This window comes from Coregonus lavaretus (assembly GCF_964263955.1).
Source record: "Coregonus lavaretus genome assembly, chromosome: 40".
Taxonomy (NCBI): domain Eukaryota; kingdom Metazoa; phylum Chordata; class Actinopteri; order Salmoniformes; family Salmonidae; genus Coregonus; species Coregonus lavaretus.
This window is the reverse complement of record NC_140027.1, coordinates 6976184-7047244: the sequence shown is the minus strand read 5'-3', so window position 1 is coordinate 7047244 and position 71061 is coordinate 6976184. Positions and strand designations below refer to the sequence as shown.

Sequence of the window (71061 nt, the reverse complement as noted above, 5' to 3'; positions counted from 1 at the left end):
TGAGACTCGTCCAGAAACTGGGTCTCACCAACGGATTCACGAAAGACTGCAACAAAGATGTTAAGTTACACGTCCCCAACTCAGGATCTAACGGATCTAACGTATTTAAGTGTCCTGCTGAGAAGGTCGACTCACCCAAAATGGAGCTTAGTGCGACAGATCAGGATAAACATTTCAATGTCAGGGGTCAAAAGGAGGCTACAGAGGATCAGCCCCTGCAGCTGACCACCAAACCTAACCTTGCCCCTTGGCCCTTTGAGATGAGGGTTCATAGGAGGACTCAGCCAGGAAACGGCTCCTCTCCAGCCCTCAAACGTCACCTTTCGGAGGCAGACAAGGGCGAGGACCGGGGTGGCTGTAAACGGTTTCTAAACTCCCGGAGTATCAGTGCACCCTGCACTGTGTCCTCACCAACTCAGAGCAACTCCATGGACCAAAATGGCCACCATAGCCACAATGGCCACCAGGACTATGACTTCCTGGAGTCTAACCAGGACGAGCCCATGGACCTCAGCTGTGTGAGGTCCAGAGGGGAGGCTCCAGTTCCCACAGAGACACAGGTGGCTCCTTCTGCTGAGGAGGAGAAGGCTGCAGAACAGACAAAACCGCCATTGGCTATCACAACAGAACAGACTGTGGAGGGGGAGCCTTTTCCTTCATTCAAGCCTTTCCTTGGGAATATAGTCATCACGGATATTACAACAAACTGTCTCACGGTGACATTTAAGGAATACGTTACAGTGTAACGAAGCTGAAAAAGACGATCTGAGGATGAGGGATTAACAGAAACTGTGTGAATATGTACAAATATATGTTGGAACATATGGGTATTTTCAGATGTTTGAATGTAAATAAGAGCCCTTACAGTTTGTATTTAGTGGGGTTGAGATTAATTTTGTTTCGGGTTCCCAACCCTTCTATTATTTGTATGTACGTAGTTTTGGCTATCATTCTCTAAATGAGACCAAGAGTTTTTGTCATACCTTATGATGTAAGCTTTTTCTAATTGAGTTACAAACTACTTTAGTACATGCTATTTTGACAAATGGTATCAGGGCTCAGTGAAAAAGCACTTACTCATGTAAATAGTTATTTACTTTTTATAAAGGCTTTATATCCATTTTGCTTTACAGTCTTTGTTTCAGGTCTATATATTGAGAAAGAAAAAGTCTATATATTGATTATTGGTAAATGACACCCTCTTTCAGTTTATTTGCCTGTGTGTGGTGTGTGTGCACGCAAGTGAATACGTGTATCTGTGCGTACATGTGTAATGAGGTTGCAAAATGATGGGCCGTGTGTGTGTGCGCACGTATGTGTGTGTGTGTTTGCAAGATGGAGAGATTCAAACTAGGAAGATAGAAGTCCGTTGCTTGGACAGATCATGCCATGTGAGACGACAGGGAGAGCCAAACAAACAGGGCCTCCCAAGTCAAACTGCACAAGTCAATGAAGGACCTTGGAGTTAACATGTACTTTGCACTGTTGTAGGCTGGCTGAGGGGGGTGAATGGCTGCTGTGAAGGGGAAGGCCTTAGCCTCTTATCTGATGGTAACGTTTAGGAAGATAGATATTACTGTTTCAATGATTGTAAATATGTGAAATACCCACTAATATCATTCATTCTCTGTAGGTCTGTAACAATGTGGCATTTTAGATATCAATTCAAGTCCCATTGGCCAAGTTCTTTCTTCAAGACCCATAACATGGATATTATTAATTTGAAAACAATGCTATGTTTATAATTTACCCTATTTATTGTAGCTTTTCACTATTCATGTGAAACATGAAGGGAAGTTTAAAATTATTTATATAGTATTAACTTTAGAAGGTATTGTAGGCCAACTAACAATCACATTCATCCCTGAAGTTGTGTTGAAGTGATGATGAATTCACCTACATATCATATTCAGAATGTAAACAATGGGTGATTAAATCAACATTACACTTAACACAGGTAGTCTTTAATGTTCACTACATTAAAGGAAATGTTAGGCTACTCTTTCATTCACACTGTTTCTTCATTCTCCGTTATGACTACAAGTACAAGTACAGAAGTTATGACTACAAGTACAGAAGCCTATACTAATGCTTATGAGTTTGATAGGCCTATGGCCTTTTGTGGGTTTATAACACTGTTAACTTGAGCCTATAACAGTTTTATAACACCATTAATGTTTCAAAAGCATGCAGTGTATTCATTGCAAGGGCATGGTATATGGTACCCTAGGCTACTCTATAGCCTATACTGGTATCATCAAAAAACGTTCATTCATGGGACCTTCTCAATGTTCTGTTTGAAACCCCTTTCAGCACTTGGTTCTTCAAATATGCATTGTATCTGCTTTAAGAGGGACTTTGTTGTTTATGTGAGCAGACTAAACTGAAAAGGCTTCTTCTGATATGTTTTGCAATAATAAAATTTTAAGAAAGCTATGGGCCGAATCTCTTCTTTATGGGCTATGTGACTATGCATGATCTCATGTTGGGGTGATACGGATCTACATTGTCTCGAGGGTGTCTTCGGGTGAGCAAAAGACGATGAACTGCGGTCTTGCAACACAATCTTGTAGAAACCGCATAACTTGCTTCTTGCACTGACACTCATCACAAGCAGGAGGTTAAAATAGATGCAGTACTAACCTCGCTTCCTGGCCTGCTGCAGGGCTGGCCCTAGCCTTTTCGGGGCCCTAAGCGACATTTTGTTGGGGGGGCCCACCTTGCAGGCAAAACATTTTAGTTGCCTTTTGCCATGTCTTATTCCAATGTAATATGATGAGTGAGAGTGACTAACCAGTGGTGTAAAGTACTTAAGTAAAAATATTTGAAAGTACTACTTAAGTCGTTTTTTTGGGGTATCTGTACTTTACTTGACTATTTATATTTTTGACAACTTTTCCTTTTACTTCATAAAGAAAATTATATACTTTTTACTCCATACATTTTCCTGAACACCCAAAAGTACTCGTTACATTTTGAATGCTTAGCAGGACAGGAAAATTGTCAAATTCACACACTTATCAAGAGAATATCCCTGGACATCCCTACTGCCTCTGATCTGACGGATCACTAAACACATGCTTCGTTTGTAAATCATGTCTGAGTGTTGGAGTGTGCCCCTAGCTATCCGTAAATTAAAATAAACAAGAAAATGATGCCGTCTGGTTTGGAATATGAAATTATTTATACTTTTACTTTTGACACTTAAGTATATTTTAGCAATTACATTTACTTTTGATAGTTAAGTATGTTTCAAACTAAATACTTCTAGACTTTTACTCAAGTAGTATTTTACTAGGTGACTTTCACTTCTACTTCAGTCATTTTCTATTAAGGTATCTTTACTTTTACTCAAGTATGACAACTGGGTACTTTTCCCCCCACTGTGACTAACTAGATTAATGGGGGGGCCCTGGAGGTCAGGGCCCCTGGGCATGTGCCCTGCGTGCCCGGGAAGTAATTTGACCATGGTTACTACAAGTTTAGATACTAGACTAATTCACCAAACAAACAAAAAATGTGGGGGGCTTGGGGGGTGTCGCTTATGCCTAGGGCCGGCCCTGCCTGCTGAATTGAGATGATTTCTTGATGCACAAACGTTAGCAGCATGCTAGACAACTTGGCTCTGTAGACATATGTGTTGGTCACACTCATTATGCAATAGTGCTTTTATTTGTGTCAAAGACATTGGGACAAATGCATGTAGGCCTAAGGACAATCACAGTAACCTAACTGCATACTCTTCTACAATAAGCCCTCCTAGTTTCAGATGACATCTCAACCATGGTCAGTTAAATTTTTTTTATATATATGTTGAAGTACAGTATCTTATCTAATTCCTTATTCCTAGCTGATTAAACTCAACTTTATGGTGAAGGTTGTTTGTGATGAACTCCACCAACTTCACCTATTCACCCAAGGTCAATACTTCAACATTTTTTAAATTATGAAAAGATCCACTGACTGTTTCCTTGTTGGGATTCAATTGGCACATGCACATTTGTGCTGAGTTCCCATCTTAGAGCAACAGCAATGAGCGAACAGTCTGTGGTTGTATTTGATTAACGTTTATTGAAAAAGTATGGATTTCAGCAAACAAATAAAGGCATGCAACTACAGAGGACAAACATAGGTACAAGGTAAGCATTTTATATACATACAGTTGTGGTCAAAAGTTTTAAGAATGACGCAAATATTAATTTTCACTAAGTCTGCTGCCTCAGTTTTTATGATGGCAATTTGCATATACTCCAGAATGTTATGAAGAGTGATCAGATGAATTGCAATTAATTGCAAAGTCCCTCTTTGCCATGAAAATGAACTTAATCCCCAAAAAACATTTCCACTGCATTTCAGCCTTGCCACAAAAGGACCAGCTGACATCATGTCAGTGATTCTCTCGTTAACACAGGTGAGAGTGTTGACGAGGACAAGGCTGGAGATCACTCTGTCATATTGATTGAGTTAGAATAACAGACTGGAAGCTTTAAAAGGAGGGTGGTGCTTGAAATCATTGTTCTTCCTCTGTTAATCATGGTTTCCTGCAAGGAAACACGTGCCGTCATCATTGCTTTGCACAAAAAGGGCTTCACAGGCAAGGATATTGCTGCTAGTAAGATTGCACCTAAATCAACCATTTATCGGATGATCAAGAACTTCAAGGAAAGAGGTTCAATTGTTGTGAAGAAGGCTTCAGGGCGCCCAAGAAAGTCCAGCAAGCGCCAGGACCGTCTCCTAAAGTTGATTCAGCTACGGGATCGGGGCACCACCAGTGCAGAGCTTGCTCAGGAATGGCAGCAGGCAGGTGTGAGTGCATCTGCACGCACAGTGAGGCGAAGACTTTTGGAGGATGGCCTGATGTCAAGAAGGGCAGCGAGGAAGCCACTTCTCTCCAGGAAAAACATCAGGGACAGACTGATATTCTGCAAAAGGTACAGGGATTGGACTGCTGAGGACTGGGGTAAAGTCATTTTCTCTGATGAATCCCCTTTCCGATTGTTTGGGGCATCCGGGAAGAAAGCTTGTCCGGAGAAGACAAGGTGAGCGCTACCATCAGTCCTGTGTCATGCCAACAGTAAAGCATCCTGAGACCATTCATGTGTGGGGTTGCTTCTCAGCCAAGGGAGTGGGCTCACTCACAATTTTGCCTAAGAACACAGCCATGAATAAAGAATGGTACCAACACATCCTCAGAGAGCAACTTCTCCCAACCATCCAATAACAGTTTGGTGACGAACAATGGCTTTTCCAGCATGATGGAGCACCTTGCCATAAGGCAAAAGTGATAACTAAGTGGCTCGGGGAACAAACCATAGACATTTTGGGTCCATGGCCAGGAAACTCCCCAGACCTTATTCCCATTGAGAACTTGTGGTCAATCCTCAAGAGGCGGGCGGACAAACAAAAACCCACAAATTCTGACAAACTCCAAGCATTGATTATGCAAGAATGGGCTGCCTTCAGTCAGGATATGGCCCAGAAGTTAATTGACACCATGCCAGGGCGGATTGCAGATGTCTTGAAAAAGAAGGGTCAACACTGCAAATATTGACTCTTTGCATAAACTTAATGTAATTGTCAATAAAAGCCTTTGACAGTTATGGAATGCTTGTAATTATACTTCAGTATACCATAGTAACATCTGACAAAAATATCTAAAAACACTGAATCAGCTAACTTTGTGAAGACCAATACTTGTGTCATTCTCAAAACTTTTGACCACGACTGTATATATATTTTTTGTATTGACCTTGGGCAATTGGAAGTAGTCAGAGCTGAATTCCACAAAGCCTGGTCTCTACTCAACTCTGTTGGTGGAGTTAATCAGAGACTTCCTTCACCATGGTTAGTCAACTACCTTATTCCAGGGTACAAACCCATAATCCATGGTTGTTGTTCACATGTGAGTAAATTACTGAGTTTCTAGCCTAGGCCTATGAAATCCACCTTGGATGCATATAGTTTCATTCACAACGTGTATGAACCTGTCCAACAAAACTGTTTGTCTATATGCAACTGAAGCAAGAAAGCCTATTTATCAACACACTTAAGGCCAACGAGGCCTTTATCGCCTATGTAGGCTAATTTGCAAGCATATTCATTAGTTTTGTTGCAATCAGGTGGCTCCACGGGCTTGTAGCCTACTTGCAGAAGTTGACACAAGAATCCAAAAATAACCATTCAATGGATGGTATTATTGAAGCATTAAAATTGCTATTGAATAATAGGCTGCAGGCCGATTTCCATCGAGATGATTTACCATGGTGCGTCATTGAACCATTTCTATTGAAGGAAGAAATTGATACTCCTCCTACAATTCTTCATAAATTAACTTAACCTTGGAAACTATGCAGATACAATTAAATCTATAGGCTACGCTCAAATAGCTTACACCTTGTAAGTGGGGGTGACGCAATGTAGCTTATCGGATGTAGGCCTAAGAAGGCTATAGCTATCTATGGCCCTGAAAAATCACATTTTCATAAATCAGTCGATGCCCACAATAATGGGAATTCATAGGGCCAAACAACAATACAGTTGCAAATATCTCGCTCTTCAACTAACCAACTTGATCTGCCTCCCCAAGCCAACTCATCTCCCCTGCCAATCCATTCTGATAAATGATTTTGAAACCTTTTGAAGTTACATGGACACTGTGGTAACAAATTGTCAAAAGCAGGGTATTTAGTTACAACGTTACCTGCAAACCCGGGTTTGTATGGCATGTTTTGTAGGCCTAATCATTTTTCCGAATTGCAGAGATTGCTGCAATGATTTCGCATGCACCTTTGACATTAATTTCTCCCTAAAAGGAAAACTTGTGTCCCTGCCCTTAGGCCTATTTTAACATTTTCGATTACATTTTATTCATTTAGCAGACGCTCTTATCCAGAGCGACTTACAGGAGCAATTAGGGTTAAGTGCCTTGCTCAAGGGCACATCGACAGATTTTTCACCTAGTCGGCTCGGGGATTAGAACCAGCGACCTCTCGGTTACTGGCACAACGCTCTTAACCACTAAGCTACCTGCCGCCCCACAATGGATTAAAGTCCGGTATACTTTTTGGTCCAAATTGTTTGAAGTAAAGCATGTCCTCTCTCTAACATGCACCCACACACACACACGTTTGCTAAATTGCAGATTAGCAGGAAATGTATTTAATACTGGAAAATTATTTCATACTGATTTGGAGTGATGATATTTGTTAGTTATTTTACAATGGCACTGAAAGTTTTCTCATTCATAAATCCATCGGCTGTTGCTGTCTATTTTGTGGTTGTTTATCATGCATTAATTTAATTTATTTTTTACAACTGTTGTCCATATAGCCAATGTTTCTGTGTTCCCTACTGCAAACAAATGTTGACATTTTCGCTTATACGGTATCCTATATAGGCTATGCCCTGCATTTGCCACAATGCTAGGCTATTTTATGTGGAAAATATGACAAATGAGGTCATCCTGTGGCCGATTTATCATCTGTCGTCCCTTATTTGTCATGCAGTTTTTTTAATATAGTAGATTTACAAACGCAACTAGGGACAGTGTAAAGAGTGTGAAGAATTCCAGTTAAATTATCATCAACATGGCGGACTGACTGTAAATAGATTCGTCGCAGCTGCACGGTCGAGAGCAAAAGTTGCGCTTAGCCCCTACGCCTCATTGCAAAACTTCAGGGATGATGTGTCGCAAAAACCCATCGCCTTGATAAACCACAACCGCAGTGCAGAAGCCTTTACTCTCGACCATTTTATTTCATTCCATTGCGGCGGAGCCCCCGAATAAAAACAACTGCTTTCGATACCTTAACGCGCCGACAACGAGAGGGAAAATGGCTGTCTCTTTTAGTCTATCCAGCCTATTTTTTTATCTAGGTTTTTTAAATGGGCGCATGTGACACCACCGAAACTGAAAAATTAAATAAATGAGATATCTTAATGTTATGAAGTTAATATCTGTAGCCTAACTGTCTGGAGATTATAAAGTTAAAAATGTTACCAGCCTGCCAACAAACCCAACCCATTTTGTCAAGTGTTGGCTATGTGGCAACATATTTTATAATAGTGTTCTAATTCAACACCCCTATCCGCGAGAGCACTTGTTTTTTGCAACCAATGTTACTTCATTCCTTTCTCTGTGAATAGATCCTATATTTACATTTTAGTCATTTAGCAGACGCTCTTATCCAGAGCGACTTAACAGTTAAGTGAGTGCATACATTTTCAATGTAGTATATGAATTATATTGTTCTAAATTATGTTTGGAAATTATTTACATTATGAATAGGCTAGTCTATATTTGGTAACGATTTGGGTCTTGTGGATTTAATTAGTTTGTAAATCAAATGAAACTCGGTGGCATTTTGTACAATCGTTTATTTTCACAGATACCTTGGCTGGCCCTATAATTTATACAATTAAGCTCTATCGAAACAAAAAGAAGTTGCCTATGCCTCTTTCTCTCCCTCTGTGCACACATTCCACATCCCTCCTCCTTATCAGCAAGAAGTGTAACCTTGAGTAAACTTTTGTGTTGGCACAATTGTGTGCATGGCAATATGATCTCGGTTATAGGCCTAATGAAAATACCTTGAAGGTTTTGGTTATAGATGTGACGTCCTTTAATGACTAACTGGACGAAAATAAAGGTGACATTTTAATTATGTCCGATGCAAACTGTGACAGATGTTGGCCAAGCTTTTAGACAACTAGCCCCAAGAAGTTGTGTTGTTATGCAAACCTCACAAAAATAGTTAATAAGCGCAGAGGACTTGCAATGCATGATAACTGTGTGTGAGAGAGAGAGAGAGAGAGAGCGAGCGAGAGAGAGAGAGAGGGAGAGAGAGAGAGAGAGAGAGAGAGAGAGAGAGAGAGAGAGTGCGTAAGTGCGCACTTGTGGCAATTATGTGTTCGCGTGCGCTGCATGGGAGAGGATAAATTAAGACGCGTTCTTCCTCTTGCGCGTGATGTCCTTGCCTTTGCGTGATGTTCGTTTTTTGCTTTGCTAAGCACTGGGTAATGGCGGTTGCCCAGATACGAGCGAACCAATAATCTTCTAACAGGTCGACCATGCACCCATATATGGCTGCAACCGCTGCTGTACTGCAGTCACGCCGAGACCAATGCTTACCCCATAAAAGGAGTCCCGCAGCCCGTCTTCCTCCCGTGCAGCGATGCACAAAATGCATTACTGGCATCATGTTTGCTTGTGGAAAAATACAAGAGACAAAATGAAAACCTAATTTTAATGCATATGACGAATAATAACATGAGGGATGGTTCAATAGCCTATCTAGCCGATTTTCTGCATGTCTGCCCTGTACTGCTTCTATCTCAACGGGGATGTTGAGAGCATTTACATTAGGAAATTGCTTGTAATTGACTAGATGTTGATGTGTTTGCATGGGGGCCATCATGGGCCTAATTGATTTCATAACAAACAATGCAATTCACATTTACATTTTAGTAATTTAGCAGACGCTCTTATCCAGAGCGACTTACAGTTAGTGAGTGCATACATATTTTTTCATACTGGTCCCGGTGTGAAACTAACCCACAACTCTGGCGTTGCAAACAACATGCATTGATTGGCAAAGAGGGGGTCCTTTGTTTCAACCCATATCCATTGCAGCCTATCCATTGCAGCCTGTCAGCGCAATATTGCCATTTGCCTATTGTCATTTCCAATGGCTCAAGATTGACCTATAGGCGTCTAATTAAGCAATGAAGAGTCTGTTTCGTGGTTTAGGCATGCGGTCAGCATTTGAGATTTGCTTTGTGTTACAGTCTGTATGGACCTGCATGTCTCTGAGCTTTAGGGTGGTCCACTGAGCCTGACGTTTATTAATTAAAATGGACATGCATGCTACACTGAAACAACCATTAGGCTATCTCAGTTAGGTTGTTCAATTATAGGCCTCCCTCTTCTCTCCATTCCTGTCGATCAATCGAAAAAGGGTGTTTTAGTATTATTTATTTGTCAGGATCAGATTATTTGAAATAGATTCTGGCTGGGTCTTCCAGGGAAACAATGTTATATTTTAGGCCTATACGAGTTTTATCCTAAACTAGTTGTTCACGAGGGCCAAATGATCCCAGAGAGAAAAAGCCTATAGTCTAAGATTAAGGCTTCCGTGATGTTTGCATGCTTTGACAATGCAAACGTATTGAAATGAGACAATGCCAATAACAAAGTTGTAGAAAACTTTGTCGCTCCTCACATGTGCAAATAAACATTGACCCTAATAAAGGCCGACAACTGAGATATATTTTAATCAATATACTTTTTGTCAAATGGTTGTGCGTCCATCTCAACTCATGTGTTGACCTTAACAGCAATATTATCCGATTGATTAGCCTATCTGAAATAGGCCTAAAATTGTTTTATTTATATGAATAGGCATAGATCAACCTAATTAGGAAATCATCATTCATATAAGCCAATATTCTTAAATGGAAGGATGTTTGTGTTAAATGAATGCCTTTTTGTTCGTGTAATTTACTTCATAATGTAGGCCTATAATCTTGTTTGAAAATCAATCTGAACTTTTTGAGTCTGTTTTCTTTAAGGGAACTTGGAGATGAGGTCTGAATTAATGAGAAGTTTCAAGAGGATATGGATATGTTATTGTTAGTCCTCAATTAAAGATATTTGCGAATGATCTGTAGATGTGTGATCAACCAAATAGCTGTCAGATTAAGGAGATCACTTTATTGGTCAATTGCACACAAGGTCTAACACAAAGTCCAACACAAGTCCAACACAAGGTCCAACACAAGGTCCGACACAAGGTCCAACACAAGGTCCAACCGCTTTTAACCCAACCCCTACATAGCCTATAGGCCTACAGGTTTTTTGGAGAGGTGCGGGGGGCGCCACACTGGGCGCCCGGGGAGCTGTTGTTGTAGGGGGTTAAGTGCCTTGCTCAAGGGCACAACGGCAGGCAATGGAATCCAGGATTTGATAGGCCTAAAAGCAACCCTCCGGTTGCCAGCTCACTTCTCGCCAGACTCGGGATTCTAACTAGCAACCCTCCGGTTGCTGGCTCGCTACCTGCCGCCAATCGATTGGTGTTGTGAGTTTAACCTTTAGTTGAATGCAGTGCAAATTAATACATAGACAAATTAATGGAAAGTTTGACAATAGTCCAACACGCGTGACATTATTGAAATTGACCTTTTCCGATCTGACACGTCTTTGTCTGGATGGTGTTCATTTGAATCTGTGCTATAATGCCAAATTAATTTTAATTTTGATAAATAATATTGACATAATAATGATAATAAAGATAATAACAATAATAATAATATTATAATTATTATAATAATAATAATTATTATTAATAATAATAATACAATAAATAAACAATGAAAATAAATATGTAGGCCTATCCAATTAATAATAATGATAAATACAAGGATATTATTATTATTATTTTATCTATTTTGGTCTGACAAACCTGTCTTTCTTTTACATATGGCCTATATATTCCACATACCCCTTCAGTTGTTGCTGTAACGTGGATAAACGAAGTAGGCCTAGCTGACTGATTTATGCTGTGTAAACAACAGGATGGTGTGATTTATTACACATGTGTATAATTATTTGAGCAGATTGTAGTGAAAGTAAGCTAATTCTTTAAAGCACCTATTTCAAGTCAGCGACCACATTTTCCATGACTGAATGATTAGAGACCGCAACGGACGTGATTTTATGCTTAATTGTAAGTGACGGATTCGTGGAAATTATAGACCTAAATATATCCCTTGTTGAGCGGTTGTGTTATGATCACTTGATGTTGTGAGTTTAAAATATTTTGCCTAAATTAGGCCCATGCATAGGCATACAAGCTCTATTCTAAGCTTTTGTTTTTCCATATGAAGCCTAGCCCTACTCAATTAATTAGGCTACATAGGCCTACTTCCATACCCTAACTCAAACAATAGGCCAATTTCTGTTTCGCTCAACTTTTTGGTAGGCTATAATTACATTATTTTCCCGATTAGTCTAAAGTTTATGTTCAGTTAATTCATTTTGTTTGAGGTCCTACCTAACAGTTTAATGGCAATAGCCTACTCAAACACTTTAACGGCTATAAATTAGGTAAAGACTTATGACTAGGCTAAAGGTGCAATGTGTTCTCTGATCCCCACATTTAGACATCTTCGATTGTGTTAGTTGAATGGAGTCAAAGGTGTATGGAAACTGTAGCTTAGGTTGAAACGAATAGCCTACTGAATGGAGACTATAATTGACAGCATTTATAGCGAGAGAAAGAAAGAAAAAACAAAAACACCCATGACGCTGCTTGTAGGGATCAATAGAACTGGAAATGAGGATAAACTATTGCACATATATGTGATCTATAGCCTATGTTCTATTTAGACATAGGACATTTCCCTTAGGCCTATATTGTATCCTAGTCTCCTCATACAATTTACCTTACCATGACTGTAGGCTATTGATTAGGAGCACTTTAAACTGAAATCTTGTGTGACAGTTCAGCTGATACCTGAAATGTGCACACGTCCAATCTGCATTCCTTCACCTCTTTAGCGTATTACATTTGAGGAACGTTGCTCCCATTGTTCATTTATTTTCATTCTGCACATGTTCTGCGTTTAATATCTGGCGACATATGTTTTTAAAGATCCCCGAATAATCCGAGTAATTGATCCACCGCGCTAAAGCCACCATTTTCCCCTCAAGAATTGTCATAAGTGGACGCTCCGCCTACTCACTTAGCAACCGCGGGCACATAGCAACGGCTAAACCAATGGGCTTTCTCTAAATGGTTCCACCGAATGCGGTTCCTAGGCAACACATGAATTTTTTTGATGACGTCTTTTCTGTGCAGGAGTATTATGGGCTGTCTGGAATTCACTCCGCGAGACAGGAGAAAAAAATATCTAGCGTTCACCACCAAGCTTTAGCTAACGGTAGCTGGATTGAAGTAAACATGGAGCTGTCTGCAGTTGGGGAACGGGTTTTCGCTGCCGAATCTATCATCAAACGGCGAATAAGGAGAGTATGTGAAACACATTTTCCTAACATGCATAATCTATTTTCACGCGCCACTGCTGTTCCCTAACGAAGCGTTCTTTTTCTATTTCTGATGACATGCAGGGTCGAATGGAATACCTTGTGAAATGGAAGGGCTGGTCACCGAAGTAAGTTGCGTTGAATTCAATGCTAGCGAACCTTGCTTCTAAATGGATGTTGCTGGCTGCTAACTGTCGTTCGCTTGCTTGCTAGCTAGGTGGCATCTGCTAGTGACAAAGTCAGCGCAGCACGCTGGCAGTGTTAGCAAGCTAGCTAACGATAGCCCGTATCTATGCTTGCTTTACCAATGTGGTGGAAAATGAACCCCTGTCAATTGTATTTTTCTCCATAGATTTAGCACTTGGGAACCGGAGGAAAATATCTTGGACTCCCGCCTCTTCGTCGCTTTCGAAGAGAGGTAAATTGTATGGATATGGCCTGTTCATGTTGTACATTCATTGCATGCAATGTTAGCAGCACAGCAAAATAAAATGCATCCGTCAGGCAAGTCGCCTATTGCACTTCGCTCTCTTGATACTCAAAATGGGTGTCTTGCTGTTTCAGGGAGCGCGAAAGGGAACTCTTTGGGCCCAAAAAGAGAGGACCGAAACCGAAGACATTCCTGGTTAAGGTAGCTATGTTGATATGCATGCATGCATTGTTGAAAATAATCCATCCAACACGCAATGATACTGTGGAATCTACTGAATTTTGGGCTGCATGGTTGGACACGATTTCTAGCATGTGGCATGTAAACATACCACAGTCTCCACCCACTATGTATCCACAGGGTCTTCATCTGGTTAATATATAGCTGTTGTTGCACTGACACGTAAATATGCAAGTTTGAAGGATCCACATGTCAAGTTTTCCCATGAGAATCACCTTTTGTGTACCGGTATTAAGGCAAAATAATATTTCGTGCTGGATGTGTATTTGTGGAGGTGTGAATGTGTATTTAGGGAAATTAGTTAGTTAGGCTAGTGCTAATGGACCTCAAATAGTAAAAAAAAAAAAAAACGAATTGAACCGAATCATGGTAAATTGGTTGGATTGGCAGGTAGCCAAATTGATCAATACACATGCCAGGTTAATTGTTTACAATTTGAAATGAACTCAATGTAGGCCTACACGTGTGACATAAAATGTGCTTATAAAAGCGAGGGTTAATCTATTCTGGCGTGCATCGATCATTCTGCAGGGTTAGAAGTTATGACGTTTTGACGTGTAATCATCAGTAAAGCAATCGTTATAGCTAATATCAAAAGTTTGCATGAGACTGGTTTTATAATGAAATCTTAAAATCTGAAGACGTCATCAAACGAATGCACCAGTCTTTTCAGGAGAGCTGACCATGAAAATTGCTTAATATACCAGCAGTTTATTTAGAATGCAGGTTCTCTCCAAGGCCTGTAAATAGCTGTTTTCAAACTGCGCTGAAAAGACATATATAACAAGTAACTATTGTGAAAATATAAAAATGCTAACGAACTGGTGTAGCCTGTAAATTCTTCAGGGGATATTATGCCAAGTGAAGATTTTGTCTACTGTCTTCCTTTATCATTTTGTACATGTATTGTTACAATTTTACTCCTTGTTATAACATTGTTTTGCTAATTGCAAGTGCATATTATTGATTAAGCCATTATAAAGCTGCTGGCATACTCTTATTATATATCTGTAATGACAAATAAAGAGTATCCTCAACTGACATTTTAAATCCGTCTTTATAAAAGAGAACATTATACCCACTGAAATTGGAGAGGTGGAAAAACATTGCCCATATTGCCATCGTCAATAGACTACTTTCAATGTTCCATCTTTGTTGTTGATAAGTTCAAAAGTGGTTCTTCTCTGGTTTCCTTCCCCGTTTAGGCTGAAGCTAAAGCTAAATCGTACGAGTTCAGGAGCGAAGCGGTCCGCGGGATACGCGTCACCTACCCGACACCAGAGCCTGTCATCTCCCCCAGAGCCAGAGAGGGGCTGAGGGCCGTGGTCCCCACCATCTTCCCACCCAGCACTGTCAACAGGGGCGAGAGTGTGCGGGTCAGGCCCTCAGAACCGGTCCGAGAGCACCGTCCACCAGTCCTCCAGAGGCCCCCAGGCCCCGATGGCTTTGTGATTGTCCCCAAGAAGAGAGGGCCCAAACCCAAGCTGCGATTTAAGGACAATCCCTTCAACGCTCCTCCCGCCGCCCCAGAGCCTCCCAAGAGGAGGGCAGAGGAGCAGGCAACATACGGCCCACTCAAACTGGCCAAGCTGGGCCTGTCCGGTGGTGAAGAGAGGGGGTCTGAGATGAGGGTGATTAAACTAGCCCACAGGCACCAGGAGGAGCTGGGTGGTTATCCCCACAAGCAGATGAGGCCCGTACCTAGCGGGAGCACACAGCAGCACTACAGCCCAGACAGGGGCTTGTTGCACTCACACAGAATAGGCTCTGACTCCCAGGCCTGCAGGACTAAAGAGTTCCCCTCAAATTACTTATCCCCTACACACCTAAAGCACCTATCCAAAAAGAACGTGCATCAACCCAGCGAAGAGCTTCCACAGAGGGGGAAGCCTTCCCTCATCGCCAAAATCCCTGTGTCCCGGCTCCTGGGCCAAATGGACGAGGTGACTTGGAAGCCTTGCTTGAACAACGTGGAGAAGGTTCTGGTGACTGATGTGACCACAAACCTTTTGACAGTGACTATCCGTGAGAGTAGCACAGATCAAGGATTCTTCAAAGATAAAAGATGATTTCCTCTCATTTCAATTCTCTTCAGCTCTTGTCTCTCTCTGTCAATCCTGTATCAAATTATTTGGAAAAGTCCATACTTTATAGTGTCATTTATCATTCAGAGTTTTTATGTAATGTATAAAAGCAAATTACAGGATTGTATGTGCAGATGTATATATAATATAGTCGGAAGTCTATTAAATGTAATGACCAAATTAAAGGAAGTCCATTGAAGTTATTCACCACCCATAGGCTATTTGAAAGAGTTGCATGCCTTGTGTACAGCATTTACTTCTTTCCAAATAGCTTTTAGTTTTCAACAATCCGCTTTTAAACTAACAATATACTTTGTCAGACAGGCTATATTTATGTCAAGCTAGTACCATTTAAATGTTAGAGGTATAATGTGGGCGCATTTGTAATTTGATTTCACGTGTCAATGAGAAATCAATATGGAGAAATCCTAGGCCAACTATTTGTTCCTGGTCATGCCATTTCAATTTGAGGTGTATTCATTTCAATTTGAGGTGTATTCATTTCAATTTGAGGTGTATTCATTTCAATTTGAGGTGTATTCATTTCAAAGGTTTATCAAGCACTTTTTGGAAGGATTAATAAAAAGTGAATCAAATCTATGTCTTGTTGACATACATGTCCTCTATAAGAGTTTATATAACTGTTACAATGCTATAGGCCAGTAGTTGTGCAGATGTAGGTCTTGCTTCCAGATTTGATAAGCTGTTAATAAAAATGGGAAAGGTGCTTGATGTTTATGACGCTGTCTTTGTCGAGGACTATATTGAAATATTATACATAAGGTCTTTACGTTGACATCTGTGTTGGACATATAAATAAAATGCTTTCGATGTAACAGGATGATCACAACCTGATGTCACAGTTTGCTTTTGAGATGCTTTCCAGTAAACTTGTTGCAATTTTCTCTGTTTCTGGTTGTGATGATTTCTTCCAACTGATTTTAAGATTCCAGGTTTGCCTTGGCTGTAAAAAGGACTGATAATTGCAAATGTGCTTTATACAATGCTTAATACAATTACAGGTTTCAGAAATATTTTGGTGACATCTGACATGGGATTTTTTGACTTAGGAAGCTGCTTTAGTTTGCATGTTTCCTGTTGTCCTCATTTCAAATAGTGTAAAGAATAATGTTTACCATATTTCTGACTTATAGGCCAACCGCAGGAATAGGCTTACCTCTTCTTTGCCGTGGTTCGTAATGACATTTTCTTAGCAATATAGGGTAGTGTCAATTATAGTAGAGAAATAGTATTTCTACCGTTTTCCTATTTTTCATTGAGAGCCGATGAGTGCGTTTTGGCAATGGTCCACAAAGGCCTAGAAAGAGGGGACCTTGGTTTATATATTTTGTAATGATTTAGATTGTTTCAAAACACATCAGAAAGCAACTCCAATCTATTGGCCTATCTGCGTTCATTAAAAGTACAATACTAATTTCACTGTCTTATTTATATTAAAATGACAAAGATTGCTAAAAGAATAAGCTAGTAGGGACTGAGACGGCTGGTAAAGCATTTTAATGAGACCGTTTTTTTTATAGAATTGTATTTAAATGTTATTGTGCTGTTCTCAGAGGTCTTCCTGCAAGCTCTTCACAGAACAAACCGTAGCCTATAATTATTTTAAGTGGTTGACATTGGGCCTACAGGAATAATTTAATTGTACTATTGCAAAATGATATTGGCCTTAACTTTTTCTAAAATCTTGAATTTATCATAATCCAATAAAATCCAGCGCTCATCGGTATCTGCGGAATTGACACGCTGGTTATGTGGGGTCACAAGGTAGGTAGACCTATGTTACCAAATAGATCATCAGAGCTATAACAGATTGCCTACGAAATATATAATGTGTTATAACCTGCTGTTACACTTATGTCTGACAGGAATGCATCTGCCAGACAAAAGACTCTGGTCATATTTGTATAGTCTATGGCTTCATTTCTAATGATCAATTTGCATGATTGTTGCGTGCTTACTCTGGTGTATTGACTTGGTTGGTTCAGTTGCCTATTTGTAGGCCGATCGGTGCATTCGTTTTGCAGAATCATTCGATTATGGTCGCATGCCACATGCAGATAATAATTGAACAATCTGAACAGATAGGCTACAATGCAATTTCTTCAGATGAAACATACGTTGGGTGTTAGACGTTTCATTGAATCATGGGGATATAATATAATACAATAAAAGTTTCCAACAAATTTGACCAAATGCAATCAATCATCCAAGCAGCCCAAAATCAATAACACATTTCTTAAATTGCATGTAAAATGTGTGCCGGTTCAGTCGCATACGGCCATATATGTTATCAGCTCAATTATATATTACGCAATGTTAAAAATAAATTGCATAACGTTCACTTCGGAGAATAACTGTTTTTCTTGTCTGCATATATTTACTCCCTTCACATGTCCAGAACTGCGTAGGCGTTTAGCCTAGTGCTCCCGGCCATTCAGTTTAGCTGCGATAAAGTGTTAAATTCCCAAAACTTCAATAGTAACCCCGGGTCATGGCCGACCGCAACACGCTTAACCCCGGGTCAGCGGCGGGGTCAATCTCACATGACCGCCTATGACACATTTACATTTCAGTCATTTAGCACACACTCTTATCCAGAGCGATTTACAGGAGCAATTAGGGTTAAGTGCCTTGCTCAAGGGCACATCGACAGATTTTTCACCTAGTCGGCTCGGGGATTAGAACCAGCGACCTTTCGGTTACTGGCACAATGCTCTTAACCACTAAGCTACCTGCCGCTTCGCAGTTTCTCTTTCTTAGTAGTTTTCTCTTTCTTAGTAGTTAAAGCTTTTATTTTCTCTAAAGAAGTCTGAACGAAGCCTGTTCAATTTCCTTTAGTAGTGATATTTTATTCAGGAGTCCAATTTCAAAACGGAAGAAAAAAAACACACCATATTTCCATCATTCTTTTTATTGTATTAGATTATTTATTCAATTATTGTTTTTTAAACATTGTTTTACATAATACAATGTATCATTTTTCATAACTATATCTACATATAAACTGATCAAGTATCCTCTATGATGTTAACATAATTTAACGTTTCCTATAGGCTAATGTTGCTGAAATAAACAGAACATGCACTTATGGCTGGTCTCTACTGATGGCCACTAATGTTCCCTGCTGAGGCTTCATCATGAAATACATGTGATAGAGTTACACTCCTTGCTTCACCCTCATATCATTATCATAGTCATCATTTTCATTGTCGTCATCACAGTCGTCAACATTATTCTTGCCGTCAACGCCTTCCACCACACAGAAACATTTGTTCACCTGTAGACAAAAAGAAAGATCTAGGATCAGTTTACCCTACCCCAATTCTAACTATAACCAATCAGGAGGGAAATACAAAACTGATCAGCATCAAAAGGCAACTTCATCCTATAGGCTAATTATGGGTACTGTACATTGTGTTCAATAGGCACGAAACTGAATAGTGTCCGAAATGGAGTGAAAATATGTACTTTCTGGTACTTTTTTGTTACACAGCATTTTGCTACCCTGTTCCCTACTGAACATGACCCAGGGGACCCAATCAGGCATGTTTTATGGTTGTGTCGGACAGACAGGGACCTGGGCTGTGAGGAGTCAAGGCGGGGTCACTGGGGTTTAGACAGGGTGTCCATAGTTCCTGTCACAGCGGGGGTAGCAGTGGGGGTTCAGCCAGTGTTCCAGGTTGGTCTCCTGGGCCCTCTGATCCAGAACCTGCATGTGGAGCAAGTGCTCCTGTACAGGGAGAGAGAGAGAGAGAGGGAGAGAGAGAGAGAGAGAGAGAGAGAGAGAGGGAGAGAGAGAGAGAGAGAGAGGGGGGCAAGAGTCAAAAGAGGGGGGGGGGGGGGGGGGGGGGAATGTGAGAGAACCATGAATGGGGTCTTTTTTCTTTTTTTGGAATGAAACGGACCAGGGAAGAAAATAGTTGACAAGCAGTTTCATTGTATGACTACATATCATCTAAAGTGCTGTTCATTTATCAAGCCATAAGCGGCTCTCATTATCATATCAAAACAGAAGAAATTACAGGGTAACCGTTAAGTGAACAATTTTTTATGGATTCTTATAAGAATGAGCACACCGCTGCAGATTTATAATTGTGCCCTTTGCACTTCGAACCTTACCCTCATTGGCTCATCGGGGTGGCCGGGCTTCTGCCTCTTGGTCCGCAGAAGTTGCTTAGCATAGCTCTCCTTGATGATTGGGTTTGCATCTGGTGATAGAAAGAGAAAGCATTTCAAGACATTAATATCCCTTCGTTTTCAAAGAGTTGACTGTGCAACATCACTGTTTGCCTACGCAGGTTGGCATTTATTGTCATACGTTTTGCCCTGGAGGCAGCTCTGCAGAGTGGTCACTAGCTGGCACAGCCACAAAGTCATTACAAAGTCATAGTTTTGTCGCACCTGGACTACTGCCCAGCTGTGTGGTCATGTGCGGCAAAGAAGGACAAAGGTAAATTGCAGTTGTTCCAGAACAAAGCAGCATGTATCGCACTTAGATGTACACAGAGGGAAAGTGTCAGTAACATGCATGTCAGTCTCTCCTGGCTCAAAGTTGAGGAGAGATTGTCTGCATCACTATTGGTCTTTGTGCAAGGTATTGATGTGTTGAAGGTACTGAACTGTCTGTTCAAGCAGTTGGCACACAGTTCAAACACCGATCTGTACAACACAAGTCATGCAACCAGAGGTCTCTTCACAGTCCCCAGGTCCAGAACAGAGGCTGGGAAACACACAGTATTGAATAGAGCCATGACTACATGGAACTCTCTGCCACCCCAGGTAACTCAAGCTAGCAATAAAACCAGTTTCAAAAAACAGATAAAAGAACACCTTACTGCACAAAGGGAACTGTGAAGTGACACAGCTATTTTATATACAGTGCCTTCGTAACAAAATGTGGAAAAAGTCAAGGGGTCTGAACACTTTCCGAATGCACTGTATATTGTATTGTAATTTGCACTGTACCATGTATTAGACCTATATATTGTGTGTATGTACTGATATATAGGCTATGTGTGATGTTTTACATTTATGTATTTCAGTCCTTGACTAATAATGTTCTGTACTATGTATTATGTCATGTTTCATGTGGACCCCAGGAAGAGTAGCTGATGCTTTTGCAGCGGCTAATGGGGATCCTAATAAATACCAAAATAATATCTGATTTTAAACATAACCTTAACCCTAACCTTAACCACACCGCTAACCCTAACCTTAAATTAAGACATACATTTTTATGATATAGACTATTTTGACATTGCAGCTGGCCCATCTAGCGGAAATTGCTCAGTTCTGCCTACAGGGCAAGATTCATGACAATGAACGTCAACCTTCATTTGGCTACATCTATCTCAAACAAAAATATTGCAACCATTAGTGACATAGGGTACTCTCTGCACAATATACCAAAAACAATATTCTTGTAATTTTCCTGATATCAGACATTTATTGTCACCCACTCTTTCCTCCTGTATCTCTCTGGTTGCTCTTGACTTTTATAACTCAAAACACGACATTAACCTACATTTCCAGACTTGCCATTTCAGTTGCAGCCATTAAACAGGAAGAGAAACTTGCATTTGATTTCGAACCATCAACAACAACCCCCTCATCACACACCCAGTGTGTGGAGGATATAGGGGAGAAGCTGTGGCTGATGTTTGTTTGGCTAGTACATGTACAGGTAGCTTAGTGGTTAAGAGCATTGTGCCAGTAACCGAAAGGTCGCTGGTTCTAATCCCCGAGCCCACTAGGTGAAACATCTGTCGATGTGCCCTTGAGCAAGGCACTTAACCCTAATTGCTCCTGTAAGTCGCTCTGGATAAGAGCGTCTGCTAAATGACCAATTATTATTATGTTGAGCAGTTTACTCTCTAATGTACCAGGCTGAGGGTGCAGATCAACAGCCCCTTGATGCATCCCAAATGGCACCCTATTCCCTATATAGTGCACTGGGCCCTGGTAAAAAGTAGTGCACTATATAGGGAATAGGGTGCTATTTGAGATGCAACCCTGGTCTCATAGAGCTCTGTCCCTGTCTGTCCCCCAGCAGCAGCAGAATACCATTAGGAGGCTGTTTTTTGGTGGAGCAACAAAGTGCCCATTCATTTCCCCCACTCCCCAGGGAGCCAGGGCGGCCCACGGAGCACGTGACCCCCAAAGGCCAACCTGCGAGGGGGTATGAAAATGGATCTGGCTGGCTCTGTCAACAGCGCCAGGCACACACAGCGACGTGGCAAAGCAACACCCAGAGCTCATGCAGGCTTTTTGCAATGATTATGAAACTGCATTGATAAGAGCTTCAAAATGGAAGTACATGATATTGTAATAGGGTGCATATCAATATAGTATTTGAAATGAGCTATATGCATGCAGTTAAAACAACTCTGTCATATTTGTTTTACATGAATTTTTTTGTGTTTTTGCTTTCATATTTTCATGCAATGTCTTAATACAAAAGAAATGTATTTAGTTTCATATTTACTAGATACAATGAGGCAACACAATATTTGCTTTTCTGTGCATGACTGAATTGCATTTTTATTTTGTAAGTTTAATTAAGCAGCAATTACTTTTCATTACCCATTTAATTATTTGAACATATAAATTACTGCATTAATTACTGCTTAGCAACGGCATATTCATATTTTCTTAAAACAACATTTCTATTGCATTAATATTTAGAAAAAAATGCAAAGATACATTTTTATCAGAGACCTCCAAAAGACTCACCAGTCACCAATAGGTTAATTAATACATTTTTCTAAAGGCAATTTACCTCTTCAAAATTAGCCTACCTGCTGTGTAGATGGTCAAGAGGACCAGACAGAGGGAAAATGCCACAAACTTCTTCATCTTGGTCTCAGCTCTCCTGCCCGGCTACTTCTGCACTGAGACCCCGGTCCGTAGGAGGTGAGGGAATTATCCTCTTACGTCACCATCACCTACCCAATGCAAATATCACAAAACTGGGTAACATAACTGTGAAAACATCTGTTTAGTGTCACTGTGCCTGCTGTTCTGGCATGAGACATTTATTTGTATATTTATTTGGCGGTGATTATAGCATGCAATGTACGTGTTTTTCCATCAATTTGAACTTTGACACCATACTCAATTATATTTTTCTTCTAGCATGAACGACATCTGTATCCAGTTGCAGTTTTAGCGTGATGATTTCAACTTTGCAATGCTGATTCTATCCACTAGATGGCGCGCAAAACTCATTTTATACAGAGATAACATGTCAAGGATTAATGGATGTGGTTTTTCAAAGCCTGTTTTCTGTTTTGTTCTCGGTTTCCCGGAAACTAGGACATGTGCCTTATCGTCCTTGGTCCACACTCTTTTTACACCACTTCGATACAAAGTGATTTCCGTAGCATGTTAGGAGAGCATTTTAGCTAACCATAACCCTTTTCCTAACCTTAACCGCCGTCTCCTAACCTGCTTCGGTGTCGAAGTGCCGTGAAAAGGGTATTTTGACCTTGTCACTGTTTGGATTGCAAGATTTTTTGACAGCTTGTCTTGTTTTTAACAGTCATTCCAGTCAAATGTAATGTAATAAAGTTATTGCTCAACTTATTTCTATCATCACGTAGAAATGCCCAAATAATGTGCATGCTTTTCCAAAATATAAGAGTAGGGGTAACTTCCTATAGGCCTAGTAGGCCTATCAGTGAATGTAAAGCTCTGTCTGAGTTTATAATATAATTATGTTATGTAGATGTGCCTTGATGCCTTAGTAATGATATTTTAATGTATTGAACGAAACTCTCTACATCTTTCCACTCAACAAACTGTTTTTATCTGTTTTTCAGTTGCCAGAGTCAGCTGAGTAGTACATAAAAACATACGTCATGGTGGCAGTTAGCATATTGGCCAATTAAAACGGACGACAGTATTGATAACCCGTTCGACATTGCAGCCCGCTTTAAAGCCGAGTCGAAACTGACTGATCTACAAATCACCTTGCATCATAAATCACCATAGAGAATGATAGAGGCCTCTAGTGGCCAAAATACTATTTAGCATTGGCAGCGCCATTGAGGGCTATCACCATTTTAATGTAGTCAACTGGGTGGGACTTCCAACTTCATTGGCTGATCCCTCCTGGTGACCCGGTTGGACATGACTCCAACAGGGTCACCAGGAATCAGCCAATCGGGAAGAAGAAAATTGACTACTTCAAAATGGAGATAGCCTCAATGGCGCTGCGCTTGCTGTCACATACGCTATAATGGCACAGATACAAAGATGAGTCCTATATCTATCTCTATATAAATAACTACTCAATATTATTTGCAGATCAGTCAGTTAAAAGTTACCCATGATACAACACGGTTTTGACGCTCTAGAACACGGTCATTAGGTGGAAAGGCTACTGTTTGCAATGGTACATATGTTTTATCGATTAATCTATTGTTTAGTCGTGTTATTGATATAGTAATGAAGCTGTCATGTCAATGCAACCTTTAATATTATAAATGCCTGGGCATGAGTTTCCGTATTATGATTTTTTTTTTTTTTTTTTTTTTTTTACAGACGATGGATTATCAGCTTATAATGTGGTCATTGCTGGAGAGGTGAGGAGCACATCAGGTGCCCAATAACTATATCTAACAGGTGGCTAATATTTCAAATGTTGGTGGTCGTCGTCTAGCTACGCATTTTGCAACATCTTGTCACGGCAGTCCTTGTTTACAATCTTGCTCGAGCCTTGTTTTGTGCGTTCTTTCATGATGGACGCGCCCTTCGCACCATGTTTATATTGGTGAATTATCGTGATATTCTATGATTTGATTAGTTTATTCGCGTTAATACCAACCACTCTTCCTCGAATGTCTATGGAGGGGGACGAGGGAAACCGCGACCAATCGTCACGGGAAGAGTGGACACTCCTGTTTTGGACCGCTCTCGCTGTCGTAGTGCCCGTGATCATTACATTGTGGTGCAGTGCCCAACGCTCCAAACGGAAAATACACATGAAAGACTTCTTCCGCAAGAGCAAGCACGGTTGGCACTGCACCGACCTGTTCAACAAGCCCACCTACTGCTGTGTATGCCAACAACACATTCTACAAGGGGCGTTCTGCGACTGCTGCGGAGTGTGCGCGGACGAGACATGCCTGCGTCGGGCCGACCGGAGCCTTGTGTGCAAAGAGATTATGGCGCCGTCCCAAACGGATGGGACAATGGAGCACCGCTGGGTCCGGGGAAACGTCCCTCTCTGCAGTGTCTGCGCGGTCTGCAAGGAGCAATGCGGGAACCAACCGAAGCTGTGTGATTTTAGGTAATATTATTTTGCTTCTAGGCTGTCATTTGTGTGAGTTTCTATCTGACACATTAATCAGAATGAAGCCCAGGGGTATGCAAAGGCGTTAACTTTTATGTCTATGGTTCTGGCACGAAAGACAGAGAAAGGGTGCTATTTGTAATTTTTCAATCATGGGGGAAGCTGAAATTGCATTATTTGCAAATTGACAGGAATTAATAATGACCTCTTTCACATACAATTCTTAACCAGCACTCTATCCATCTTTTGCCTTGACATTACAGTTAGCTCCACATAAATTGTGCTTGATCCTCTGATGGGTGTGTGTTTGGCCCTTGGCAGGTGTGTGTGGTGTCAGACCATGGTGCACGACGACTGCAAGCCCAGCCTGTCAGACGGGGAGCGCTGTGAGCTGGGCGAGTTCCGCAGCCTCATCATCCCCCCTCACTACCTCCACAATGTCAATAAGCTCCGCCGCAGGCACCCCGATGAGTACAGCAAGGTCAGAGGTCACACCCAGGGAGGGGTCAGTGTCTGTGTTTAGGGTGTCCCAAATGGTGGATCGGGACCGACTGTTTGGTTGCATTACTAGCAACAGCCAGTCCCTCTTGAGTCAGGTTAGAAGACTGGGTTGTGGCTTGAAACAGGTTTTGTTTACTTTAATTTTAAGTGTGTGTGTGTGTCTAGTTGGCGTCTGCCTGCGGGAGTGGCTGGACTCCAGTGCTGGTCCTGGCCAACACTCGCAGTGGGAACAACATGGGGGAGGCTCTGCTTGGAGAATTCCGCACCATCCTCAACCCTGTCCAGGTCAGTCAGTCCTCTGTGTAGCATCCTGTAGGAGCATATTATGGAATTATTAAGATGTCTAGGTCAAATTGAACTAGCCCCCAATAGGCACTCTTTCAAGTTAAAGTGATTGTGGAGGTGGCGCGGTGATGGCGGGATGCATAAACATCTCCTCCCTCCCATCCACCGTTTCCCTTTTGTTTCCTCCCATATCATCCCTTTTCTGTCTGCTATCCTCTCCTTTCTCCTCCCCTCCCCTCCTTTCTCCTCTCCTCCCCTCCTTTCTCCTCCCCTCCTTTCTCCTCCCCTCCCTTCCTTTCTCCTCCCTTCCTCTCCCAGGTGTTTGACCTGTCGGAGCTGCCTCCCTCCAAGGCCCTGCAGCTGTGCACCCTGCTGCCTCCAGGCAGTGTGAGGGTGCTGGTGTGTGGGGGGGACGGCACCGTGGGCTGGGTGCTGGATGCCATCGACACCATGAAGCTCAAGGTAAAGGACTGTGTGTGTTTACATGTGTAACATGACAGTGGCGGGCGCAGACGAGAGTCGTGCAGCTCTGTGCCAAAATACTGTCGTAACTGCTGTTGTAACAAACGTTGCTGTAACTACTGTTGTTGGTTGTTATTGAATAAGACGTCTATAGATGGCGTGCGTGTTTTTTAACGGAGTTGAGAACGTACCATACTCACTCCACAGCTAGCTTGAAATGTTGCCGATGGAGCTATCGCATTAGATCTTTTTCGATAGCTCAAACGGGTGGTACGTTGTCAAGGAGGGCGGTCACGTGTGTTTGCGAGCAGAGGATCACTGGTTCAAGCCCGGTATGGGGACAGGGACAGTGGAGGAAGCTATACTGTTAGCAGCACACTGATGTCGGTTTCACATGCGTGTGTGTGCTTACGTGTGTGTGTGTGTGTGTGTATTGGTCTCCAGGGCCACGACCAGTTCATCCCCAGGGTGATGATTCTGCCACTGGGTACGGGGAACGACCTGTCCAACTCCCTGGGCTGGGGGTCGGGCTACGCCGGGGAGATCCCTGTGGAGCAGGTGCTAAGGAATGTCCTTGAAGCAGAGGTGGTCAAGATGGACAGGTCAGTGGCGAGCCAGAGGGAGTTGTGTAGTCTCCTGTGCTAATGCTACAATGCTATGTAGCCTTCTGTGCTAATGCTACGAAGAGCAAGTCCTGGAGCCTCCTGTGCTAATGCTACGAAGCTCAAGTAACGCCTTCTAATAGTACGAAATCCAAGTCCTGTAGCCTTCTGTGCTAATGCTACAAAGCTCATGTAACGTAGCCTTCTGTGCTAATGCTGCAAAGCTCAATATCCCTAGTTGTGTTGTAACATGGTTGTAAATGATCCAGTATGACATTTTTATATTCATTTTCCTAACAGGTGGAAAGTTCAGGTAGCCTCAAAGGGACTCTACTTTCGTAAGCCAAAGGTGAGTTGCATTTCACCCTCTCTAGCTAGCCTCTTTTGATCTTGTCCATTTTGCCCTGCATTTTGATATGATTCAGTAACACATGTTGTATATATTCAGTGTGTGGCCCATACAGGAATTACACCTATAACTCTGGTGTTGCCACTGCCAGAACCATGTTCCAACCATGTGATCCATTGCAATCATGGGGCTGTCCCAGGAAGCTAGATCAATGAGTAAGCCAGCTAACTGTCCAAAATTGCTTGAAATAACTTATTTGTAAGAAAAAGGACTTAAAATAGACAAGGTATAATTGACTCGACAAACAACAACCAATATACAAATTTAGCGTTCTTAATTAACCAGAAAAACAAGTTGCATGGTTGTTTATCAAAGTTAGCTGGTTAACTTAATACTCCTGCTTTCTGGAATTGATTATTCACTGTTTATACCATTGATTTGATCACTAAAGTCGTGTGTGTACTACTTTCATCAGGTCCTGACCATGAATAACTATTTCTCAGTGGGGCCGGATGCTCTGATGGCGCTCAACTTCCACAACCACCGTGAGAAGACCCCCTCCTTCTTCTCCAGTCGCATCATCAACAAGGTCAGAGTTGGCCAAAGACATATCTGAAAATATTAACAAACATATGCAAATTACTTCACGTGGTTGAATTTACATACAGTATGAGAGGAAATATACAGGATGGTTGCTTGAGTGTAATGGTCTACACATCAATTTGGAAAAAATGCTTTAATGCTACTTTTCTCTCCTAGTCAAATACATTTGAAAATGCTTTTACTTACTGAATATTAATTATGTGGTTAGTTGTTCTATAAATGGCTGATTCGGAATAGTCTAGGAGTGGTTGTTTGGGTGAAAATGTAAAAAATATTTGAATTTGTTCCAACATGTCCTTTGTCCATATTGCTTTCCCCTTTATAATAGTCAAACTGTTGCCTTTCCTTCTAGGCTGTATATTTCATGTATGGTACCAAAGATTGCTTAGTTCAAGAATGCAAAGACCTGGATAAGAGGATTGAGGTAATGCACGCACGCAAACACACACACAACACGCACGCAAACACACACACACGCACACAGACACACACACAGTGGCCTCAGGGATTGACGCTCATGTCTATTGTGCACTCTTTCACCTCTATGCCTCTGGAAGAATGTAATAGAATGTTCCATTGCCTTGGTAAATGTCACAAACTTAAAATGAACTCAAGCATTCTTTGTGCGTTGTGTAATCCTTGGATGCCTCCTTGAACTAGCTGATACTCATATCATTTAATAATATTGTGTGTGACCGTGTGTGCCCGTGTGTGTGCCCGTGTGCCCGTGTGTGTGCCCGTGTGTGCTCCCACAGTTGGAGCTGGATGGAGAGAGGGTGGCACTGCCCAGTCTGGAGGGCATCATCGTGTGTAACATCGGCTACTGGGGCGGAGGCTGTCGTCTGTGGGAGGGCATGGGGGACGAGCCCTACCCCCCTACACGGTGAGCACCACTGGGTCACACAGGACTTTAGAGAATACAGAAACAATAAAGGCTTCATAAGCCCTACCATCAGACAGACTGTCCATTGAAAAGTTGTTTGTGTATTATCACTGAAAGCTAAAGATCACTTTGTCCTTTTTTGTGAAGCCTTCATAAACTCCATATTAGGCCTTTAGAGATGCTTCAGAAGTCATTCATAAGCAAATGTCATTCTATCTAAAGGGTGATTTGTGAAGCATATATCTAGGCCTTGTGAAGCCTTTATGAATGCTCTATAAAGCTTTTCTAACTTGTTATTTCTAAGTGTTTTTCTCCTGTCCTCTATCTCAGGCTGGATGACGGGCTGCTGGAGGTGGTGGGTGTGTTTGGCTCCTTCCACTGTGCTCAGATCCAAGTCAAGATGGCCAACCCGGTGAGGCTGGGCCAGGCCCACACAGTCAGGGTGAGGTTACAACACCATTCCATCACCACCACTTGCTGTTTATCTCCACAGTGTGAGGGGACAGCAGTGGTCTACTGGACACATTTGTGTCTGGTGTATTCTGTGTTTCCTTCCTGGTTCTGTCATTTTGACCTTAGCTGAATAGATAGAGTACCAGTTTGAATTGTCATGTTTTCTAAGTAATGGAGTAATTAGCTAGTTTTGTCTTAAATGTGGTTAGTTCATGTCAATGTACTTAAAATATGCTTTTACTGTGCTCATCACTGTTCAGCTCTCCTCCACCCACCTCTCACCTCTTTCCTTCTTCACTTTTCTCCACCCATCTCTCTTACCACCTCTCCCTTCCTATCTCTCTGTAGCTGGTGCTGAAGACGTCCCGGATGCCCATGCAGGTGGACGGGGAGCCGTGGCCCCAGGGCCCGTGCACCATCACCATCACCCACAAGACCCAGGCCTTCATGCTCTACCACAGCGCAGAGCAGACGGACGACGACGACGACGAATCCAGCACCTCCGAGGCTGAGAGCTCCGCCCCCCATGACTCTCCAAAGCCAGCAGGTCCCGCCTCTGCTCGTGCCTGAGCCCCCAAGTTCCACCTCCTCAATGTTTCTTCCATACCCCTCCTTTGTTCGTTATGGTAAATGCTTATGACATTTGCCACGCTTGCACACTCCCCAGATGTTATAAGCCAGAGCTCAGACATATTCCCGCCTCGGGGTAAAGGTGGGAGGAAAGGAAGGAAGGAGGGAGATGTTTCAGTGGAGGATGGGCTGTATATTTGCACTGATCCCTTGTGCCATAGTTATAGCAGTTCTATAGTATTAATAGTTTGGCAGTGTTTCCCAACATGGACCCCGTGTGTCCCTGACTCAGGAGGAAGCATTGGCCTCGACACACTGACTCCTATGACAGAATATATATTTGTAAGTCAGTCACTGGACATTTTGTTTTGTTTACTCTATTTCATGATGATGCACTGTTACTGCCCTGTTGGCCAAATCCCCTATTACATGTGCTGTATTGGACAGACACTAGTTAGTGGTTACTAAGTCTTAAGAAAATGTTACTTGACTATATTTCTTAAAATGAGTTTATTAGGACACCTAGTCAACCATTCCTAGTGAAATACAGTTGAAGTCGGAAGTTTACATACACCTTAGCCAAATACATTTAAACTCAGTTTTTCACAATTCTTGACATTTAATCCTAGTACAAATTCCCTGTCTTAGGTCAGTTAGGATCACCACTTTATTTAAAGAATGTGAAATGCTAGAATAATAGTAGAGAGAATGATTTATTTCAGTTTTTATTTCTTTCATCACATTCCCAGGGGGTCAGAAGTTTACATACACTCAATTAGTATTTGGTAGCATTGCCTTCAAATTGTTTAACTTGGGTCAAACGTTTCGGGTAGCCTTCCACAAGCTTCCCACAATAAGTTGGGTGAATTTTGGCCCATTCCTCCTGACAGAGCTGGTGTAACTGAGTCAGCTTTGTAGGCCTCCTTGCTCGCACACGCTTTTCAGTTCTGCCCACAAATTTTCTATAGGATTGAGGTCAGGGCTTTGTGATGGCCACTCCAATACCTTGACTTTGTTGTCCTTAAGCCATTTTGCCACAACTTTGGAAGTATGCTTGGGGTCATTGTCCATTTGGTAGACCCATTTGCGACCAAGCTTTAACTTCCTGACTGATGTCTTGAGATGTTGCTTCAATATATCCACATAATTTTCCTTCCTCATGATGCCATCTATTTTGTGAAGTGTACCAGTCCCTCCTGCAGCAAAGCACCCCCACAGCATGATGCTGCCACCCCCATGCTTCACGGTTGGGATGGTGTTCTTCGGCTTGCAAGCCTTCCCCTTTTTCCTCCAAACATAACGATGGTCATTATGGCCAAACAGTTCTATTTTTGTTTCATCAGACCAGAGGACATTTCTCCAAAAAGTACGATCTTTGTCCCCATGTGCAGTTGCAAACTGTAGTCTGGCTTTTTTATGGCGCTTTTGGAGCAGTGGCTTCTTCCTTGCTGAGCGGCCTTTCAGGTTATGTCGATATAGGACTCGTTTTACTGTGGATATAGATACTTTGTACCTGTTTCCTCCAGCGTCTTCACAAGGTCCTTTGCTGTTGTTCTGGGATTGATTTGCACTTTTCGCACCAAAGTACGTTCATCTCTAGGAGACAGAACGCGTCTCCTTCCTGAGCGGTATGATGGCTGCGTGGTCCCATGGTGTTTATACTTGCATACTATTGTTTGTACAGATGAACGTGGTACCTTCAGGCGTTTGGAAATAAACCAGACTTGTGGAGGTCTACAATTTTTGGCTGATTTCTTTTGATTTTCCCATGATGTCAAGCAAATAGGCACTGAGTTTGAAGGTAGGCCTTGAAATACATCCACGTACACCTCCAATTGACTCAAATGATGTCAATTAGCCTATCAGAAGCTTCTAAAGCCATGACATCATTTTCTTGAATTTTCCAAGCTGTTTAAAGGCACAGTCAACTTAGTGTATGTAAACTTCTGACCCACTGGAATTGTGATACAGTGAATTATAAGTGAAATAATCTGTCTGTAAACAATTGTTGGAAAAATTACTTGTGTCATGCACAAAGTAGATGTCCTAACCGACTTGCCAAAACTATAGTTTGTTAACAAGAAATTTGTGGAGTGGTTGAAAAACAAGTTTTAATGACTCCAACCTAAGTGTATGTAAACTTCCGACTTCAACTTTATCTGTTGCTTATGAAGGATTTATCCACAGGTTTTATCATTTCGACCTTGTAATTTTTGGAGACAAAATGTCTACCACAATAATCCACTGTCTGTTAACATACTCCTACTTCTTTGCAATATTTGGTCCTTTTCTTGATTAGACCTCTTTGTGTTGGGCACTTATTTGTTGCACTGTAGGAATTACTCCGTAGGACATAGTTAAAATTGTACCGTCCCTTAAAACTGAATTGTAACTGCTCAAAGTGTTCATAGGTATAGTTAGGATATTACACTGTCCGTATCTAATTTGTTTATGTTGTCTACTATGGAAAGATTGTTTATTTCAAACACTTTTTAATATATTCATGCTGCTTAGCACTAGACAAACCTCTAGGTGACACCCTATGTCTGTAACAGAAATAGATTAGAATCTAGCAATTCTATTTTTATGGTCTGTCGACTGTCGTAATGTTTAGTACCACTGAATGTTTTTAATGATCTGTGATTGGGTTTTTTCTGAATCTCCATCACCTTTCAGGAATGTCATGTTTGTCATTTTAGTGAGGTCAAGGGTCAAAGTTGAGATGATATCAGAAGGTTACTTACAGCCATAACATAGTGTAGGTGGCGTTCCAGGTCATCTGTTATGCAGTCACACTGTGCACCTGGTTCCTAAGCACTTCTCCAGGTCCCTAGGCTTGTGGAACCAGTGTGATCACTGCATTCGCCATTCTATTTCAAGTCAAATGCAGTGAAACAGAATGGTTCACGCAGCAATCAGATTGGTTCCACCAGGCTACCAGATCCCCCCCTGTCCATATAATCTTATTCATTGTGATCTAAAAGGCAAAACTGAGCCTAGATCGGCACTCCTAATCATCTGTGCAGCGTGACTGTAAAAAATATGACCTTAAAGTCTCAGCTCTCAGAGATGAAGCCAGAGCCAACTATTGGCATCAACTGTATAATAGGAGGATTGTCAATGTTCATCTAAAGTTTCAGAGGCCCATAGTTATCAATATAATGCCAATGCTTGTGTAATATGTATTAGGTCCTTTTTAGGCATCTACAAGTGCTAACATTCCCTTTGTGTGTTAAGCCGTTGGGTAATCGTCTTGTTGCTTGAGGACAACCATTTTATGTGTACCTGCACTTCTACTGTATGTTTACAACAAACCTGAATGTTCTAGAAATGGGTCTGAGCATCTTAAATGTGGACAGAAATGTAATTTTAAACAGTATAGTTCAGAGGTACTCAACTCTTACCCTACGAGGTCCGGAGCCTGCTGGTTTTCTGTTCTACCTGATAATGAATTGCACACACCTGTTGTGCCAGGTCTAAATCATTCCTAGATTAGAGGGGAACAATACAAAAATGCAGTGGAACTGGCTTTGAGGTCCAGAGTTGAGTTGGAGGGGTCATAATACCCATAAAACCTAGCGGGCAAACAGGGAAATGGTTCCAATTGTTTTTTTCAACATTAATTTTTCCTATTTTAAAAACACTTAATAAGGGCTGTGTTTCGTGTAGGCTAACCCTGGCGTGATGTTTTGATAACAATGTAAATCTCTCTCGGACAAGGTGCTCCATTTACAAAAATGCTCATTAGCATAATATTAGACATCCAAAACTACAAATCCCTGCAAACTCCTGCACGTCATCTCTAGCTGACACCCTTGCTAATAGGTATTGTGTCAATTTAAAACTTGCACAAGACCGTTCACAGAATTGTCAATTTAAATTGACTCATTACATTGAACTAACATTAGATAGTTAATCCAGAGATTCTTACCTTTGCCTCAATTCGGCAGTCTCGTCCAGATCATGGTATTTGTAGCTCTGCATGATGGCCACATTAGCAGCTAATTAACATTTCCTAGAGAGATTTACACAGTTATCAAAACATCACGCCAGGGTAAGCCTACACGAAACACAGCCCTTATTTGAAGTGTTTCTAAAATCCACTATGGGATTTGACTACTAGGTTTTATGGGTATTATGACTCATACTGTGGTACTCTGTCGGTGGTGAGGTTTTTTAGAAATGTAATTGCATTGCTTGAGAAATAGCCTACTTCCATTCCATGTGTTTTGGAAAATGAGGTTTGTCGAAGAACATACTGTATGCCACCGAATGTTCTCAACTAGATTGTCTTCAGATATTGAATGGTAATGGATAATCTTACTCTTGGTAGTTTATGTACATGTCATTATGTCTACACTTAACGATGGAAGGAGACCATGTGAGTCTATTGCTGATAGATTTTCCTGTAAAGTTTGAGTAAAATTTACAACGTACCATGAGGAACAACAGTATATTTGGAGATATTTAGCTACACATTTTGTTTTTGCAGTCAAACCACTGTATATAAATGCACAAGATTGCTGTGGGAAGTGTCAATGAAACCAGTTAGTCATAACAGCACTTTACTGACTTAATGGAATGGAATGCACAGGACTCCATTTTGTCTCCATCTAATGGTCTGAAATTTGCCATCTGCTTCGTGGCCATTTAAAAATAAAATCTGAATTGAGAGAGATGGATAAAACACCTGAGGAAAATAAGGCTTTTATTGTAAGCAAACAATGAATCACTTTAAAGCAATTAAAAACAGAGAAAAACATGTAAGAGACAAAGATTAAAAGAATCTGCTTTACTGAATTTGCTTCTTTTTTTTGTCATTTAGCAGACACACTTATCCAGAGCGACTTACAGGAGCAATTAGGGTTAAGTGCCTTGCTCAAGGGCACAGACAGATTTTTCACCTAGTTGGCTCGGGGATTAGAACCAGCAACCTTTCGGTTACTGGCACAATGCTCTTAACCACTAAGCTACCTGCCTCCCCTACTGCTACTACAGATATTGAAACTGATCATTTAACTGAATGTAATAAGCAATGTAAATTAGAATTTGGAAAGACCCATAATAAATATTTTCATATGCATTATGAATTTCATTGTTTTCTAATAAGTATACAATTGTATTTTTTCATTGTTAGTTTTGCAAGTATATAATATGAAAGCAATATCACTGCTTTTCCTTCCTGTGCACTTGCAATAAGTCAATACTCCTGAGCAGTATGAAGTAATATGTTTACCAAATGCGCTATATATATATATATATATATATATATATATATATATATATATATATAGCGAGAGAGATTTGTATGAGATACGTTTTTGGAGGAATATATTGGCACAGATCGCTTATAATAGTAAATCATGAGGGGGCATTCTCAAATTGTCTTTAACAAGATTAAACCCCTTACACACAAACAGAATCAACACCTTACCCTTTAAAAAACACAAACAATTTCAAATATCTTGGTTTCAGTTAAACACAAGACTCAATCAAACTCAAAGTCAGTAAACCAAACCAACACAGTGTACACCATTAGCACATTAATTAAGAACCGTGCTAATAAGACTGAAGGAATGGACAAACCTTTCGAGAGCTCTTAAAAAGCCAGTGGCAATAATGGCTTAAATCAAGAAAATGAATTAATATTTGCCTTAAATATCAGCTTGCCTTCAGTCCATTAAACAGTAGAAATCCCTTAAATCAGGAAAACTAGTGTTTCTATAGAGGGAGAAGGCAATGACACCAACTATTCATTTTGCAAAGCAAAACGAATCCATCACATGCTAGTCTCAACTTGCTCTCCGATTGTAGCGATGGCTGTATATCCATAAACGGAAAAGATCCAATCAACAATCTCAGAGACATCAATTATGAGAAGCATGCACTCACATCACAGACAGTGACACCCACAGACACAAATGTCCAAACTAACACCAACATCACTGTGCTATAGATATGTACCCTTCTAGGACATGAGAAGGCCCTAGGTATGGGCTGCAGTTATATTAGCTATAACTTGGGCCCAGAGTTTTTCCTTTGGTCACACGGACAGGCAAAACTCCAGCCCTAAATCATCCCTTTTTACAAAACCCACAGAGTCTGAAAAACTCCAGTTCACAGGGCCTAAATGACCTCTGCTTCTGTTCTTATGGGCCAGGCTGGAGCTATCAAGCCTGGTTGCCAGATCAACCAACTCCTCTGACCTGTTCACTGTCATTCTAAACCAAATGCAGATCTGGCAACGAGGCTAGGTTCTATCAAGCCTGTAGTAGCAGTGGCAGGAAGCGCTTTCAGCACAGAAAAGCATCCACAGTGTGCGGACACTGCAACATGCAGAAACCCCCTGTAGCGAAATGTATTAGATCAAGAAATAAGTAAACGATACCCACTTTTCCTTTGGGGGTAACAAGCATAATGTGGATGCTTTTCTGTTCTATTCATTGCTTCTCTATATCCAGTGGTGTTATTGGATATGACACTCCCTAATGCAGAATGCCTGACACCAGCAAAAGCCATCCACTCTCTTGCATAGGTGTGCCAGTCCATGGCCTTCTGAACGGTGTGGTACTGTTCATATACAGTATATAACATACACGTTAGACACATGTTTATGCATGTTGTTTTGTGTCTATTACGTGTGACTACTGTGTGCTACCAAGACCACCATCAAGAGATCATAAGCTCTGATAAAACAGGCTGTAAACAGCTACCGACAAACCACTTAACTGTATCTGTAAATAAACTGAATGATCTCAAGACATTTAGCCAGGACTGCAGAACAGGAGAAAGAACTCATCTGCCTGGTTCAAATATCACTTAGTAGTTATGTTTGTAAGTCATGTTTGCCCATAACACGTAACGTAACCACTTGCGAATCAGACATGAATGATCACAACGTCAAATAATTCCTACTATCCAGCCAATTTAACTAGCTATGTCAGAGTACCCATTAAGGAATAAATCAACTTAAATTCCTTTATGGCATGCTGCTGACATCACAACAGCAGTAAAACAAAAGTAGTAAGGATGTCATCATGCTTTTGACAGTACAATAATATTGTATAACCATTTGTAATGTTTCTTTACCTGTATGCAAGTGCCTAGTTTTCATTACTTACTGATTAACAAACACTGCCTGTTTAGAGGTTGCTGTAGTTACCAAAGTCCAAAATGATATGACCTACACTGCACTGTTACTAGAGTCAGTGACTACAACCAAATAATAACCTTTAAGATACATTTCCAATATAGGTTCCCAATATCAGTATGAATAAGTAATATATTGATCCAGATGCTGTAGATTCTAATTATTTGTGAGGGGGAAGAATGTGTGTGTGTGTGTTTTGTTAACTTAAGACTGCAGCTTGCACAGGCTAATAGACGAGCCGCTGGAGAAGAGCCAGAACGCCGGGTACACTGCCTCGGCGAACTGGAACACAAACGTATGGAAAGGGTATGCTCGGTCCTGTACGTTATAGAAAGTGGCCGTTCCCTCCTCACAATCCAGCAGCACGCCGACGCGGGTCGGATTCGGGTTCTGCAGTACAGTCTCACTGCTAGCGTGCCAGGCCGACAGCTTGACGTTGAACCACTCCACGCACCAGGACTGGGCGTTACGCCCCAGCCGGCTAGCCGGACCCTTCCGGTCGATGCTGTTGTAGGCCAGGCCGATGCCGGTGAAGTTGTTGCTGCTCATCTTGACCTCCCAGTAGTGGCGGCCGCGGGAGAAGCCCTTGGAGGTGAGCACCTGGCTGCAGACGGAGAAGCGGGCGGGGCCATCGGGGTAAGGGGTGGGCTCGTTGGACACAGAGGCCATGGTCATGTTCTCTGTGAGGGAGATGCGCTTGTGGGCCGTTTTGGGGTCAAGGGTGAGAACCGTGCCATCTGGTGAGGGAGAGACAGGAAGTAAGATTCTCTCTCACACAAACACACTTTTCAAAATGTTCCTTCATAATGCAGTACTTGTTTTCAAGCTAGTGTTAGGAAAACAGGTAGATAAGTGGTTTGACCACACGCAGTCTCCCCTAGGGACACCCATCAACACCCTGTTGAATGTACAGTCGTGGTCAAAAGTTTTGAGAATAACACAAATATTAATTTTCACTAAATCTGCTGCCTCAGTTTTTATGATGGCAATTTGCATATACTCCAGAATGTTATGAAGAGTGATCAGATGAATATAAATTATTTGCCATGAAAATGAACTTAATCCCAAAAATACATTTCCACTGCATTTCAGCCCTGCCACAAAAGGACCAACTGACATCATGTCAGTGATTCTCTCGTTAACACAGGTGAGAGTGTTGACGAGGACAAGGCTGGAGATCACTCGGTCATGCTGATTGAGTTAGAATAACAGACTGGAAGCTTTAAAAGGAGGGCGGTGCTTGAAATCATTGTTCTTCCTCTGTTAACCATGGTTACCTGCAAGGAAACACGTGCTGTCATCATTGCTTTGCACAAAAAGGGCTTCACAGGCAAGGATATTGCTGCTAGTAAGATTGCACCTAAATCAACCATTTATCGGATCATCAACAACTTCAAGGAGAGAGGTTCAATTGTTGTGAAGAAAGCTTCAGGGCGCCCAAGAAAGTCCAGCAAGCGTCAGGACCGTCTCCTAAAGTTGATTCAGCAGCGGGATCGGGGCACCACCAGTGCAGAGCTTGCTCAGGAATGGCAGCAGGCAGGTGTGAGTGCATCTGCACGCACAGTGAGGCGAAGACTTTTGGAGGATGGCCTGGTGTCAAGAAGGGCAGCGAGGAAGCCACTTCTCTCCAGGAAAAACATCAGGGACAGACTGATATTCTGCAAAAGGTACAGGGATTGGACTGCTGAGGACTGGGGTAAAGTCATTTTCTCTGATGAATCCCCTTTCCAATTGTTTGGGGCATCCGGAAGAAAGCTTGTCCGGAGAAGACAAGGTGAACGCTACCATCAGTCCTGTGTCATGCCAACAGTAAAGCATCCTGAGACCATTCATGTGTGGGGTTGCTTCTCAGCCAAGGGAGTGGGCTCACTCACAATTTTGCCTAAGAACACAGCCATGAATAAAGAATGGTACCAACACATCCTCAGAGAGCAACTTCTCACAACCATCCAAGAACAGTTTGGTGACGAACAATGCCTTTTCCAGCATGATGGAGCACCTTGCCATAAGGCAAAAGTGATAACTAAGTGGCTCGGAAACTCCCAAGACCTTATTCCCATTGAGAGCTTGTGGTCAATCCTCAAGAGGCGGGCGGACAAACAAAAACCCACAAATTCTGACAAACTCCAAGCATTGATTATGCAAGAATGGGCTGCCATCAGTCAGGATATGGCCCAGAAGTTAATTGACACCATGCCAGGGCGGATTGCAGAGGTCTTGAAAAAGAAGGGTCAACACTGCAAATATTGACTCTTTGCATAAACTTAATGTAATTGTCAATAAAAGCCTTTGACACTTATGGAATGCTTGTAATTATACTTCAGTATACCATAGTAACATCTGACAAAAATATCTAAAAACACTGAAGCAGCAAACTTTGTGAAGACCAATACTTGGTTACATTAAGACACCATGGAGCCGGCACAAGATAAGGGTCGGAAAACGTACAGTGAGGGAAAAAAGTATTTGATCCCCTGCTGATTTTGTACGTTTGCCCACTGACAAAGAAATGATCAGTCTATAATTTTAATGGTAGGTTTATTTGAACAGTGAGAGACAGAATAACAACAAAAAAATCCAGAAAAACGCATGTAAAATTTTTTATAAATTGATTTGCATTTTAATAAGGGAAATAAGTATTTGACCCCCTCGCAATCAGAAAGATTTCTTGCTCACAGGTGTCTTTTATACAGGTAACGAGCTGAGATTAAGAGCACACTCTTAAAAGGGAGTGCTCCTAATCTCATCTTGTTACCTGTAAAAAAGACACCTGTCCACAGAAGCAATCAATCAGATTCCAAACTCTCCACCATGGCTAAGACCAAAGAGCTCTCCAAGGATGTCAGGGACAAGATTGTAGATCTACACAAGGCTGGAATGGGCTACAGGACCATCGCCAAGCAGCTTGGTGAGAAGGTGACAACAGTTTGTGCGATTATTCGCAAATGGAAGAAACACAAAAGAACTGTCAATCTCCCTCAGCCTGGGGCTCCATGCAAGCTCTCACCTCGTGGAATTGCAATGATCATGAGAACGGTGAGGAATCAGCCCAGAACTACACGGGAGGATCTTGTCAATGATCTCAAGGCAGCTGGGACCATAGTCACCAAGAAAACAATTGGTAACACACTACGCCGTGAAGGACTGAAATCCTGCAGCGCCCGCATGGTCCCCTTGCTCAAGAAAGCGCATATACATGCCCATCTGAAGTTTGCCAATGAACATCTGAATGATTCAGAGGAGAACTGGGTGAAAGTGTTGTGGTCAGATGAGACCAAAATAGAGCTCTTTGGCATCAACTCAACTTGCCGTGTTTGGAGGAGGAGGAATGCTGCCTATGACCCCAAGAACACCATCCCCACCGTCAAACATGGAGGTGGAAACACTATGCTTTGGGGGTGTTTTTCTGCTAAGGGGACAGGACAACTTCACCGCATCAAAGGGACGATAGACGGGGGCATGTACCGTCAAATCTTGGGTGAGAACCTCCTTCCCTCAGCCAGGGCATTGAAAATGGGTCGTGGATGGGTATTCCAGCATGACAATGACCCAAAACACATGGCCAAGGCAACAAAGGAGTGGCTCAAAAAGAGGCACATTAAGGTCCTGGAGTGGCCTAGCCAGTCTCCAGACCTTAATCCCATAGAAAATCTGTGGAGGGAGCTGAAGGTTCGAGTTGCCAAACGTCAGCCTCGAAACCTTAATGACTTGGAGAAGATCTGCAAAGAGGAGTGGGACAAAGTCCCTCCTGAGATGTGTGCAAACCTGGTGGCCAACTACAAGAAACGTCTGACCTCTGTGATTGCCAACAAGGGTTTTGCCACCAAGTACTAAGTCATGTTTTGCAGAGGGGTCAAATACTTATTTCCCTCATTAAAATGCAAATCAATTTACAACATTTTTGACATGCGTTTTTCCTGATTTTTTTGTTGTTATTCTGTCTCTCACTGTTCAAATAAACCTACCATTAAAATTATAGACTGATCATTTCTTTGTCAGTGGGCAAACGTACAAAATCAGCAGGGGATCAAATACTTTTTTCCCTCACTGTACCTTAATGCAGGAATGGGATATGCCACTGTACTCCAAATGTTACCTTAATCCACACTGCTCCATCGAGAAGATTGAAATACTGCTAGCCCTTTTCATCCTCATGCTAGCTAGAATTAGCCACAGCAGCCATTATGGAATGGCACGTCACGTTGAACAACAAAAGAGCTGATTGGCTGACACTACCAGTCCAAAATGGCTGTGGTAGCTACTGCTGGCTAGCATGAGGACGAAAATGGCATTTTACCAAGAAAACAAACAGTATTTAAATCTTCTCGATGGATCAGTGTGGATAAAGGTAACGTTTGGAGCACAGTGGCATATCCTTTCCCTGCATCCGTACCATATCTCACGCCGGCTCCAGTGTCTTAATGTAACCATGATTACATTCCGGCCCCAGTGCAGCTCAGTGTAAACAAGCGTAACGGTAGGGTCGGTATCTTCTGGCAAATTTATAGCCCATCCTAGCTTCCCTAGATTGAGCCAGAGTCGGTTTGCTAAGTGGTTTCGTAACACTCGTGAACTTACATTGTAGAAGGTCAGTTCGTTTTGCTGCAGACGTGATACTTGGGGGAACACTTGGTGGTCCTGTAAGAAAAATGGCATGACATTTGTTTTGTAGAGTGCATAGGTGACTGATAAACCAGAGGGGTATTTCAGAAAGCTGGATTAGTGAGTTGGCGAGATCTGTCAAACTAGAATTTGAGCAAACTCAGAATTTCCGGTTCCAGATAGAGAACTCGACCTATAGCCTGATCAACCATAGCAACGAATGCTCTGAAGCAAACCTGCTACCTAAGAGGTTAACTTGATCTTAGCCTGTCCTGGTGAATAAAGACTGGGCTTCTCCGCCAATCAGATTGTTGTCCGTCACTATGGCCTGTCCCTTTGCGGAAAATCCAATTGACATCAGAGCCTGCGTTATTTGCCGTGCATTACAAAGGGAACACATTTTTGGACCTCGACTAGATCCTTTAGATAATTCAGAAGGTTCTCTTTTGGAACGTTATCGTTTTTCCGCACAATCAATCATATCTGGCCAACTTACTCAACCTGTACATAGCCAATGTAATCCAACGTGGTTTCGCCTTTACTGCTATAGGCCTTCAAACTCTGTATTACTTAGCTATTGGCCACTGCAGGTTTCCTGTACAATGAGGGCGATGCTGAACGATTTGGCAAGGCAACTGTGCGTAGAGCCGTAAGAAGAGTGTCTTTGTTGCATTCCCTGGCCCTCAAGCTGTCCGTATAATCAAGGAGGTATTTTACAGAATTGCAGGTACAGTAGGCTGCAATGCCTTGCTAATCTCAAATTAATAAACCTAAGCAACATGCTACAAATTATAAATAGCCTAATTCATCCCGCAGATTTAACAAACATCATTGGTGTTACAACTAAACATAGAACACATGTTGTCATGAAAAGCACTCCAATTATTATTCATCCTACATAGGCTATGGAATGGACCTACCATTGCAATTGTGACATAGGCTACTACAACTTACATATTAGGCCATAGCCTTGACACAAATATCACCAGTGTTACAATAAAAGTGCTCTACAAAGTGTTAGCATTATTACTAATCACCCATGTGTGTAAGCTAGGCCTATTAGATATTGGAATCGTGCCACTTCACTTAAGCATTTACCTATATATTTTTTCCTGTCATCGACATAAGGACCTTTTTGAATGTTGCCTGCACGCGCCAGTTGTCGGATCAAGCAATCTGCAATTCGCTAAGCATAATTACTTAAACGAGAAGCAGCCGTTCTGGAGCCCTCATCTGGTTAAGAGAAGCCGGATATGTTCAGGGAATCCTACATTTGTTAAACCATCTTTCTGGAATACCCCCCAGTTGTGACAAGTATCCAGAATTGCATTCAAATGTGTCATTGGAGGCTCACTTATATTCTCTGCTCATGCAGCTGAATTCCATAATTTTAAGCAACATTTCCCCAGTGTATAGAGATTTTTTGCATGAACAACAGTTCTACCTGGGTTCTCCCTGTTCCTGGGTCTGCGTTCTGCTGAGGCACCTCTGGGGTGCTCCCTTGGTGTGTGTGGAACAGGAGAGGTGGACTCTCTGGGAGCATTAGGTGGCTTTTGGGGATTTTCTGATGGAAGACAAACAATTAACTTAGAATATCTTTTCATTTCCAATGATGGCAGGCAGTTCTTTTACCCAATATTGTAGGAGTCAGCTGCTGCCTAAGGCATGTAGGTTAAAGGGATAGTTTGACATTTTGGCAATTAAGCCCCTTTTTTCTACGTACCCAGAGTCCAATGAACTCATTGATACCATTTTAGTGTCTCTGCGTGCAGTTTGAAGGAAGTTGAAAGTAGTTTCTGGCGTGATTGCTAACTAGTAGTAGCGCAATGACTGGAAGTCTATGGGAGCATCTAGTGTGCTCAATTGCCAAAATTGGGTTATTTGACAAAATTTAGAAATATCCCTTTAAGCGCTCTTCCCAACTAAGGTTTGCAGAACAGTCTGAACAGCCATAAGCCTGTTAAACCGGATCATAAACAAATAACACTTTCACTTGTGATGTTACTTGACACATGCCATGCACAGCACACCACACCACACCTGTTATCTGAGCTTGGCAGTTATTGAACTAAATACACATAAAAACACTGAAAAATCAGTTCTCACTGTCAGTCTTATGTTCTTTCCCTTCCTTGTGATCTCGTTTCTTGTCTGACTCTGAAAGGGAGAAATGGCATTGAAGTCCGGTTGAGAGACTTGTAGGATCAAAAAAGTAACTCTGGGTCATTGTTAACCCGTTAGAGGTGTAAATAGAGTGGTAGTAAGTCTTTACTTACAGTACAACAATAATCTGCTAGCTGGTTTTTGAACCATCCATGTCACAGATGTATCTGACTGAAGAGGACAAGCTGTATTTCCCCTGTTTTTGTCTGGTCCGATAAGGAAACGGAGAGACCTAGTCGGTGTATCATATTCTATGCTTGTTGAATGGTTCAATATAGTGTCTTGGTAGAATGTACCTAGACACTACAAGGCAATCTTTATCAGGGTACAAGGCCACAACGACCCATCTTGTAATAGCCTACTTCTCTCTCGGTTTGAATCTTGTGGAGGCTTCTTCTTCTGGTTTGCCCTGAGAGGGGCTCCTGGGCTGTGGGATCTAGGCAGTCTCGGATTACCCGGTGGTGGCATGCCTCCTGAAACAAAGACCAGATGAAACTTAAGTTAGTGTCACACTGTATCAAAGTAAATACAGTGCCCAAGGTTGTGATTAGGCTATGAGTGATCACCACAACGAGTCTATTACTTATTTCACAAACTATTGTGGATGTACAATTTAGCCAGACAAAAGCCATACGTTTCTGCAATGTTACAACCGCTACTGTATGCCAGCAGGAGTTATTATGTAGTTATTATAAAGACGAGGGCATAACGGCACTCACCCATTTCATAGAAATTTGGCAGCAGAGGAGGAGCAAACCTCTCAGCTGTTGGGAAGAAATCAAATTGTATTAGTCATGTACACATATTTCACAGATGTTATTGCGGGTGTAGTGAAATGCTGGTGATCCTAGCTCCAACAGTGCAGTAACAACAATACACGTAAATCTCAAAAATAAAAAGGAATGTGTGAAAAACCCAGCAATATACACTGAGTGTACAAAACATTAAGAACACCTTCCTAATATTGAGTTGCACCCCCCCTTTGCCCTCAGAACAGCCTCAAATCGTCTGGGGGATGGATTCTACAATTTGACATTTTTTGACTGTTCGAGTACTCGCATTATGTTTTTGAGTACTCTAAAACAAAATCTATTTTTAGAATACACTGGAAAATATATGTGCATTTATCTATATGCCAACAGCGCACAATCATGCATAATTGATCATAACCATTACAGACAACAAGTTATATTTGCTAAAATTGCCATTTGAGAATCATTAATCGAAACCGATGAGCTGTGTTAAGGGGTCAGCTTGCTTCAGTTCGGCTGGCGCCTAGCCGAACTTGGCTAGCCTAACCAAACGAGTGTGCTTGCATTCTCCCGTAAGACCTTCGCTTGAAAAACAAGAAAAAAGCAGCAATACTACTGTTTGTCCATTTTGAGACACCGTAGCCAGTCAGAATTAATTTAAGATAATTTAAGAAATCTCATTAATTTTTACGTTTTTGCCGACGAGCTTAATCGCGCAATTTTATATCTAACTAAGATGTTTAGTTCAGTATTTTTCAATTTAAAAATGTGCATGAATGAGTAGTCTCTCGTTGAATGACAAAGACTTTGCAGAATCCCTATTGTTGACCAATCACCGACGAAGGGGAGTGACTTTGGCTCCGAACTTCGGCTTGCCTCCAGAAAATAATGCTGTGTGCCCTAACAGCCGGGAAAAAAACTCACCGAAGTCCAAAACGTCACAAAATAATAATATATACACAAACTCTACCGAACTGTTTAGTCTGGGAAGCATGCGGACACTTCTACCTGCTCTGCACTGGTGGAGTCACAGCTGCGCTTTGCAGTGGCAAAAGATGTGATGCGAGATTTCTGCTACTGCTTGTCCAGCTCCGAGAACGTTTCTTTGTGCTTGATAAGCATATGATTTATCAAATGGCCACCCGGACTATTTACATTGACCCCCCCTTTGTTTTTACACTGCTGCTTCTCGCTGTTTATTATCTATGCACAGTCACTTTACCCCTACCTATATGTACATTACCTCAATTAACCTGTACCCCCGCACATTGACTCGGTACCGGTACACCCTGTATATAGCCTCGTTATTGTTATGTAATTTAGTGTTACTTTTCATTTTTTACTTTAGTTTATTTAGTAAATATTTTCTTAACTCTATTTCTTGAACTGCATTGTTGGTTAACGGCTTGTAAGTAATCATTTCACGGTAAGGTCTACACCTGTTGTATTCGGCACGTGACAAATAACATTTGATTTGATTTGTCACGGAGCTAGTTGTAGTTTCTGCTTGGCATCAGACTCATTTTGTGCTTCAGTTGCACTTATCCACTCAGATGAGAATTCACCAACTGGCATTTATCAGCGCTCTGATGTGTAGTCTCTTTTTCTCTGGTAAAATGCTAGATTAACTTCAAGAAAAACAGATTAGGAAATGTAGCTGGTTACATTCTTTCTATGATAAAACAGACATTAGTTTGTGAGCTCTCCAAACAACCTGTACACTACGAGAATGAGAACGGTATGCAGTATTAATACATTGAATAAACAGAAATTACCATAACCAAACATTCTAGATGAATGGGGAAATGGCAATGATTAACGGAAGCCTACATTTACTACTGGTTATACTTTTGATATATAGCGGGGGTTTCATAAACATTGACAAACAATTCATACCATGAAAACAATGAATGAGCATGAATTGTGTGCATGGAGAAAGACGTGCCTGGCACTTTGTCGCCACACAGTATATAGATCTTTTTTTAAATCTATGACATCATGCCCATCCCTACTCTACAAGGTGTCAAGCATTCCACAGGAATGCTGGCCCATGTTGACGCCAATGCTTCCCACAGTTGTTTCAAGTTGGCTGGATGTCCTTTGGGTGGTGGACCATTCTTGATACACATGAGAAACTGCGGTGTGTGAAAAACCCAGCAGCGTTGCAGTTCTTGACACTCAAATCGGTGCGCCTGGCACTTACTACAATACCCTGTTCAAAGGCACAAATATTTTCTCTTGCCCATTCACCCTCTGAATGGTACACATACACAATCCATGTCTCAAGGTTGAAAAATCCTTCTTTAACCTCTCCTCCCCTTCATCTATACTGATTGAAGTGGATTTAACAAGTGACATCAATAAGGGATCATAGCTTTCACCTGGATTCACCTGGTCAGTCTGTCATAGAAAAAGCAGATATTCTTAATGGTTTGTACACTTAGTATATGATGGTGTGTATAGACATTATGAATAGAAATGGTATTTACAGCCGTAGTTATATAGGATGATCCTTGACTAGAATACAGTATATACACATGAAGTGGGTGAAACAGTATGTAAACATTATTAAAGTGACCAGTGTTCAATGACTATGTACATGGGGCAGCAATCTCTAAGGTGCAGGGTTGAGTACTGGGTGGTAGCCGGCTAGTAACAGTGACTAAAGTTCAGGGCACGGTACTGGACGGAGGCCGGCTAGTGGTGACTATTTCACTTAGGTATTCTCCTAAGTATAATGCTTGGAATCTGGAAAGCAAATACCTTACACCACCAGATTGGTAACCAATTTGAGGGATATGATGTTGGATTGTGAATTATTGATTAATTGGACTCATTGTTTGATCCCTTATTGCTCTCCAATATAAAACTCACCATTGTCGAACATGTCCATGCAAAGTTCTGGAATTAAATTAAATATCACAAGGCATCATACAAATGCTGCCCATAAGCATGTTTCATACACTTGTATACACACACACACCTGGTTTGAGTATCTGCAGTCTGGCCTCTACAGGCTGTTTCAGTACATGTGTGAGATGCTCCCTCAGGACTGCAGAGTAGGCATGCCAGGCTGCCACGGCCTTAGAGTCCAGGTTGACCTTCGGGGTATAGGGGTCAAAGGCCACCACTGACGGCATGTCAAATGAGGCCTGTCCCAAAGTAAAATGTAAAAACCAACAATAAGATACATTATAGTCAATATCGTAATTTCAAGACTGTGTTAGCCCACTGAGCTAAGGCCGAGAGCTGACGCAAGTATTCCGCTTTCAGGCAAGGTTGCTCATCACCTGAGTGAGAGCAGTTCACTGAAACCACCTCCGCTACACTGCACTCACCTGTAGGAACGCCAGGGTCTGAGTCTGACTGAGCAGGCTACTGACGCCGTCTTTTGCTGCGCTAAGCTTCTCAATGTTCTGGTTGAACTTCTTTATGAGGTTCTGGAGTTTGGTCTGACCGCTCTCCTGCTCGCGGTCCACCGTGTTCAGAGCCTCACGCTCGTCACGGTCCAGCAGCTCCCGGATCTGGCGGTACTCGTCCTCCAGGGCTTTCTTCCTGCTGGTTGCAGAGTCCTGGAGGAGATGGACACAAAGTATATGTGGAGTTCTCAAATTGATCTCTCTCTCTCATAGCATCTCACACAGCTCTTAGTGTGGGTGTTCGATATTTAGTTGTTCCAGGTGCTCAAAGCTTTCAAAACTGCTTTATATATTGATTACTTCTTAGTGAATGCAGCAGTTGTTTTTAATACATTTTTCTAGAGTCCTTTGTTTAAAAAGTGATAGCTCACCTTCAACTTGCTCTGCTGCTCCCTCATCTGAGAGATGACCGTCTGGTTCTTGTCAATCTTTCCATCCAGCTGACTCAACTTGCCCCTCAAATCAGACTGAATGAGATATGAATGAATATTATTTTCAACCAAATAAATAAACATTTCTAACTCTTAAGATGGTTTAACTTGTTTTATTTTAGGACTACAGTGATCACTTCTGTAGCAAAATAGGGTAAACAGTCAGTACTGAGGCTTGAACCAGTGACCTTTACGCCTGTAGCCTAGCGTTTAAGAGCGTTGTGCCAATAACCGAAAGGTGGTTTGAATCCCTGAGCTGGCAAGGTTGAAAAATCTGCCGTTCTGCCCTTGAGCAAGGCAGTTAACCCCTAACAACAACTGCTCCCTGGGCACTGATGACGTGGACATCGATTAAATGTGAAGCATCCGGTTAGAGTTTCCACTCACTACCAAATAAGGTGATTAGAGGAAGCCCAGGGGCCGGCAGTCGTAGATTTTTACCAACATTCAGTTTCCAAAACTAGAATCTATAACAGAGTGGACTGGGTTTTGTAGACTAACTTTTGTCAAAGTTTCTAAAAACGGCGTTGTTTAGAAGGAGTGCAAATGCGAACTGAGTTATTGTACACACACACACACACACACACACTTCAGAGTAGGCGTTCCCTAATGGAAATATGCAAATAAATGCTAGAACGAACCAATAGGATCTCACTAGCTCATGCTTGGGTCTGCCCACCTCCTTGATTGTTTTTCCCACTATGATTAATTTGCTCCCATTGAAACGACAGGCTCTGGTCTATCTTGTGTTAGTTATACAAATCTTTGGTATCCCCTTCCCTTATAAGAAGGTCCAGACCTCTAAGCAGAGGTTGCAATGCACTACATGGGGGCACTGGGCTGGCACAACACTACTGTATGCCTGACAGCAGATGGGGTGTATTGACATTTCTTGTAAACGTACCTCTTGCAGTGCCCGTTGTTCGTCAGGGGTGGAGAAGGTACAGCCTTTATGCACCTGCTGCAGACAGACACCACAGATACAGCGGCCATGTTGGTCACAGTAGAACTCCATCAGCTTGTGGTGGTCGGAGCAGATACGCTCGCGCAGGTCGCCCAGAGGCTCGTTCAGCTGATGCGCACCAAACACCGGGTTCTCCTGATGAGGCCTCACATGCTCAATGCAGAACGACGCCATACAGGTGAGGCAGGTCTTGAATGCTTTGGCTTCCATACAGGTGTCGCACAAGATAACCACCTCTTTGGGCTCCGTCTTGACCGCATCCCATTTGGATAAGTCACCCATCTCATTGGGGAGGTCGCGTTTATTAGACTTCATTTTGAACGTTTCCACAACAGTGCTGAGGACGGTGTTCTTCTTCAGCTCTGGTTTGGTGGTGAAGTGGGTCCGGCATTGTGGACAGCTGTAGTTGTCTTTCCAGGTTTCTAAGAGACACTCTTGGCAAAAGTTGTGTCCACATGGAATTGTCACCGGGCAGTCGAAAGCACAGAGGCAGATGCTACAGCTCAGTTCGTCTTCGAGACTCATGAGGGAAAACATATCCTCGGCCATGATGGAACTACAACTGGCTGCTGCAGTGTTGTCTGGGAGTATTCTGTTTAAATTACTATTCTGCCAACAGCACAAATTATGACGTCACCTTTGTATGGTAATGAAGAAACCTTCAAAATAAAAGCCCACATTTCAAAACATTGCAATGTTGATAACTCATTCTAAAGATATTACATTGTAATCAATTGCCATGTATATGGTGCTTATAACCCAATTTATGTTTTTTGGTATAGCTATTGGTATGTTCACAATATTGGGGTCGTTCCACCAATTAGGTGCCTTTGGAGTAGTGCAACTTTGTGGGGAAAAAGTTTATTTATCAGAATTTTTTTTGTGACAAATAAAGTAACAGAGTTGACCATAAGTGTTGACGATTTCATCTTTTTTATTTATTTTTTATTTTTTATCAGCCATAAATCCTTGTGACAGGGGAAATGGAAGCTTGTTGTATGCAACAGGGAAGGGCAATTGAATGAAAGCTTCATAAATTATTTTTAAAATGGTGAAAACATTTCCATCCTGTCTATCTATGGGTAACAGGGTTGACGTGTTATTCTCGACTCACTCAGTTTTCCAACACAAAACACCAGAGAATGGCCAAAACGAGTAGAACCAGCTCAACTGCTTTTACACTATAATTTGTCTATTAGATGGCCAATGTTTATTTTTTAAGGAATAGCTTCACCATATTAAAATTAGAGTTTAGTTCACGTAACAGGGTTGACCTTAGAGTCATGGACAGATTCGTTTAATTCCAATCGCTCCACAAAAGCCGCGGCCCTTGCAAGGGAAATAACTACTTCAAGATCTGAGGGAGTGACGTCACTGATTGAAACGTTACTAGCGAGCACGACTAACTACCTAGTCATTTCACACCGGTTACAAAATAAACAAAATAACTAGGGCTTTACAATGATGGTGAAAACTTGGGGATCATCGGCACAAATAATAGTGATTTTCTCTCTATAAACCAGTATGTAATTCAAATATAGTGTATTGCATTGTGGCCAATGGAATCGATGGATTAAAAGGCCAGCAACACTCCGTATCAACATAACAATATTTGTGTAAACTTTCAAATGAAATGCTGGTATAAATAATAATATAAAAATACGTTATTTTCCAAGGTGGTTGCAATGCTTTGAAAAAGCTTTGCATGTTTTTACAGGGAGAACGGTAATCCAGTTTATGTGCGTCACTCTGGAGAGCGAAATGTATCAGTAAAACGAAACTTACTGACAATCTTTGCTTCCGTGTTGCAGCTACATGCTTAAATGTATTTAAATGTTTGGGTTTTGAAGATACTAACTTTGCGCGAAGTCATTATGTACTTTATTTTCAAGCTAACCTTACCGTTTCCCCTTTTTAATAGAGAAATTATTACACTATTTGCTCGAGTGACGTGGCCAGCTGTATCTGTATTAGGCCTTCATGATTTTAGTTTTTTTTTTATATAAAATGTTCCTGAACACATGATATTTCCAGTAAAGTAGCCAACGGAATTAAACTTACCAGGCTGTAAAGTGCACTGACAGCTGACAACCGTACTACCCTACGTATGTCCCTTGACTTGTCAGTTTTCTGTGGACTCTTCTTCTTCGGTGGGGTTATCGGCAGTTGGCATCCAACGTTAAGGTGCATTACCGCCACCAACTGTACTGGAGTGTGAGCCAGAGAAGGGGAGAAACTAAATCCTACCTGCCAGCCCCGTTTCTCTTAAAAAATATAACAAAAAATGTAGACTGTATATAATGACGTTCTACTTAGTATACTCTTTAAACAAATTTTCTGTATCCACTTCTCCCTCATACTGGATCTCAGCCTCTTTCCCACTCATACCGCCCACACTGTGTCAGTACATGCTCCACTCTGTTTCCTGGCAATAATCACACTTTCCTGTTGGATGCTTTCCCATCACATTTAAAGTCTTATTCAGACGGCTGTGTCCGCCCCTTAATCTTGTAAAAATAGCCTCCTCTCTTCTGTCTCTTCCTGCCGTCCTCCCCTCCCAGACTTTCCTCTGTACTTGGAATAAATGTCTGCCTTTAGTATCTCTATTCCACTGCTCCTGCCATCTCTGCACCACCACTGTCCATATCAGGCTTTTTGCCTCTGCATTGCTCATTGAAACTAAACATCAACATCCCCACTACTAAGTTCTTGTTTAGCCAGTACATCAACTGCCTTGTTCCCCTTTACCCCCACATGGGCTGGGACCCAAGTCAATATTGTCTGTATATCCATCTGTCTAACCCTGCCATGGGTTTGTAGTACATCATAAAGCAGGTCTTGTCTGCTAAGTGAGCTAAAGGACTGCAGACTCAAACACTGCACATACAGTGGGGAAAAAAAGTTTTTTAGTCAGCCACCAATTGTGCAAGTTCTCCCACTTAAAAAGATGAGAGAGGCCTGTAATTTTCATCATAGGTACACGTCAACTATGACAGACAAAATGAGATTTTTTTTCTCCAGAAAATCACATTGTAGGATTTTTTATGAATTTTTTGCATATTATGGTGGAAAATAAGTATTTGGTCAATAACAAAAGTTTCTCAATACTTTGTTATATACCCTTTGTTGGCAATGACACAGGTCAAACGTTTTCTGTAAGTCTTCACAAGGTTTTCACACACTGTTGCTGGTATTTTGGCCCATTCCTCCATGCAGATCTTCTCTAGAGCAGTGATGTTTTGGGGCTGTCGCTGGGCAACACAGACTTTCAACTCCCTCCAAAGATTTTCTATGGGGTTGAGATCTGGAGACTGGCTAGGCCACTCCAGGACCTTGAAATGCTTCTTACGAAGCCACTCCTTCGTTGCCCGGGCGGTGTGTTTGGGATCATTGTCATGCTGAAAGACCCAGCCACGTTTCATCTTCAATGCCCTTGCTGATGGAAGGAGGTTTTCACTCAAAATCTCACGATACATGGCCCCATTCATTCTTTCCTTTACACGGATCAGTCGTCCTGGTCCCTTTGCAGAAAAACAGCCCCAAAGCATGATGTTTCCACCCCCATGCTTCACAGTAGGTATGGTGTTCTTTGGATGCAACTCAGCATTCTTTGTCCTCCAAACACGACGAGTTGAGTTTTTACCAAAAAGTTCTATTTTGGTTTCATCTGACCATATGACATTCTCCCAATCCTCTTCTGGATCATCCAAATGCATTCTAGCAAACTTCAGATGGCCAGCTCTTTGGTCTTGGCCATAGTGGAGTTTGGAGTGTGACTGTTTGAGGTTGTGGACAGGTGTCTTTTATACTGATAACAAGTTCAAACAGGTGCCATTAATACAGGTAACGAGTGGAGGACAGAGGAGCCTCTTAAAGAAGAAGTTACAGGTCTGTGAGAGCTAGAAATCTTGCTTGTTTGTAGGTGACCAAATACTTATTTTCCACCATAATTTGCAAATAAATTCATGAAAAATCCTACAATGTGATTTTCTGGAGAAAAAAATTCTCAATTTGTCTGTCATAGTTGACGTGTACCTATGATGAAAATTACAGGCCTCTCTCATCTTTTTAAGTGGGAGAACTTGCACAATTGGTGGCTGACTAAATACTTTTTCCCCCCACTGTAAATCAGAGCAAATAACTACTGTCTGGCTTGACTTCCTCCACCCACTGCAAGGCCAGTATGGCCATCAGCCCCGCCATATATACTGCCAGATTATCTGTAATACGTTTCCAGACTTCCACCCCACATTCCTGCACTACAAATACTGACCCAGTACGTTCTGTCCTTGGAACTTTTTAACCATCTGTGTAAATGGCCACAAAATCCTGATACACAGTATCCAGACGTCTCTTAAACAAATCAGATGGATCAACACCCTCCCTATCTTTATGTAGTCTCTTCAACACTTCTAGATCAACAACTGGAGGTGGGAGTAGCCATGGTGGGTTCACAAGAATAGCTACCATTGGACTAAACTCCCTTCCATACAGTCCCATCTCCCTCACATGGGTATTACCCACCCACCCAAAGCTTGTGTTCTGTCCTCGCTCATGTTCCCAGCATGCCTGTAAAATCCCTTTCACGGGATGACACACCCCATGTCCCTGTAGGTTGACCCAATAATTGCTAGCTGCTGTCTCCTAATCTGCAATGGCATATCCCCCATCTCCACCTGTAGTCAGTGGAATGTATTCATGGATGCCAAGGGAAGCCAGGCTTCCCCCAAAAATTGACCAATAAAAAAACGATATGTATCTTTCGTCTCTCTGTGTTTCATAATTGTCCTTCAATTCGCAAGAGGCTGAAAGTATCTCACAGGAGAAAGCATCCGAGTGAGCGAAACAGAGCCCCCCCTGTCTCTCTATGTGTAGGCCATCTATCTGATGCTGTCTGGTCCAAATGACATCATTTCAAATTCCTTATTAAGCAAGCCAGACGGCACAATATTCTTGTTTTGTAAATTTACGGATAGCCAGGGCCACACTCCAACACTCAGACATAATTTACAATGTCTCGTCAAGAACAGTATGCAGCAGAGCTCTGTTACCCGACCTGAGCCCGACAGGCCTGACGTTATACATAGGGCTAGGGCTGGGTAGGGCCTGTTTTTTCATCAATAATTAGGGTAGGGGTAGGGCTCTGGTATCATTAAAGCTGAGCCATTTGCTCGTGCTCTGCTGCACAATGCAGTCATATCTGACTAAGATCATAACATGGTGTTAAGTGCTTAAACCTCGTCAAATATAAGACAGTGTCACGCCCTGGCTCTGGGGACTCTTATATGTTGAGCCAGGGTGTGGATTTTCTATGTGTGATTTTCTATGTTGTGTTCTAGTTCGTGTTTTCTATGTTGGCCAGGGTGGTTCCCAATCAGAGGCAGCTGATTCTCGTTGTCTCTGATTGGGAACCATACTTAGGCAGCCTGTTGGCACTAGTTATTTGTGGGATCTTGTTCTGTATAGGTTTGTGTTGGTGAACCTTTAGACTTCACGTATCGTTTTGTTGTTTTGTTGTTAGTGTAAAGTACTCATTAAAAGATGTACGCCTATCACGCTGCGCCTTGGTCTGCTTCTTACAACGATCGTGACAGAAGATCCCACCAAAATAGGACCAAGCAGCGTGTGCAGGAGCAAACGCCGGGTATGGAACAGGAGGTTACTCTGGTAGATGTCCTCCTCGGTTGGGGGAGAATCACAGAGGAGGAGGCCGTCCGCTATCAGAGGGCGATGAGGGAGGATGCCCAGGCAGGGGAGGAGAAGCGGCGCCAACCGGGCCGTCGTCGGACAGGCGAGAGGCAACCCCAAGTAATTTTTTTGGGGGGTCACACGGCATGGACGACGGGGCTGCTGGAGGCAGCTACAGGGCGAGTTTGCAGACTAGGAGAGGAGGCCACCAGGTTACGGGGGCCATTGGTCATGAGGGGGAAGGAGAGTGTAGAGGTACGGCGAGAGGTACTGGGGTGTGTTACCAGTCCGGTCCGCCCCGTTCCTGATCCCCGCACAAGGCCAGTGGTGTGTGTTCCCAGTACGGTCCGGCCTGTTCCTGTCCCTCGCACCAAGCCTGTGGTGCGCGTCGCCAGCCCGGTCCGGCCTGTTCCTGCTCCCCGCACCAAGCCTGTGGTGCGCGTCGCCAGCCCGGTCCGGCCTGTTCCTGCTCCCCACACCAAGCCTGTGGTGCGCGTCGCCAGCCCGGTCCGGCCTGTTCCTGCTCCCCGCACCAAGCCTGTGGTGCGCGTCGTCAGCCCGGTCCGGCCCGTTCCTGCTCCCCGCACCAAGCCAGTGGTGTGTGTTCCCAGTACGGTCCGGCCTGTTCCTGTCCCTCGCACCAAGCCTGTGGTGCGCGTCGCCAGCCCGGTCCGGCCTGTTCCTGCTCCCCGCACCAAGCCTGTGGTGCGCGTCGCCAGCCCGGTCCGGCCTGTTCCTGCTCCCCACACCAAGCCTGTGGTGCGCGTCGCCAGCCCGGTCCGGCCTGTTCCTGCTCCCCGCACCAAGCCTGTGGTGCGCGTCGCCAGCCCGGTCCGGCCTGTTCCTGCTCCCCACACCAAGCCTGTGGTGCGCGTCGCCAGCCCGGTCCGGCCTGTTCCTGCTCCCCGCACCAAGCCTGTGGTGCGCGTCGTCAGCCCGGTCCGGCCCGTTCCTGCTCCCCGCACCAAGCCTGTGGTGCGCGTCGCCAGCCCGGTCCGGCCCGTTCCTGCTCCCCGCACCAAGCCTGTGGTGCGCGTCGCCAGCCCGGTCCGGCCTGTTCCTGCTCCCCACACCAAGCCTGTGGTGCGCGTCGCCAGCCCGGTCCGGCCTGTTCCTGCTCCCCGCACCAAGCCTGTGGTGCGCGTCGTCAGCCCGGTCCGGCCCGTTCCTGCTCCCCGCACCAAGCCAGTGGTGCGCGTCGCCAGCCCGGTCCGGCCCGTTCCTGCTCCCCGCACCAAGCCAGTGGTGCGCGTCGCCAGCCCGGTCCGGCCCGTTCCTGCTCCCCGCACCAAGCCTGTGGTGCGCGTCGCCAGCCCGGTCCGGCCCGTTCCTGCTCCCCACACCAAGCCTGTGGTGTGCGTCGGCAGCTGATTCACGTTGTCTCTGATTGGGAACCATACTTAGGCAGCCTGTTGGCACTAGTTATTTGTGGTCTGCCTCTTACAACGATCGTGACAGACAGATTATTTCAAAAAACGTATAATGTTCCTTGAATTTAATGGCCAAAAGTAGCTAAAAGCTAACTACTCTCATGTCTCTTAGTTCGTTGAGCAGAACCAGAGATACATTTGCTTTGGCAATGTTAACGTACGTTTCCCATGCCAATAAAGCCCTTAAATTGAATTGAATTGATCCTTTTGAGGAGATGGGGAAACTCCATTGGAATCGTATTAATGCCCATTGTGTACGTTGCCGATGCTACGTCAATGGGCCGTGCGGTGCATTCTGGGTGATTCTGGGACAAGGAGAGCTCTCCTTCAAGGAGTGAATGGGAGGCAATTGGGCGCTAGCTCAAAAACCCAACATTAGCATGAATTTTGTCAAAAAGAAGTACAAATTTACAAATATTTTCCAAGATGTGAGATAATGAACTTGCTATACAGTATGTAATATCGTATAGCTTTGGAATTGTAACATTACATACTTTCGAGGAAATGCATATGAGGGAAACCCATTTGAGGTGTCAAATGGTGAAATATGCGTGACCAGGAGTGGTCTTATTTTGATGAATTGTATTTCTGAAGAGCAGAGGAAGATTGCAGTGGGCCTCAAAAGAATCCGTACAACAGAAGTTTTGTGTTTTGAACTTCGTAGTAGAGCACCCGTCAAAGGAGTCATCTCAGGGGTGACGACGGATGTTCAGGTTGAATACCTGAAGAGAATTCCTGGTGTGGTTTGTGCCCGGTGTCTGACCCGCTTGGTGAATGGAGAAAAATAAAAAAGTTTGTCGGTCCTGTTGTTTTTTGATAAAGAGCAAATACCTACACATGTGAAGCTTGGTTATGTAAGATACGCCGTAAGAGCTTTCGTTCCCAAACCACTGCATTGTAAGAGTTGGAAGGGATTTGGCCATGTTTCAAGTGTGTGCAGACGAACAGAGTATACTGAACAAAGGTGAAGGAAAGGCGCCCTATGTGAAAAATTATATGACAAACAGTGACACACTCTGAATGACCTAACATTATAATTCCCATATTGGTCTTTCACAGTCAGGCCAACCCAAGCTGTACTGTGCAAGTAGGCTAATAGTAGGCCTACTATTGAAATGGATACATGAGGCTGTCAACTGAGTCAGAAATTCAATGTTTTCAGATGTTTCTTTTTCTTTTTTAAATAGAAAAACAACAGAATTTGATGTTCTACTCCACAACAATGCTTAAACCACATGGGGACCACTTGAGGGCTGGGAAAAATCTAAGAAATTGTCATGACTTCCTCCGAAGCTGCCTCCCCTCGGGTAAATCAGGATGTGGGTAGGTTCCTGCGGTCCTACTGCCAGGACCAGCCGGGGGAGTGGTCGGTGTTCTTGCCATGGGACGAATATGCCCAGAACTCTCTCCGGCACTCCTCCACTAACCTAACGCCATTTCAATGTGTTGGGTTACCAACCGGTTCTGGCACCGTGGCACCAGTGCCAGACCGAGGCTCCTGCGGTGGATGACTGGTTTCGGCGTGCAGAGGAGACGTGGGACGCTGCCCATGTCCACCTCCAACGCGCCGTGTGTCGTCAGAAGGCCAACGCTGACCTCCACCACAGTGAGGCCCCGGTCTTCGTACCGGGTGATCGGGTCTGGCTCTCGACCCGGAATCTGCCCCTCCGCCTGCCCTGCCGGAAGCTGAGCCAGCGGTTTGTGGGGCCATTTAAAGTCCTGAGGAGAATCAACGAGGTCACCTATAGGTTATTACTTCCCCCCCAATTACCGTATTAACCCCTCGTTTCATGTGTCTCTCCTCAGGCCGATGGTGGCTGGTCCGCTCCAGGAGTCTGAGGTGCGGGAGGTCCCTCCACCTCCTCTGGACATCGAGGGGGCCCTGGCGTACTCCGTCCGTTCCATCCTGGATTCGAGGCGTCGGGTGGGGGCCTTCAGTACCTCGTGAAGTGGGAGGGGTACGGTCCGGAGGAACGGTGCTGGGTCCTGGTGAGAGATATCCTCGATCCCTCCCTGTTGCGGGATTTCCACCGTCGCCATCCGGCTCGCCCTGCTCCGCGTCCTCCTGGCCGTCCCTGAGGCCGGGTTTGGCACGCTGCTGGAGCTGCGCGTCAAGGGGGGGAGGGGGGGGGGTACTGTCACGACTTCCTCCAAAGCTGCCTCCTCTCCTTGTTCGGGCAGGCTTCAGCGTTCGTCGTCACCGGCCTACTAGCCACTGCCGCTCCTTATCTCATCATTCCATTTGTTTTGTCTTGTCAATTACACACACCTGGTTCATATCCCCTCATTAGTACATGTATAAGTGTTCCCTCTGCCCCCCTTGTCCTTGTTGGTGATTGTTATTTGTGAGTTGAGTGTAGCTCGGTTGAGCTACCCGTACCTTGTATTTCCGGAGATATTGTTCCCTGTGTGCCTGTATTTTGTTGATGCTATCCAGCGTAACTGTGTCCTACGGAATAAACTCTGTATTCAGTGATTTACCCTCCTGCGCCTGATTCCTTCAAATCACACTCTCACAGAAATGTAGATTTTTTTTTTGTGCAAGAACCTAGCACTGTTGTTTGGTTAGAGGTGTTTCTGAAGCGCATATGAGATGGAGTTTACAAAACTAATGGCCATTGGATTGATGCAAATAATCATGATTTCATTCTGACAAGTAGGCATAGGCTATTTTATAGCTAGTTGAAGGGGAATTTCACCCTGGCTCTGCCACGGCATATAGTCATTACTATATTAACAACATTAAGTTATCATAAACATCACAATTATCCAAACCACAAGCTAGAACTATCACATTTTAATTTAACTGGTAGAATCGGGAAGTTTCGACTCCCTGTGTATTCGTCTGCTAATACTGAACCACAAAGTAGCGAATTCATAGCAAATGCTGATACCGCCTGCTAGGTAGAAGGGGCGTGACCACAAACTTGAATAATGTTGTTTACTCGAACGACCAACACACAGTAATCTCAGAAAATCTCTAGGCAAGATTTTTTTATTTTACTTTTGTTTTTCACTAATATTTTTCGTCATGCACATGTGGTGTTCTGGGCCTGGCTGTGCTAATTACAAACAAGCGCAAAAATGAGTTACAGTATATTTCACCATTCTACCTACCAGAGTTTCTCCCCGATTCTGCCAGTGGCTTGCGGCTGTCAAGAATGACACGGTGACCAAAAATTATCAGAGGGATTTTCAGGCTGAACTGATGGGGAATCCATTTCGATGACAGCTGAGAAGTGATGCGATACCAATTATTTGTAAAAAAAATGTACAACAAAACTGAAGATTCTCCAATTAGAGGTAACCTAACGTTAGCTAGCTTGCTAGCCTAGCTGGATAAGTTAGCTAGTTAGCTAACATTACAGTCCTGTATTGAACTCTGAAAGCCATCAGCTAAATCATATAGCTATCTTTTGGTATACACACTGTCAATCAATTTCGCCTATGCCATGGTAGTCACTGCTAGACTGGTAGCTACCTTCAACAGAGAGTACGAACAAACATGTTTAGTCATTGACTGACATTGGCTAACGTAAGCTAGCTAATGTTACCAACTAGCCATCTAGTCCACCCTTGTCTGGAAAACACTCCGTTACTAAAAATAAAATTGTCTATAATTATAGCTAACTTACTCTCTGTGTGTTGGTTGCAATGATTGATGAGGATTTTTCAGTAAACTATAAGATAAACAAAGTTAATCACAACATGACGAACACGGAGCCAGGGTTAAACATGGGTACACCTCTGTTGCTAGGCAAGAACTTAATTGGTTCCTCTCACTGGTGTAGTCATTGTGTGTGAAATAGGACTGTTTTCTTCTTTTTTCATCTGACCTGTCTTCGGGTCAAATTTCCTCCCTAATCCATGGCTGTCCTACCTTATCAGTGACTGAAACCAGACTGTTGCCCTTTGCCTCTCTCCTCAGGCATAGTCCTGAAAACGGAGCCAGGGTTGAACAGAGTTCAGACTAAACATGATTAATTACAGCATGACAGGGAGAGAGGGGTTGGGCTTGGGTATGTTTGAGAGATTGATTGTGGACCTGCCATGTCCAACAATCAATCTCCAGGTCAAGCCAGGGTGAGCCGGGGTTGAACAGAGTTCAAACTGAACAAGGAAGTGGGCGGAGCGGTCAAGAGGTAAAGACTGGAGATAGTGGTGGTGGAACCAAGGAGGGAGGGGTTAAGCTAAAATGTATGTAAAATGACTATATAAACTGAGAGCTGGGAGGTGGAAGAGGAGATGCTCTGCAGACCACTCGGCTTTGTCCATTGTAATAAAGTCTATCTTAATTCTACAAAAACTCTGGAAATACTTTGGTTCTTTGATCAGTATAAGGACACATTTGCCACAACATGATGAATGTGTATAAATCGTCTATGGTTGGTTCTCAGCCAGTCTCAGCTGGCTAGCAATCTTGCTGCCAATTTAGTGACGCTAGTTAGCTAACAGCAAGCTGACAATATTGAAATGTCCATGTTAGGTATGCTTAGCTAGCCAGTCTAATAGAGATCAATAATATTAATGGGGTGGTTAAATTGTGTATTGTTCTGCATTTTGTTGTAGGTGGTACTGAATCTGATTCCACCAACATGGGCTTCCAACCGCTAGCTCTGCACAAGGTGAAGGTAAGTTGAACAAAATATTTACAAGCTGACTGCTAAGATATCTTAATTTACAGTAAGCATGGTATAAACATGAATTGGGTGGTGTTTTTATGGTTTGTGTTATGGGGTTACAGGTGGTGAAAGGTAGCCTGAGGACCACTGAGTACCTTCCAGAACATGTAATCAATTTTGTCTGCCCCTCTTCTCTTTTACCTTTTTTTGTTAAACTCTGGTTATCTGGAGTCATTCCACAGTGCCCTGCTGAAAACCCCCAAAGCGGAGGCATTTTGGCTACACAAGCATGAGGGAGTGAAATGGCGCCGGAGGGGATGGCTGCCGTTTAATGGCTCTTAACCAACCGTGCTATTTTGTGTGTTTTTCCACATTGTTTTTTACTTATTTTGTACCTAATGTTGCTGCTACCGTCTCTTATGACCGAAAAGAGCTTCTGGACATCAGAACAGTGATTACTCAACTTGAACTGGACTAATAATTGTTATTTTATGAGTAGGATGAGAGGGATTTGCTCCAGACACCCGGCAGGGCCCTCATCCCCGTCATACGCAGTAGAAAGAAAAGGAGACATCGCGGAAGGAGATCGGGGTGCCTGGTAAGGAGTTGGCGACCAGTGGCTAATCTGCCTTTGCCATTGATACTAATGGCCAACTTACAATCGCTTGATAATAAAATGGACGAACTACAGGCACGAATATCCTACCAACGGGACATTAAAAACAGTAATATCTTATGGTTCACAGAGTTGTGGCTGAACGATGACATGAATAACATACAGCTGGTGGGTTAGACACTGTATCGGCAGGATAGAACGGCAGCCTCTGTTAAGACAAGGGGTGGCGGTCTATGTATATTTCTACACAACAGCTGGTGCACACTCTGTAGCTCAGCTGGTAGAGCACGGCGCTTGTAACGCCAGGGTAGTGTGATCGATCCCCGGGACCACCCATACACAAAAATGTATGCACGCATGACTGTAAGTCGCTTTGGATAAAAGCGTCTGCTAAATGGCATATTATTATTTATTATTATGTAAGGAAGTCTCGAGGTTTTGCTCGCCTGAGGTAGAGTGTCTCATGATAAGCTGTAGACCACACTATCTACCAAGAGAGTTTTCATCTATATTTTTCGTAGCTGTCTATTTACCACCACAAACCGATGCTGGCACTAAGACCGCACTCAATGAACTGTATACGGCCATAAGCAAACAGCAAAACTCTCATCCAGAGGCGGCGCTCCTAGTGGCCGGGGACTTTAATGCAGGGAAACTTAAATCCCTCCCTGTTGCGGGATTTCCACCGTCGCCATCCGGCTCGCCCTGCTCCGCGTCCTCCTGGCCGTCCCTGAGGCCGGGTTTGGCACGCTGCTGGAGCTGCGCGTCAAGGGGGGGAGGGGGGGGGGTACTGTCACGACTTCCTCCAAAGCTGCCTCCTCTCCTTGTTCGGGCAGGCTTCAGCGTTCGTCGTCACCGGCCTACTAGCCACTGCCGCTCCTTATCTCATCATTCCATTTGTTTTGTCTTGTCAATTACACACACCTGGTTCATATCCCCTCATTAGTACATGTATAAGTGTTCCCTCTGCCCCCCTTGTCCTTGTTGGTGATTTTTATTTGTGAGTTGAGTGTAGCTCGTAGTGTTTCTGAAGCGCATATGAGATGGAGTTTACAAAACTAATGGCCATTGGATTGATGCAAATAATCATGATTTCATTCTGACAAGTAGGCATAGGCTATTTTATAGCTAGTTGAAGGGGAATTTCACCCTGGCTCTGCCACGGCATATAGTCATTACTATATTAACAACATTAAGTTATCATAAACATCACAATTATCCAAACCACAAGCTAGAACTATCACATTTTAATTTAACTGGTAGAATCGGGAAGTTTCGACTCCCTGTGTATTCGTCTGCTAATACTGAACCACAAAGTAGCGAATTCATAGCAAATGCTGATACCGCCTGCTAGGTAGAAGGGGCGTGACCACAAACTTGAATAATGTTGTTTACTCGAACGACCAACACACAGTAATCTCAGAAAATCTCTAGGCAAGATTTTTTTATTTTACTTTTGTTTTTCACTAATATTTTTCGTCATGCACATGTGGTGTTCTGGGCCTGGCTGTGCTAATTACAAACAAGCGCAAAAATGAGTTACAGTATATTTCACCATTCTACCTACCAGAGTTTCTCCCCGATTCTGCCAGTGGCTTGCGGCTGTCAAGAATGACACGGTGACCAAAAATTATCAGAGGGATTTTCAGGCTGAACTGATGGGGAATCCATTTCGATGACAGCTGAGAAGTGATGCGATACCAATTTTTTGTAAAAAAAATGTACAACAAAACTGAAGATTCTCCAATTAGAGGTAACCTAACGTTAGCTAGCTTGCTAGCCTAGCTGGATAAGTTAGCTAGTTAGCTAACATTACAGTCCTGTATTGAACTCTGAAAGCCATCAGCTAAATCATATAGCTATCTTTTGGTATACACACTGTCAATCAATTTCGCCTATGCCATGGTAGTCACTGCTAGACTGGTAGCTACCTTCAACAGAGAGAACGAACAAACATGTTTAGTCATTGACTGACATTGGCTAACGTAAGCTAGCTAATGTTACCAACTAGCCATCTAGTCCACCCTTGTCTGGAAAACACTCCGTTACTAAAAATAAAATTGTCTATAATTATAGCTAACTTACTCTCTGTGTGTTGGTTGCAATGATTGATGAGGATTTTTCAGTAAACTATAAGATAAACAAAGTTAATCACAACATGACGAACACGGAGCCAGGGTTAAACATGGGTACACCTCTGTTGCTAGGCAAGAACTTAATTGGTTCCTCTCACTGGTGTAGTCATTGTGTGTGAAATAGGACTGTTTTCTTCTTTTTTCATCTGACCTGTCTTCGGGTCAAATTTCCTCCCTAATCCATGGCTGTCCTACCTTATCAGTGACTGAAACCAGACTGTTGCCCTTTGCCTCTCTCCTCAGGCATAGTCCTGAAAACGGAGCCAGGGTTGAACAGAGTTCAGACTAAACATGATTAATTACAGCATGACAGGGAGAGAGGGGTTGTGCTTGGGTATGTTTGAGAGATTGATTGTGGACCTGCCATGTCCAACAATCAATCTCCAGGTCAAGCCAGGGTGAGCCGGGGTTGAACAGAGTTCAAACTGAACAAGGAAGTGGGCGGAGCGGTCAAGAGGTAAAGACTGGAGATAGTGGTGGTGGAACCAAGGAGGGAGGGGTTAAGCTAAAATGTATGTAAAATGACTATATAAACTGAGAGCTGGGAGGTGGAAGAGGAGATGCTCTGCAGACCACTCGGCTTTGTCCATTGTAATAAAGTCTATCTTAATTCTACAAAAACTCTGGAAATACTTTGGTTCTTTGATCAGTATAAGGACACATTTGCCACAACATGATGAATGTGTATAAATCGTCTATGGTTGGTTCTCAGCCAGTCTCAGCTGGCTAGCAATCTTGCTGCCAATTTAGTGACGCTAGTTAGCTAACAGCAAGCTGACAATATTGAAATGTCCATGTTAGGTATGCTTAGCTAGCCAGTCTAATAGAGATCAATAATATTAATGGGGTGGTTAAATTGTGTATTGTTCTGCATTTTGTTGTAGGTGGTACTGAATCTGATTCCACCAACATGGGCTTCCAACCGCTAGCTCTGCACAAGGTGAAGGTAAGTTGAACAAAATATTTACAAGCTGACTGCTAAGATATCTTAATTTACAGTAAGCATGGTATAAACATGAATTGGGTGGTGTTTTTATGGTTTGTGTTATGGGGTTACAGGTGGTGAAAGGTAGCCTGAGGACCACTGAGTACCTTCCAGAACATGTAATCAATTTTGTCTACCCCTCTTCTCTTTTACCTTTTTTTGTTAAACTCTGGTTATCTGGAGTCATTCCACAGTGCCCTGCTGAAAACCCCCAAAGCGGAGGCATTTTGGCTACACAAGCATGAGGGAGTGAAATGGCGCCGGAGGGGATGGCTGCCGTTTAATGGCTCTTAACCAACCGTGCTATTTTGTGTGTTTTTCCACATTGTTTTTTACTTATTTTGTACCTAATGTTGCTGCTACCGTCTCTTATGACCGAAAAGAGCTTCTGGACATCAGAACAGTGATTACTCAACTTGAACTGGACTAATAATTGTTATTTTATGAGTAGGATGAGAGGGATTTGCTCCAGACACCCGGCAGGGCCCTCATCCCCGTCATACGCAGTAGAAAGAAAAGGAGACATCGCGGAAGGAGATCGGGGTGCCTGGTAAGGAGCCGGCGACCAGTGGCTAATCTGCCTTTGCCATTGATACTAATGGCCAACTTACAATCGCTTGATAATAAAATGGACGAACTACAGGCACGAATATCCTACCAACGGGACATTAAAAACAGTAATATCTTATGTTTCACAGAGTTGTGGCTGAACGATGACATGAATAACATACAGCTGGTGGGTTAGACACTGTATCGGCAGGATAGAACGGCAGCCTCTGTTAAGACAAGGGGTGGCGGTCTATGTATATTTCTACACAACAGCTGGTGCACACTCTGTAGCTCAGCTGGTAGAGCACGGCGCTTGTAACGCCAGGGTAGTGTGATCGATCCCCGGGACCACCCATACACAAAAATGTATGCACGCATGACTGTAAGTCGCTTTGGATAAAAGCGTCTGCTAAATGGCATATTATTATTTATTATTATGTAAGGAAGTCTCGAGGTTTTGCTCGCCTGAGGTAGAGTGTCTCATGATAAGCTGTAGACCACACTATCTACCAAGAGAGTTTTCATCTATATTTTTCGTAGCTGTCTATTTACCACCACAAACCGATGCTGGCACTAAGACCGCACTCAATGAACTGTATACGGCCATAAGCAAACAGCAAAACTCTCATCCAGAGGCGGCGCTCCTAGTGGCCGGGGACTTTAATGCAGGGAAACTTAAATCCGTTTTACCTCATTTCTACCAGCATGTTAAATGTGCAACCAGAGGGAAAAAAACTCTAGACCACCTTTACTCCACACACAGAGACGCGTACAAAGCTCTACCTCGCCCTCCATTTGGAAAATCTGACCATAATTCTATCCTCATGATTCCTGCTTACAAGCAAATACTAAAGCAGGAAGCACCAGTGACTTGGTCAATAAAAAAGTGGTCAGATGAAGCAGATGCTAAGCTACAGGATTGTTTTGCTAGCACAGACTGGAATATGTTCCGGGATTCATCCGATGGCATTGAGGAGTACACCACATCAGTCACTGGCTTCATCAATAAGTGCATCGATGACGTCGTCCCCACAGTGACTGTACGTACATACCCCAACCAGAAGCCATGGATTACAGGCAACATCAGCACTGAGCTAAAGGGTAGAGCTGCCGCTTTCAAGGAGCGGGACTCTAACCCGGAAGCTTATAAGAAATCCAGCTATGCCGTCCGACAAACTATCAAACAGGCAAAGCGTCAATACAGGACTAAGATGGAATCGTACTACACCGGCTCCGATGCTCGTCAGATGTGGCAGGGCTCGCAAACTATTACAGACTACAAAGGGAAGCACAGCCGCGAGCTGCCCAGTGACACGAGCCTACCAGACGAGCTAAATATCTTCTATGTTCGCTTCGAGGCAAGTAACACTGAAACATGCATGAGAGCATCAGCTGTTCCAGATGACTGTGTGATCACGCTCTCCGTAGCTGATGTGTAAGACCTTTAAACAGGTCAACATTCACAAGGCCGCAGGGCCAGACGGATTAACAGGACGTGTACTCTGAGCATGCACTGACCAACTGGCAAGTGTCTTCACTGACATTTTCAACCTCTCTCTGTAATACGAACATGTTTCAAGCAGACCACCATAGTCCCTGTGCCCAAGAACACTAAGGTAACCTGCCTAAATGACTACCGACCCGTAGCACTCACGTCTGTAGCCATGAAGTGCTTTAAAAGGCTGGTCATGGCTCACATCAACACCATTATCCCAGAAACCCTAGACCCACTCCAATTTGCATATCGCCCCAACAGATCCACAGATTATGTAATCTCTATTGCGCTCCACACTGCCCTTTCACACCTGGACAAAAGGAACACCTATGTGAGAATGCTGTTCATTGACTACAGCTTAGCATTCAACACCATAGTGCCCTCAAAGCTCATCACTAAGCTATGGACCCTGGGACTAAACACCTCCCTCTGCAACTGGATGCTGGACCTGACGGCCCGCCCCCAAGTGGTAAGGGTAGGTAACAACACATCCGCCACGCTGATCCTCAACACGGGTCCCCTCAGGTGTGCGTGCTCAGTCCCCTCCTGTACTCCCTGTTCACTCATGACTGCATGGCCAGGCACGACTCCAACACCATCATTAAGTTTGCCGATGACACAACAGTGGTAGGCCTGATCACCGACAATGACGAGACAGCCTATAGGGAGGATCTCAGAGACCTGGCCGTGTGGTATCAGGACAACAACCTCTCCCTCAGCGTGATCAAGACAAAGGAGATGATTGTGGACTACAGGAAAAAGAAGAGGACCGAGCACGCCCCCATTCTCATCGACGGGGCTGTAGTGGAGCAGGTTGAGAGCTTCAAGTTCCTTGGTGTCCACATCACCAACAAACTAACATGGTCCAAGCACACCAAGACAGTCGTGAAGAGGGCACGACTAAACCTACTCCCCCTAAGGAGACTGAAAAGATTTGGCATGGGTCCTCAGATCCTCAAAAGGTTCTACAGCTGCACCATCGAGAGCATCCTGACTGGTTGCATCCCTGCCTGGTATGGCAACTGCTCGGCCTCCGACCGCAAGGCACTACAGATGGTAGTGCGTTACGGCCCAGTACATCACTGGGGCCAAGCTTCCTGCCATCCAGGACCTCTATACCAGGCGGTGTCAGAGGAAGGCCCTAAAAATTGTAAATTCTCCAGCCACCCTAGTCAGAGACTGTTCTCTCTGCTACTACACGGCAAGCGGTACCGGAGCACCAAGTCTAGGTCCAAGAGGCTTCCAAACAGCTTCTACCCCCAAGCCATAAGACTCCTGAACATCTAATCAAATGGCTACCCAGACTATTTGCATTGCCCCCCACCCCTCTTTTACGCTGCTGCTACTCTCTGTTTATTAATAACTCTACCTACATGTACATATTACCCCAATTACCTCAACTAACCGGTGCCCCTCGCACATTGACTCGGTACCGGTACCCCCTGTATATAGCCTTGGCATTGTTATTTTTACTGCTGCTCTTTAATTATTTGTTACTTTTATTTCGTATTATTTTATATTGTATTTCTTGGTGTTTTTATTTTTTTTTATTTTTTTTATTCTTAAAACTGCATTGTTGGTTAAGGGCTTGTAAGTAAGCATTTCACTGTAAGGTCTACACCTGTTCTATTTGGCGCATGTGACAAAGACAATTTGATTCGATTTTGATTTGACCTTGCGGTTATGGAGCACAACAAGATTGTGGGACAGAAACCAGCAAGGGACACTGAAAGGTTTTAAATCAAGAATACAACAGTAATGACACAACCACCTCATTATTCTCTCTACGGATTCTCAAAACACAAAGACATGTCTACAAAGTTCCCCTGCAAAGGACTCCTATTGTCAAAGTCAATGGGCTGGGGGAGGTTTACAGACAGTTCTTTGAGATGAGGAAGGGGGTTTTGGTTGTGCTTAGACAGTAAATGTATTGTTGTGTATGAGAGCGATTGAGGTGCCATTTCTCCTCAATCTCCCATACACAACATTTCATACTGTGTAAGAACTGCCTTACTAAGAGTTTTTGCACCTTCTTTAGCCCTCCAGCCCATTCACTTTGTTGTCTGATCTTCCCTCTCTAAAGCAGTGCCCAATGTTCCGTCATTGTCCCTGAACAATACGCTATCCGGTTCCATTCGGTTGATACCTTTACCAATAAAGGTGTGTTGCCCTACGTCCCTTCCACAAAAAGTGCAGGAGACCAGCAAATCTTCTGCAAGAGGACCAAACAGTTAGTGTTTAAGAAGCCCTACACCAAAGGCCTCCCAAGTGGCGCAGCGGTCTAAGGCATTGCATCTCAGTGCTAGAGGCGTCACTACAGACCCGGGTTCGATCCAGACTGTATCACAACCGGCCGTGATCGAGAGTCCAATAGGGCGGCGCACAATATGGAGTTGGTTGAATTTGACGAACTGACTTGTTAGAAAGGTGGGATCCTATGACGGTGCCACGTTGAAAGTCAATGAGCTCTTCAGTATGGGCCATTCATTTGAAGGGGTGACAACATACTTTTGGCCATGTAGTGTATTTATATAAGCTGTACAGGACTCTGTTGTATCAAACAGATACTAGATATTCAGATATCCAAAGAATGTTTGTTTATTTGTCTAAATCTAAAATACAGGAGTGTACACTATTTAATGCTAAATAGAGAGAACTGGGTATTCACAATGTTATATTGTAAAAGTAACATACAGTGGGGAAAAAAAGTATTTAGTCAGCCACCAATTGTGCAAGTTCTCCCACTTAAAAAGATGAGAGAGGCCTGTAATTTTCATCATAGGTACACGTCAACTATGACAGACAAAATTAGAAAAAGAAATCCACAAAATCACATTGTAGGATTTTTTATGAATTTATTTGCAAATTATGGTGGAAAATAAGTATTTGGTCAATAACAAAAGTTTCTCAATACTTTGTTATATACCCTTTGTTGGCAATGACACAGGTCAAACGTTTTCTGTAAGTCTTCACAAGGTTTTCACACACTGTTGCTGGTATTTTGGCCCATTCCTCCATGCAGATCTCCTCTAGAGCAGTGATGTTTTGGGGCTGTCGCTCAGCAACACGGACTTTCAACTCCCTCCAAAGATTTTCTATGGGGTTGAGATCTGGAGACTGGCTAGGCCACTCCAGGACCTTGAAATGCTTCTTACGAAGCCACTCCTTCGTTGCCCGGGCGGTGTGTTTGGGATCATTGTCATGCTGAAAGACCCAGCCACGTATCATCTTCAATGCCCTTGCTGATGGAAGGAGGTTTTCACTCAAAATCTCACGATACATGGCCCCATTCATTCTTTCCTTTACACGGATCAGTCGTCCTGGTCCCTTTGCAGAAAAACAGCCCCAAAGCATGATGTTTCCACCCCCATGCTTAACAGTAGGTATGGTGTTCTTTGGATGCAACTCAGCATTCTTTGTCCTCCAAACACGACGAGTTGAGTTTTTACCAAAAAGTTATATTTTGGTTTCATCTGACCATATGACATTCTCCCAATCCTCTTCTGGATCATCCAAATGCATTCTAGCAAACTTCAGATGGGCCTGGACATGTACTGGCTTAAGCAGGGGGACACGTCTGGTACTGCAGGATTTGAGTCCCTGGTGGCGTAGTGTGTTACTGATGGTAGGCTTTGTTACTTTGGTCCCAGCTCTCTGCAGGTCATTCACTAGGTCCCCCCGTGTGGTTCTGGGATTTTTGCTCACCGTTCTTGTGATCATTTTGACCCCACGGGGTGAGATCTTGCGTGGAGCCCCAGATCGAGGGAGATTATCAGTGGTCGTGTATGTCTTCCATTTCCTAATAATTGCTCCCACAGTTGATTTCTTCAAACCAAGCTGCTTACCTATTGCAGATTCAGTCTTCCCAGCCTGGTGCAGGTCTACAATTTTGTTTCTGGTGTCCTTTGACAGCTCTTTGGTCTTGGCCATAGTGGAGTTTGGAGTGTGACTGTTTGAGGTTGTGGACAGGTGTCTTTTATACTGATAACACGTTCAAACAGGTGCCATTAATACAGGTAATGAGTGGAGGACAGAGGAGCCTCTTAAAGAAGAAGTCACAGGTCTGTGAGAGCCAGAAATCTTGCTTGTTTGTAGGTGACCAAATACTTATTTTCCACCACAATTTGCAAATAAATTCATTAAAAATCCTACAATGTGATTTTCTGGAATTTATTTTCTCAATTTGTCTGTCATAGTTGACGTGTACCTATGATGAAAATTACAGGCCTCTCTCATCTTT

At 43.0% G+C, this 71061-nt stretch overlaps 5 protein-coding genes across 7 annotated transcripts in view; 3 read left to right on the top strand and 2 right to left on the bottom strand.

Annotated features, from left to right (window-relative positions):
- Nucleotides 1–2436, top strand: part of LOC311113763 (E3 SUMO-protein ligase CBX4-like) — a 6954-nt gene extending 4518 nt beyond the window's left edge. The window contains exon 5 of the mRNA XM_084157073.1: nt 1–2436. This exon is cut by the window's left edge and continues 703 nt beyond it. Within this exon, the coding sequence (XP_084013199.1) occupies nt 1–746 (746 nt within the window). The 3' untranslated portion in view covers nt 747–2436.
- A 10406-nt stretch (nt 2437–12842) lies between these two features.
- cbx8b (chromobox homolog 8b) lies at nt 12843–16700 on the top strand. The gene is made up of 5 exons (XM_084157026.1): nt 12843–13028; nt 13127–13170; nt 13395–13460; nt 13607–13673; nt 14918–16700. Exons 1-5 carry the CDS (start codon nt 12960–12962, stop codon nt 15779–15781), a joined length of 1110 nt encoding a protein of 369 aa, XP_084013152.1. The 5' UTR covers nt 12843–12959; the 3' UTR covers nt 15782–16700.
- A 2115-nt stretch (nt 16701–18815) lies between these two features.
- Nucleotides 18816–22700, bottom strand: cUnh17orf67 (chromosome Un C17orf67 homolog). Of its 2 annotated transcripts, none has more exons than XM_084156661.1 (4): nt 22615–22700; nt 19937–20025; nt 19395–19547; nt 18816–19094 (listed from the first exon to the last, which is right to left on the bottom strand). In XM_084156661.1, exons 1-3 carry the CDS (start codon nt 22670–22672, stop codon nt 19431–19433), a joined length of 264 nt encoding a protein of 87 aa, XP_084012787.1. In that variant the 5' UTR covers nt 22673–22700; the 3' UTR covers nt 18816–19094; nt 19395–19430. The 2 variants fall into 2 exon arrangements, with proteins under 2 accessions (XP_084012787.1, XP_084012788.1); XM_084156662.1 differs by lacking the exon at nt 22615–22700 and adding an exon at nt 20219–20298.
- Nucleotides 22701–24357: 1657 nt separating this feature from the next.
- LOC311113325 (diacylglycerol kinase epsilon-like) lies at nt 24358–31558 on the top strand. The gene is made up of 11 exons (XM_084156546.1): nt 24358–25109; nt 25434–25593; nt 25779–25898; nt 26217–26360; nt 26805–26962; nt 27263–27311; nt 27787–27900; nt 28267–28338; nt 28670–28797; nt 29128–29239; nt 29599–31558. Exons 1-11 carry the CDS (start codon nt 24658–24660, stop codon nt 29818–29820), a joined length of 1731 nt encoding a protein of 576 aa, XP_084012672.1. The 5' UTR covers nt 24358–24657; the 3' UTR covers nt 29821–31558.
- Nucleotides 31559–36785: 5227 nt separating this feature from the next.
- LOC311113578 (E3 ubiquitin/ISG15 ligase TRIM25-like) lies at nt 36786–51426 on the bottom strand. Of its 2 annotated transcripts, XM_084156825.1 has the most exons (11): nt 51363–51426; nt 49242–49960; nt 48278–48373; nt 47826–48059; nt 47471–47639; nt 44455–44499; nt 44098–44208; nt 43679–43729; nt 43017–43136; nt 41549–41608; nt 36786–37707 (listed from the first exon to the last, which is right to left on the bottom strand). In XM_084156825.1, exons 2-11 carry the CDS (start codon nt 49848–49850, stop codon nt 37175–37177), a joined length of 2028 nt encoding a protein of 675 aa, XP_084012951.1. In that variant the 5' UTR covers nt 49851–49960; nt 51363–51426; the 3' UTR covers nt 36786–37174. The 2 variants fall into 2 exon arrangements, with proteins under 2 accessions (XP_084012951.1, XP_084012952.1); XM_084156826.1 differs by lacking the exon at nt 43679–43729 and having other exon boundaries at nt 37082–37707.
- Nucleotides 51427–71061: the final 19635 nt, after the last annotated feature.

Excerpts from the sequence above, each read along its gene's own strand:
- LOC311113578 (XM_084156825.1), bottom strand. The coding sequence starts at position 49,850 with ATGGCCGAGGATATGTTTTCCCTCATGAGTCTCGAAGACGAACTGAGC. Across the intron at positions 43,137-43,678 it reads GAAAGAACATAAGACTGACA|AAAATCCCCAAAAGCCACCT; the intron begins GTGAGAACTGAT and ends GTCTTCCATCAG. Across the intron at positions 37,708-41,548 it reads ACGAACTGACCTTCTACAAT|ATGGCACGGTTCTCACCCTT; the intron begins GTAAGTTCACGA and ends CTCCCTCACCAG.
- cUnh17orf67 (XM_084156661.1), bottom strand. The coding sequence starts at position 22,672 with ATGAAGAAGTTTGTGGCATTTTCCCTCTGTCTGGTCCTCTTGACCATC. Across the intron at positions 20,026-22,614 it reads CTTGACCATCTACACAGCAG|ATGCAAACCCAATCATCAAG; the intron begins GTAGGCTAATTT and ends TTCTATCACCAG. Across the intron at positions 19,548-19,936 it reads ACCCCGATGAGCCAATGAGG|GAGCACTTGCTCCACATGCA; the intron begins GTAAGGTTCGAA and ends CTCCCTGTACAG.
- LOC311113325 (XM_084156546.1), top strand. The coding sequence starts at position 24,658 with ATGTCTATGGAGGGGGACGAGGGAAACCGCGACCAATCGTCACGGGAA. Across the intron at positions 26,361-26,804 it reads TCGACACCATGAAGCTCAAG|GGCCACGACCAGTTCATCCC; the intron begins GTAAAGGACTGT and ends ATTGGTCTCCAG. Across the intron at positions 28,798-29,127 it reads GAGCCCTACCCCCCTACACG|GCTGGATGACGGGCTGCTGG; the intron begins GTGAGCACCACT and ends CCTCTATCTCAG.
- cbx8b (XM_084157026.1), top strand. The coding sequence starts at position 12,960 with ATGGAGCTGTCTGCAGTTGGGGAACGGGTTTTCGCTGCCGAATCTATC. Across the intron at positions 13,029-13,126 it reads TCAAACGGCGAATAAGGAGA|GGTCGAATGGAATACCTTGT; the intron begins GTATGTGAAACA and ends GATGACATGCAG. Across the intron at positions 13,171-13,394 it reads TGGAAGGGCTGGTCACCGAA|ATTTAGCACTTGGGAACCGG; the intron begins GTAAGTTGCGTT and ends TTTTCTCCATAG.